This window comes from Anomaloglossus baeobatrachus, chromosome 9, assembly GCF_048569485.1.
Source record: "Anomaloglossus baeobatrachus isolate aAnoBae1 chromosome 9, aAnoBae1.hap1, whole genome shotgun sequence".
NCBI classification, from domain to species: Eukaryota; Metazoa; Chordata; class Amphibia; order Anura; family Aromobatidae; genus Anomaloglossus; species Anomaloglossus baeobatrachus.
In genome coordinates, this window is record NC_134361.1 from 142,756,687 (window position 1) to 142,825,268 (window position 68,582).

The following is a 68,582-nucleotide window of genomic DNA, read 5'->3' on the forward strand; positions in this document are numbered from 1 at the left end:
TTTTAAGCACTTAGAACCTACAGATGTGTCACAGGACTTTATAATGTTGCAACGTAGATATGAAAAACGGCAGTGCTCTGAAGGGAAGGAACAGTATTTGAATGTTGGAGCGCCATTTTGGCTGGAATATACGGAATCTTTTGAACTATGGAGTTCACACCTCTCGCGGTGTCCAGGAATGTCAGTCCCACTAGATCTCCTCTGCTGTTGCCACACGCAACTTTATTAACTAGTCAGTTAACTTTCTAAGCTGTGGATTGTCTTTGTTCGCTATGTAAGGAAAGACCTCTAATCTCTTAAACAAGGTACTTTCTATAGCTTCTACCAAGCCATAACATTCAAGTCTATCCCAGATTCTTTTGAGACCAATATCTGGATAATTCACATTAAAGTCTCTGATTTTCTTAGCGAGCTCAGTATACTCACTTCCAAGCTATTTTACCAGGAGATGAAGTTCTTCACTACATGATAGACCTATGTCTCTCATGGCATTTTGGAAGGAGGCTTACCAAGCTCTGTAGTTTTTGGCACAATTGATAAACTTTACAAGTTCCTTGGTGACCAGTTCACACTGAGTTCCTTGTGGCTTCATTAGTGCTGGAATACACTGATGGTGTATTTGAGTAAATGTGTGCTGTGGCGCCATACCTGTTAGATGCCTGTGGTTTAGTCCAATTCGTGAAATGCCTTTCTGAAGCAAAGGGCATCTCTTCAATCTGGGACAGATTACTGTCACATATTGACTACAAGGGTTCCGCCAGGTACACGGGAAGCCCCGACAAGTGCCGCAACACATAGGGTACTGCAGGAACATGACAAAACGGTGGACCCTGGTGTTAGGGAAAGGGGAGCAGGGTCACCGCTAAATTCACCTGATCCTGATCCCTACACTCCCTAACGTCCCTATACGGGTTTTTTCACTGCCGATCACGTGCCTATCACTGTCTAGACTCAGCCCTATCTAGTGAGCATGGCAGTGGGAACGCTAGTCCTGTTCTAGGATAAAGACACAAAGAGGCTTAGACAGACAGATTTAAAATAAACAGCAATCATACAAAGCACTCTAAACGTCAGGACGAAGTATTGAGGAATGGACTAGTGAGGCAAAACCAAATAGAGACAGTGAAGGGAAAAACTCAGATTTCAAACAGCAAACTGCAGCAATGGATCTCTGAATGACTCCCTGGTCCACAGCTCACAGGTTCTCTCCAGAGGCAAGCTAAGCAATAGCTATCACCAGCAATTACCTGGGCTAGGTGAGGTGTCTTTATAGCATAGGTAAGTAGCAACAAAGAATAGCTGGATATAGCTTTCATCCAGAGTTTAGGAGACCAGAGAAATTACTTAACCCTAGCAGCATCGGATAAAAGGAGAATCTGGGCAGCCGCAGTATTAGGGTACTTTCACACTTGCGTTCAGCGCAGTCCATCACTATGGAGAATAGCGCAGTCCGTTAACGCACTGCGCTATTCTCCATAGACTTGAATGGACGACGCACTGTAACGCAAGTGTCAGCGTTGCATCTGCTGGACAACGCAGCATCGTTATTTTGACGCTGCGTCGGGCGGAGGGAACGCAGCATGTAACGTTTTTTTGAGCGGCGGAAACCTATATTTTTCACTGCGCGTGCTCATTTTATTTATTTATTTATTTTTTAAATCACAGAAACTTTATTTTGTTTCTCGGTGTCTGAACGTTCAGCTGAGCGCCCGGCCGCCGGCATGTGAGAGCTCTCAGCTGGGCGCCCGGCCGCCGGCATGTGAGAGCACTCAGCTGAGTGAACGGCCGCCGGCATGTGAGAGCGCTCAGCTGAGCTCCCGGCCGGTGGTGGCCGGGAGCTCTCAGCTGAGCGCCCGGCCGCCAGCATGTGAGAGCACTCAGCTGAGCGCCCGGCCGCCGGCATGTGAGAGCACTCAGCTGAGCGCCCGGCAGCCGGCATGTGAGAGCGCTATGCTGAGCACCCGGCAGCTGGAATGTGAGAGCGATCAGCTGACCCCTTTTTGGCCACAAACAACCTCTTTTGGGTATTATCCATGTGGCTCATGTGTGGGATGTATAACTTTCTCATCCGCCGACTGTAGAAGGACTTATCAGATTAGGCATTATATTTCTTGCAGCACTCGAGGAGTCATCTACTATGCCACTTGTGGCTGTAATAAAATCTATGATGGATTGACCACCCGAGAGCTGAGATGTAGAACGAGAGAACACGTTCTTGACATTGTTGCGTCTGTTGAGAACGATGATGTCAAGACTCTCCGGACTATTCCACGACATTTTAAAGAATGTCATAATGGAGACCCTACCAGTTTGTATGTATATATATTTATATGTATATGTACATTGTTATGGTCTTAGTGGTGTGTACAGAGGTATATTGTGGGCTTAAATATATGTTTTTATATGTAATTCTTGTTGCCCACACCTGTTGCCTACTTTAAAGATGGCGGCTCCTTTACTTTTAAACATACGTGGGGTGTGTCCGGGGGAACAATCAAATGGCCTTCTGTGATGTCACTGCGCCGGGTTAATTGACGTCTCAGGAGTTTTTCTCCTCCCTGGATGCAGTGTCAGAATGCCATGTGATATCGCTATGACTCCCGGCCACGCCCCCACCATTAGTATGTGACGAATTGCAGCTGTTTCTGGTTTTAAATGGGGAATCATTTCCTGACACTAACCACCCCCCTGAAGAAGTGGCGATAATGGCACGAAACATGTAGGGGTGGTCCTGCACTATCTGGTGGACGTACATTTTTTCCCGGTGTGGCACAATGGGTAAGTGGCGGTGACATTTTCTGCACTTTATATCCTGGCTTGTTCCTGCTCATTTACACTGCACCAGTTTACTGCAATTTATGCATTGGTGACAGCAGTGTGGTTTTTTTCTATGCCATAACCTTTTTGCTGGATATACAGTGCCTACAAGTAGTATTCAACCCCCTGCAGATTTAGCAGGTTTACACATTCGGAATTAACTTGGCATTGTGACATTTGGACTGTAGATCAGCCTGGAAGTGTGAAATGCACTGCAGCAAAAAAGAATGTTATTTCTTTTTTTTTTTTTTTAAATTGTGAAAAGTTTATTCAGAGTGTCATTTATTATTCAACCCCTCAATCCACTAGAATTCTGTTTGGTTCCCCTAAAGTATTAAGAAGTATTTCAGGCACAAAGAACAATGAGCTTCACATGTTTGGATTAATTATCTCTTTTTCCAGCCTTTTCTGACTAATTAAGACCCTCCCCAAACTTGTGAACAGCACTCATACTTGGTCAACATGGGAAAGACAAAGGAGCATTCCAAGGCCATCAGAGACAAGATCGTGGAGGGTCACAAGGCTGGCAAGGGGTACAAAACCCTTTCCAAGGAGTTGGGCCTACCTGTCTCCACTGTTGGGAGCATCATCCGGAAGTGGAAGGCTTATGGAACTACTGTTAGCCTTCCACGGCCTGGACAGCCTTTGAAAGTTTCCACCCGTGCCGAGGCCAGGCTTGTCCAAAGAGTCAAGGCTAACCCAAGGACAACAAGGAAGGAGCTCCGGGAAGATCTCATGGCAGTGGGGACATTGGTTTCAGTCAATACCATAAGTAACGTACTCCACCGCAATGGTCTCCGTTCCAGACGAGCCCGTAAGGTACCTTTACTTTCAAAGCGTCATGTCAAGGCTCGTCTACAGTTTGCTCATGATCACTTGGAGGACTCTGAGACATACTGGTTCAAGGTTCTCTGGTCCGATGAGACCAAGATCGAGATCTTTGGTGCCAACCACACACGTGACGTTTGGAGACTGGATGGCACTGCATACGACCCCAAGAATACCATCCCTACAGTCAAGCATGGTGGTGGCAGGATCATGCTGTGGGGCTGTTTCTCAGCCAAGGGGCCTGGCCATCTGGTCCGCATCCATGGGAAGATGGATAGCACAGCCTACCTGGAGATTTTGGCCAAGAACCTCCGCTCCTCCATCAAGGATCTTAAGATGGGTCATCATTTCATCTTCCAACAAGACAACGACCCAAAGCACACAGCCAAGAAAACCAAGGCCTGGTTCAAGAGGGAAAAAAATCAAGGTGTTGCAGTGGCCTAGTCAGTCTCCTGACCTTAACCCAATTGAAAACTTGTGGAAGGAGCTCAAGATTAAAGTCCACATGAGTCACCCAAAGAACCTAGATAAGTTGGAGAAGATCTGCATGGAGGAGTGGGCCAAGATAACTCCAGAGACCTGTGCCGGCCTGATCAGGTCTTATAAAAGACGATTATTAGCTGTAATTGCAAACAAGGGTTATTCCACAAAATATTAAATCTAGGCGTTGAATAATAATTGACCCACACTTTTCTGTTGAAAATTTATTAAAATTTAACTGAGCAACATAACTTGTTGGTTTGTAAGATTTATGCATCTGTTAATAAATCCTGCTCTTGTTTGAAGTTTGCAGGCTCTAACTTATTTGCATCTTATCAAACCTGCTAAATCTGCAGGGGGTTGAATACTACTTGTAGGCACTGTGTATATATATATATATATATATATATATATATATATATATATATATATAAAATAACACTATGTATAACTGTGTAAGTGGCAAAAAACAGCTTTCAGCAAAAACATACTAAATAACATTTGTGCAGTCTATGAATTTGTTGTAAGAAATAGAATTGACTTCATCAGATCCTCCTTCATAGATGACCTCAAATCTGACCTAATAATTTTAAGGCTAGAGAACAACCTCTCTACAGTAACTTGGGTAGGAGGCAAAGCCGTAACCCCATGGGCAACATCTCTAGCAATTTCCGGGTATAAAGGAACTGCCTCATGCACAGTCACTTCTCATGGGTCTTTGGGTTAATCAGCTCACGGTACAACTTCCCCTGGTGTAGATACAGCCAGGTCCGTTCTCGCCACAGGCGTTGGGCTTCGGCTGGGGCGGCAGGGTCTATCCCAGCAGCACCTTGTTCCACCAGGATCTTGACTAGGCGGACAGCGGGTGCCTGGTCCTGAGCTTCTTGCCACTCCTGGCTGGGCAGCGGGTCCAGGTTTATCCGTTTTTGATGGACATGCACCTTCTCAGTTGGCGGCCGATGAAATGCGGGCAACTCAATCTCTTCGAGGTCGTCATCCTCGGGCCCTTCTTCCAACCGGTGGGGCATCCGAGAGAGTGCATCGGCATTAACGTTGGCACGGCCGGCCCTGTACTTGATGGTGAAATCGTAGTTGGATAGCCTGGCCACCCACCGCTGTTCCAACGCGCCCAGCTTGGCTGTGTCCAGGTGGGTCAGCGGGTTATTATCCGTGAAAGCGGTGAGCTTAGCTGCTGCCAGGTAATGGCGGAACCGCTCGGTGATAGCCCACACCAGTGCCAGGAGCTCAAGCTTGAAAGAGCTGTAGTTCTCAGGGTTCCTCTCAGTCGGTCGGTGCTTTCGGCTAGCATAAGCAATCACTTTTTCCTTTCCGTCTTGGACCTGGGATAGGACTGCCCCCAAGCCTACATTGCTGGCATTGGTGTAGAGGATGAAGGGGTGGCTGTAATCAGGGTACGCTAGGATTTCTTCTCCGGTCAGGGCCGCTCTCAGCTGGCGGAAGGATTCCTCATGCCTTTCTTCCCACACCAGCGGGGCTCCTAGGGGTTTACCACCTTTGGTCTGTCCCACGAGGAGATCTTGCATGGGGGCAGCCATCTTTGTGTACCCCTTGATGAAGCGGCGGTAATACCCCACCAGGCCCAAGAACTGCCTCACCTCCCTCACCGTGGTCGGCCTCGGCCAGTCCTGGATGGCGGTGATTTTCTCGGGGTCAGGGGCGACACCTTCTGCACCAACCACATGCCCTAGGTACTGCACTCTGGGTTTCAGCAGATGACACTTTGAGGGCTTCAACTTCATCCCATATTTAGCAAGGGACGTGAACACCTTGGCTAGGTGCTCCAGGTGGGCTTTATACGTCTGGGAGTACACAATCACATCATCCAGGTACAGCAAGACGGTCTCGAAATTTAGATGCCCCAGACAGCATTCCATCAGCCGTTGGAAGGTTCCAGGGGCATTGCACAGCCCGAACGGCATGCTATTAAACTCACAGAGTCCCATAGGGGTGGCAAATGCAGTCTTCTCTCGGTCTTCTGGCGCCACAGCCACCTGCCAGTACCCACTGGTGAGGTCAAGGGTGGAAAAGTAGTTAGCGGTTCTCAGCGCAGCCTGGGATTCCTCAATGCGGGGCAGAGGGTAGGCGTCCTTATGCGTTATCTGGTTAATTTTTCGGTAATCCACACACATCCGCATGGTGCCATCCTTCTTCTTAACCAGTACCAACGGGGTGGCCCAGGGACTACAGCTGTCCCTAATAACCCCTGCCTCCTTCATGTTCCTCAACATCTCCTTGGCACATTGGTAGTGTGCAGGGGGAATAGGCCTGTACCTCTCTTTGATAGGGGGGTGCTCACCGGTGGGGATATGGTGTTGGACCCCTTTAATCTGCCCAAAGTCTAGGGGATGTTTGCTAAAAACTCGCTCATACTCCCGTACCACCCGGTATACCCCTTCTTTGTGATGTGTAGGGGTATCGTCTGTGCCTACGTGTAGCTGTCGGCACCACTCGTCTAACTCCCCTTGGGATGGGTGAGTGCTGGCAGTAGGTAGTGAGGTTGGGGGAACGGCCTCGCGGATGGTGTGGGGATCCAGAGTGAGCAACTTGGCAAGGGTAGCGTACCGGGGAAGCCTGTCTTCTTCCTCCCCGCAGTTCAGCACCCTCACGGGCACTCTCCCCTTCTTTACGTCTACCACCCCTCGGGCAGCCATTACTGTGGGCCAGTGTTCAGAGGGCATGGGCTCTATCATGGCGGGGTAGTCACGCCCCTGGGGCCCTACCGCTGCCCTACACCAAATCATCATCTCGCTCCTGGGAGGTACAATCAAAGGGGCAACATCCATCACTATCACCCCACCAATCTCTCCTCCTGTCGAGTTCACATGTTGGCGGTACATCAGGGCTCAGATCTCACGCTGCACAGCACTCTGTCGGCTCCCCGCCGCCGTGGCGGCCAGCTGCTGCAGTAGGGTCAGTACGTCACTCATACAGTGCTCCATCACGTTAGTCCCTAGCACTACCTTCGGGTTATGATCACTGGGTTCATTCATTATCCCAATCATACCCTGGTGTTGCAGTTCAGCTCGTCCCACAGTCATGGCCACTTGTTTGTACCCCACTTGGGTCAATGGGAGTCCATCAGCAGCAATCAGTGTCATACTGGCATCTGGGGGAGCTAGTTCGTCTTTTCCCAAATACCGTTGATACAGTGTGTATGGTATAGTGGTTACCTGTGAACCAGTGTCCAGGAGAGCCATCACCGGTATGCCGTCCACGGCCACGGGGATGATGGGAAGGGCCCCGATATACCTGACCCGCCAGTCTGGGGGGCCATGGGGTTCTACTCCTGAGGATTGGCCCGTGGCCCCAGGGGTTGCTCGTTTAACGGACACAGTCGGGAGTAGTGGCTGGGTTTGCTGCACCTGTAACAGATTGGGGGTCCATACCGTGAGTCATTGGCCCTTCTCCGCTGCATCCAGGGGACGTCCTTAGGGCTGTCGGCGAGCTGCATCTTCACCGGGGCCTGGTATATGGCCGGAGGCTGGACTGCGGCGAGGATCTTAGCGAGGTCCCCATCCATGCGAATCTGAGCAGCGAGTTCTTCCATCATTCCGCTTGGGGCTGCAGGTGCTGGAGGTGCTGGTGGGGTAGGGGCCACCACGATGGGAGCAGTCTCAACCGGCCATGGGGCTGGCTCAGGGGCTTCAGATGCGGGGGGTTGCAGAGCTTTGATGGCCCGTTCCTTTAACACGGCAAAGTCCACATCAGGGTGTTCTAGGGTCCACAGCCGAAGTTGTTTGCGGTCCTCTGAGGACCTCATCCCCTGCACAAACTGCTCACTTAACATTTTGTTACTGTCCGCAATGTTGATGGTGTCCACCTGCTTCAGTGTGCGGAGTGCGGTTTGCAGGCGCAAGGCATAGTCCCGAATGCTATCTGCGGGCCGTTGCTGGCATTGATAGAACTGCATCCGCAACTCTGCCTCGGTACGGGTCTCAAAGGCAGTCTGCAGCTTCTCAAAGATGGTGGCTACAGAGGACCGGTCCCCCTCGGCCCAGGTCTCCGCCTCTTGCTCAGCCGCGCCGGTTAGCTGCCCCAGCACTAGCGCTGCACTTTGCTTATCAGTCAGGGGGTACAGTTCCAGTAGCGGACTAAGCTTCTTCCGGAAAACCTGCAAGGCATCAGGTTTCCCATCGTACTGCGGTAGCCAGGCAGCTCTGGGCACATAGGGCAAGGAGAACGGCATCACCTGAGCGAGAGCTGGGGCCGCGGCGCCCCCCGCCAGTGTGGCCGGGACCTGGGCGGGCCCATTCCCATCTACAGGTGCCCCCGCGACTGCGATCGCCGCTCCTCCAGCGGCTTCCTCGGGCGCAGACATCTTGTTTCCGTCCCCCTTAGTCTCTTTCCAGCTCCTCCTCTACAGGGGCGGGGTTTTGGCCTTCGCGCCTCCACTGCTCGAGGAGACGCTCGAGTGGGAATTTTCCGCGCCCAAGATGGCGGCTTCTCAAATTTTTCGGCCGGACACCTCTGGCGGTCACAAGGCGCACCTCTACCAGACGGCAGAGCGGTAAGATCCTGTTCGTGACGCCAAGTTGTCGCGGGCGGAGGAGGGGACCCTGCGCTCTCCCACTGCTCGGGTCCGGCTGCTGCTGCTGCTCGGTGGTGGCGCGAGCAGTGGGCCGGATCCCTGGGACTCAAGCGGCGTTCCTCGCCCGTGAGTGAAAAGGGGGAATTGATTGTGGGGATTTGATATTGTCCGTGACGCCACCCACGGTTGTGGTGAGGTTGGTGACACCACCGCTGCTCTGGACGGGGATCCCGGGAGCAGCCTGGATGTTAGTTCTCCCCTCCGTGGGTAGGGGGTTGGTTGTCCCAGGGCCCGGTGATGGGGTAGGGATGGATGGCAGGCGGGTTACGGGGCCTGGCGAGGTGCAGGGTCGCGGGGGCAGCGCTGTGCCGCACGGCACTGTGGTACTCACTCAGCCAATGATGTACACAAAGTCTCCGGTAAAACAAATGGCTGGATGGAGGGGTCCCACAGACGGCTGCGGTGTTTCTCCTCCCGGCAGGTTGATGGTGACTGCCTTTCCCTGCACCTGTGTAGTGTAACGGTTCCAATGGGTTCCCACCGGTAACCCGCTCCCCAGCTTGAAGGTTGCTGAAGGAGCCCTTTTTGCCCGCAGGCTCTGGCCCTGGGAACTTTAGCCTTGGCGGTGACTGTGTTTCCCTCTCTCGGTTGGACTGTTGCATTCTGTCGGGACTTGGCTGCTGGGAAACCCAGGAGGTTCCCTTCGCTAACGGATTTGACAAATTGCACGGCGACTCCTAGCCTGGCCGGGGTCCGTAAGCCCCTGCCGGATGGTGCTGGCTTCTCTTTGCGTACCAGTCCGGTACCGCCGGGCCACCGCCCGTCCACGGTCCTTTCGGCTAGCTCCAATAGGCCTCTCTTGCAGACGGTCACCACCGTCTGCCAACCTTGCTGTTCCGTCACACACCCGGACCACTTTCTGTCTGCTCCTTTACCACTTTTCTCTCCTCTCCCTTTCACTTCCAAACTTCAACTAACTGTTTTTCCCGCCTCCAGGACTGTGAACTCCTCGGTGGGCGGGACCAACCGCCTGGCCCACCCCCTGGAGGGAGGCAACAAGGGTTTTTGTCTGACTTTGGTGTGCCTGACCGGGAGTGTGGGGTGTGTTGGTGTAGTGCTTGTGACGTCCTGGCTTGCCCAGGGCGCCACATCTCTCATTCCCTGTCTGTCTGTCTGTCTCTCTCATTCCCTATCTGTCTGTAAACATAAACCAACCACCCCTTCTCTCCATTTTTTCTGTTATCAGCCAATTCATGACCCTTGTGCATTTATCCTTAATACTTACGGTAATTATAATATTGCATACAATGTTTAATTCATTTGGGACCTTTTTATGGTATCCATAATTGTAGTGGCACTCTTTCTACCCCATGTGGGATCTATTGAACCTGTTTATTAGTAGTGGTACCCTTCTACCCCATGTGGGAATTAACCAACCTGTTTATTCTTATTGCTACAGTAACATAAATACGGACCCACAAAGACTCCTCTTTGGTGAATAACATAACACTCCAGACCTTAGGTCCACCTATCTGTATACACAAGGTAGACCCACATATGATACTCATATCACAGTAACCTTATACCATTTTTGTGTATTCATGTATTTCTCGGTTTGGTTCATTAGATGGACTTGGTCCTTTTCCCCTCCATATCCTATTACTTTGCTTGGTGACTTGACACCTAGTAAACACTGCAACAGGTATGCCCTTGATACCCCGCTATCCCCCTCCCTCCTCCCCTTTTTTCCCCCCTGTACCTTATCCAGTGATATGTATTGACACTATGTACTTTTTACCGTCATAGCATAATTTTGACATGAGAATTTCTGTGTCTGCCTGATACACCTGAGTGCGCCTCTGAATACTCATTCAAAAATGTACTCTAATTTAACATAGGTATGTCACTCACCTCTGCTCTTTGTTACGTTATAACATACTTTGTATATCTTGTTAGTGTGATCTCTGTTATCATGGGAACTCTCTATGTACATTCTTGTGGAGAGCTCTTTCTTTTTTTGTCTTCCATCTTACTAATGTAATATGTATGCCTTCCTTGACGCATCTATAAGGGATAGGCAGGTTACCAGGCTCCACACCCCCCGTACCATATTTACTTAAATAAAGACGATAACCACGACTTTATTGCAAGGAATGGCCACAGCTTTATTTTTAACCGTATATATATGTATACCAAACTCGTGGCTCCAACATGCCACCCATTGTTAAACATAACCTTATACATATATACCCTTATAACCAAAACCACCGATAGATCCATCCGAGAGGGAAAAAACATCATTCTTAACCCCCCGGCCGTAACCTCCAACCGGCCCAGAGGACCACCTCGGCCGTGACCAACCGGCCCGAGGTGAGGGGTAATAACGTTCCATCGTTAATTACCCTTACCCAGAACCTGCAGGACCTCCGCCCACAAGTTCCCATCCACTCCGAAGCCACTCCCCTTGAGCGACTTCGTACCAACAAACCGACTGTCGGTACTCCCAACCTCTCAGACGGACCTATCACCCCGCTGTGACAACAAAACAAACATCCATTTTTATTTTTTTTCCCCTTTTTTTTTTTTTCTTTTTTAAGTGTATATTATCTTTTTCTTCTTTTTTTTTTTTTTTTTTAATAATAATAAAAGCGGGCGGGTGGGCACAAAGTTCACGGCGACGAAAGGGGAGGTAACACATTTTACACCCCCTTTATACCTCATACTACACCCCCACTCCTTCCTTGCTCTCCACCAATCCCCCCTCCAGTACCATCCACCAATCCTATGTCCCCATCTCCTTCCCCCATCCCAACCAAAACCTTTAACTCCTTACTACCCTGCACCCTCCCGATCGTCATGGGCCTGTTCACCCCTATGGGGCTCACTGCCCTTCTTGACGCATCTATAAGGGATAGGCAGGTTACCAGGTTCTACACCCCCCGTACCATATTTACTTAAATAAAGACGATAACCACGACTTTATTGCAAGGAATGGCCACAGCTTTATTTTTAACCGTATATATGTATACCAAACTCGTGGCTCCAACATGCCACCCATTGTTAAACATAACCTTATACATATATACCCTTATAACCAAAACCACCGATAGATCCATCCGAGAGGGAAAAACTATCATTCTTAACCCCCCAGCCGTAACCTCCAACCGGCCCAGAGGACCACCTCGGCCGTGACCAACCGGCCCGAGGTGAGGGGTAATAACGTTCCATCGTTAATTACCCCCACCCAGAACCTGCAGGACCTCCGCCCACAAGTTCCCAGCCACTCCCCTTGAGCGACTTCGTACCAACAAACCGACTGTCGGTACTCCCAACCTCTCAGACGGACCTATCACCCCGCCACAGACCGGCCACGTGACACCTTACTTGGCCCGGGCCCTCCACACCCCCAGCGCTTGCTCCAGACCATCCCTCAATCCCAACATCCACAAATCTAAACCCACGTCCGTGAGATGGACCCCATCTCGCCTTAGGTACTGTTCCGTGGACTCCTCCAGTTCTCTGTGCCGCACCACCAAACCACCATTCCGCGCCACAAACCTGCCAATTGCCCGGTTTAATTTGCTCCGAGCCCTGTTGATACGGTCCACCGACCTACCAAAACGCCACTGCGACCGAGCTATGATATCCGACCACACAATAACAATGCCCGGGAACGCCCTCCACAAATGTAACAGGTCCAGCTTTATGTCCCTTTTTAATTCTCTCGCCGACCTTACTCCCAAATCATTCCCCCCACATGTAAAATCAACACATCCGGGTCTCGATCCATGCGGCTATAATAAGCCACCTCGGGGCGCACTCTACCCCAGGTCATGCCCCAAATTCCAAGCCACTTTACTCGGGCTTCCGTCACCACCACTCCAAGCTGCCGACCGTCGCGACGAACATCCGCCCGCAACGCTCCCCAATACACATAGGAGTGCCCGAGGATCCACACAAGGCATGGACCTACAAAATACAAAGACCACGAATAAAAACAGCAACAGAACAAGAAAATTATCACATACCAGAATCAAAACGCAAACAAGGAATCCCCCACCCTCAAACCATCACCTGACCAAGTGAGGCCTAATGTACAAGCGAAACTTGGAAGACTCCCACCTCCCAATCCGCCGGATACAATCCTCACTCAAACCCCATCTAGCGGCTTCCGTTGCCGCCCCAATCCGGAAGGAGTGAAACCCGTACTCACTTGGCTCCTCCCCCACCCGTGCTAAAGCCATCTTCAGCACCGCATTGAATTGGTAACGCGACAAAGCCAATCCGTCCGCATGCCTAAGGAAAACGCCGGGGTAACCACCGCGCACCCTTAAAAACTCTGAAACTTGTACCACCGGGCACAACTGGTGCCCCGATAACGCAAACAACACTACTAAGCGCCCCCGACCCCTCTGATCCGTCTTCGAAAAACGAAGCCAACATTCCACTCTATCCTCCCCCAGCATTACATCCTCCATCAGCAAACCACCCATCGCTTGCTTAGTCGGGCTGACCAATTCACCAATGCGAAAGGCCCCAAAAAACGCCAATACAAAAGCTACCGAAAACAACACCCGCTCATAAGGAGACGAACACAACTCCCCTAAACACCCCTCTAAACAAACCAACAATGGCAATGACACCGGCCGCCTCATGTCACGCGACTGGGCCCCTTTGCGAAAACCCTTCATTGCCTGCCGCACCAGAAAATCCTTAGTCGCATCCCGAACCCCTTGCATCTGAAACAAGAAGGCCAACGCCGCCAACTTGCAACCAATCACCGAAATGGACCGACCCGCCGAAAAGTCCCCACTAATTAACATCAGGACCCCCAACACTCGGCCCTTGTAACCCGACTCCATGAAGTCTCCTCTTTCCAACTCTGCCCATTCCTTCCACACCGCCTGATATCGGCACCAAGTAGCCTCAGACACCGATCTCCTAATTCCCTCAAATGCTATACCGATGCCAGGCCCCACAGCCATTCCGGGAAAGGTTCTCCATCCGCGTCCGCTCCCGGCACCAGCATCCTGAACCTGCAAAACTGAAACCGTGATAGCGCGTCAGCCACCTCGTTTCGAACCCCTGGCACATGCCGAGCCACCACGCAAATGTTTAACTCCAAGCAACGCAACACCAGATGCCTTAAATACCCCACAACCGGCGGGGATTTTGCCGAGCATTGATGGAATGCAAAACCGCCATGTTGTCACAATGCATGCAAACCCTTCTTCCAGAAAAAACGGGGCCCCACAACTCCACCGCCACAATAATGGGAAACAATTCCAGCAGCGCCAAATTCCTTACCAAACCTGCTTCCACCCAAAGCCGTGGCCACTTTCCCACACACCAGCGCGTCTGAAAAATTGCTCCAAAACCTGTCGCTCCAGCCGCATCAGTATACAATTCCAGCTGGCTATTGGACAATGCCTCGCTCATCCAAAGGGTCCGACCGTTGTACCGGTCCAAGAACTCCTCCCAAACCAACAAATCCCCCTTCATCACTTTGGTCACTCTGACAAAGTGATTTGGAGCTTTCACCCCCGCGGTTGCGCTCGCCAGTCTCCTATTAAATATCCGCCCCATCGGCATAATGCGACAAGTGAAATTCAATTTCCCAAGCACTGACTGCAAATCCCGCAACCGCACCTTCTTGGCCTGAGACAAAAACCGCACCGACGCCTTCAAATCCATAAGTTTCCCCTCCGGCAACCGGCATTCCATCGCCAATGTATCAATTTCAATACCTAAGAAACATAGAGCTGTCACCGGCCCTTCCGTTTTTTCTTTTGCCAACGGAATACCTAGGCTCCGCGCGATCCGCTCTAACGTAAATAACAACAAGGAGCAAACCGAAGAGCCCGCCGGACCCACGCAAAAGAAATCATCCAAATAGTGAATCACTGAATGGACTCCTGCCACATCCTTGACTACCCATTCCACAAAAGTACTGAATGCCTCAAAATAAGCACACGAAATGGAACAGCCCATCGGCAGGCAGCGATCCACATAGTAATCACCATCCCACATACACCCTAAGAGATGAAGGCTCTCTGGATGCACCGGGAGTAAACGAAAAGCTGCTTCCACATCCGCCTTTGCCATCAGGGTCCCCCGCCCCGCAACCCTTACCAACTCCAAGGCGTTATCGAACGATACATAACATACCGCCGACAACTCTGGTGATATCCCATCATTCACCGACAATCCCGCCGGATAAGATAAATGATGAGATATAGAAGTGCGGCACTCCTGCTGTGATAAGGTGCCAGAATAGGGTCCAACCCCGTATCAATAATATATTAAATTCGGCACTCAGGTTGAAAATAAATTGATTTTTTATTTTCCAAGATATTTTTCAAGCAATATTTGTGTTATCAAAAATCAACGTTTCGGTCACACGACCTTCATCAAGTATAATAACACTACAAAAAAGACAAAAAAATAAAATAAACACGTGAACAAATCATATGGCATGAAATAACATTAACATGCAATATACATAAATTGAAAGACGTGTCCTCAATTCATACAAAAAGGATCTTTTTGTCAATCAAAAAAATATGTCAAATATACATCATGTATAACTGGAACAACAGGGAACACTGGATATCAGAAAAAATGCTTTGTCCCTGGACTATAAAGCATAAATCTACATTCACAGAACATTGAAATCTGTTTCCTATAGAAAAAGGGAACAATAAAAATAAATGAAGGATAAACAGATAGATATCATCAAGACTGGAACTAACGAAATAAATTCCAATAATGCCTAGATTAGAAGTGTAGTAAAGCTTATTAAACTCACCAGAGCTTGTAAGATAGAATGAATGAATGTTTGTCAATATGAAGATAAGAAGCTGCCTCTCCGGGTCCGTAATGCATGTGACCTGCCTGTCTACTGCCTGGGTTTAAATAACCTGCTTAATAGAACAATGGGCGTGTAATCAGGGTGTAGCGTAACGTCACTTCCGGTATAATGAAAGGAAGTGACGAATCTGGATGGCACTATGTTCACAGGCTTGGTTGGCAGGCCAACGCCTGCGCAGAACTAATCAGCGTCCGCTCAAATGGAAATAGAGAATATGCTGTGTGTGTACGATAGCGTAACGTCATTTCCGGTAACAAACCGGAAGTGGCGTCCGTGGATGGCAATATGTAAAAGGGTTTGGTTGGCAAACCCCTGCACGTATTTTGGCTGGAAACGCTTGTATATGTGTAAGAAGGAGCGACGCTGTTGCTATTTAGAGTACAGCACAGGACCCATTTAGACTAGGGGTTTATTACTCCTATTGCACAAAGGGGTTATCCTATAAAAGGCTTTTTCACCTGTGAAACCTCGTTTGTAGTTTATGTCATAAAATGTCCATGCGGGCTTTTATATGTAGGAGAAACAACACAGCAAGTTAAAGACCGCATTTCTCAACATAAGTCCACCATCCGGTGTGAGAAACTGACATTACCTCTTCCGTTCCATTTCCACAAACAAGGTCATAGGGTCAGCCAATTGCGTTTCCAAATTTTAGAACAGATTTTACCACATAGGAGAGGAGGTGATAGGGTTAAAACCCTGATACCGGAAGTGATGTTACGCTACACCCTGATTACACGCCCATTGTTCTATTAAGTGGGTTATTTAAACCCAGGCAGTAGACAGGCAGGTCACATGCATTACGGACCCGGAGAGGCAGCTTCTTATCTTCATATTGACAAACATTCATTCATTCTATCTTACAAGCTCTGGTGAGTTTAATAAGCTTTACTACACTTCTAATCTAGGCATTATTGGAATTTATTTCGTTAGTTCCAGTCTTGATGATATCTATCTGTTTATCCTTCATTTATTTTTATTGTTCCCTTTTTCTATAGGAAACAGATTTCAATGTTCTGTGAATGTAGATTTATGCTTTATAGTCCAGGGACAAAGCATTTTTTCTGATATCCAGTGTTCCCTGTTGTTCCAGTTATACATGATGTATATTTGACATATTTTTTTGATTGACAAAAAGATCCTTTTTGTATGAATTGAGGACACGTCTTTCAATTTATGTATATTGCATGTTAATGTTATTTCATGCCATATGATTTGTTCACGTGTTTATTTTATTTTTTTGTCTTTTTTGTAGTGTTATTATACTTGATGAAGGTCGTGTGACCGAAACGTTGATTTTTGATAACACAAATATTGCTTGAAAAATATCTTGGAAAATAAAAAATCAATTTATTTAAGATAAATGATGAATAAGCCGAAATTTGTTCGGCTCCTTCTTAGGTACCACCCCAAGGGGGAAAATCCTTAGGTTGGAGAATGGCGGGTCCTGGAATGGGCCCGCCATCCTCCCCAACTCCACCTCCTTTTGCAGCTTTTCCTTCACCACCTCCGGATGCTCTTTCGCGGACCTCAAATTCCCCGGGCGAAACACCGGCACCTCAGATTCAAACGGAATCCGAAAACCCTCCGTAAAACCACGTACCAACAACTCTGCCGCCCGAACATCTGGGTATCTATTTAAATAGGGAAGCATCGCCTCTACCCTCACTGGCGTCCTCCCTTTTTCCAGACCCCTCCCCCGCCTTTCCCTTTCCTTTCTTGAAGCACCTGGCCAAGGAGTGGGAACCTCCACATCCAGAACACTCATGTTTGAATCGACATGAGGCCCCGAACTTACACTGTCCCTCGTTATATTGCCAACAAGCCCCCTTTTTCTGTCCAGCCGGGGACCCGCCGCTCGCACCCGGGCTCCCGGCACCCCCTCGAAAGGGCTGAGCCGGAGCCGTCATTAACCGCATCCACAAAGAAATATCTTTGTGACCCCACTGGACACCAGGCCGCAGAGCCTTCCGTTGCCGGAACTGCTCGTCATATCTTAACCACCCTAAACCGCCGTATACTCTATACGCCTCCCCTATCGCGTCAATATATCCAAATAGGGCGGAACAATGCTCCGGCTCCTTTTCCCCGATCACACTGGCTAAGATTGCAAAGGCCTGTAGCCAGTTAGTAAACGTCCTCGGGATCAACCTATACCTTCGTTTTTCATCGTCCTCTTTCTCCTTTTTTGTATCACTGGGCTTCACCTTATCCAAATTAAACTTCTCCAAGGGAAGCAGGGAAAAAATGTCCACATACTCCCCTTTACAAATCTTTTCCCTCACCTCCTTTTTCAAATGGACCCCTAACTGACTTTCAAAACACACATAAATTTCACTCTGCGCCCTATCATCCAACCGCACAACCTCATCCTCTTTTTCTTTTTCCTTTTCCGCCTCCTTACTCGCACCCACGTCAGCCGCCCCACCGGCCGCCTGTCCCGCACCTACCGTCGAGGTAGGGTCCCGCGCCGCAACCTCGCGCACCGGCGCCTCTGTCTGCACCACCTCCGAGGGGCCCACCCACGCCCCCACCGGAGCCCCAGGCCCAATCCGACTAACCCGTTCCGCCGACAACCCCTGCAACACCCCCAAAAGCTGCCCCCAAAACTCCGGGCCTGGTAAACCAGACTGACCGACCACACTCGCCCCCTGCGTAACGCTTCCTGCGGAGGAACCCCCGCTCCCGCCCGCACTACCCACAGCATTAAACATTTCTGTTGTCCGCTCACCAGGCTGCCGTTGAACCGACGTCGGCACAGCCGTGCCACGATCTTCCTGCTGCCGCTCCGTCCGACCTGTCGCTGCCATCGACCCTTCTTCCTCTCCGGAGTCCGAACTGCCGCTGCAGGCCACAGGGGGGACCAGCGAGGGGACAGCACGCACCTGGCGGCCGTCGACCCCACGGTCACCGCACCCCGCTCCTCCGGGCGTCTCCTGCTGGACCTAAGTCTTTTGGCGCGACGTGGCGCCGTACCGCCGTCCATCCCTGATGGTCTCCGGTGTAACTGCTGCGCCGCTGCTGTGTCCTCCCCGCTCAGTGGGCTCCCTCCCTGCCGACTGCAGGAAAGCCGTCCTGCCTCTGACAAACGCTGGGAACCCCCCCCAGCACGATCATCGCCGGAGGAGACCGTAATCCGGAACCGCAGCAGGCACGCCGGGCCACCGTAGTCCTCCCCCGCTCGTCTCTGCCTGCCGCCGCGCTCCCCATCTGCTGCCCATCCTGAGTCGCTCCCCTGCCGCCAGCAGGGAGTCTCCGCCGCTAATCCGGGACGCTGGGCTCCACCACGCAGGCCGCGGACCGGAAGTAGGCCTCGCCGAAGCTGCGCCCACCTCCGACCCGCGGGATCTCCGGCGAGGATTCCTCCCGGCGGCCGGCAGCTCCACAGCAGCAGATGCGGGGCTTCCTCGTGCCGGAGGGTCCCCGAAGGGGCTCCTTGATCTCCTGCTCCCCCCCCGCTGGGGGAGTAGTGCACCGGCAGCTGCGACCGCCGAGCACGTAGGACAGGCCCGGGCGCAGGAGCAGCAGGCATCACTGCTCCAGCACTGCAGACCGCCGCCAGCTGCTCCCGCAGCACGTCCGCACCCAGGACCTCCGATGCCCCACGCACCAAGTCCATCAAAGCGGCCAGGTCAGCCATCGCAGGGGGATGCAGCACGGACGTCCTGGGGCACAAAGTTCACGGCGACGAAAGGGGAGGTAACACATTTTACACCCCCTTTATACCTCATACTACACCCCCACCCCTTCCTTGCTCTCCACCAATCCCCCCTCCAGTACCATCCACCAATCCTATGCCCCCATCTACCTCCTCAATCCCAACCAAAACCTTTAACTCCTTACTACCCTGCACCCTCCCGATCATCATGGGCCTGTTCACCCCTATGGGGCTCACTGCCCTTCTTTCCTGTGAAATATCCATGTATATTGCATATGTATGACGATGTATATTCTTTTTTTCTTTGTATGTAAAAAATCAGTCCTTGAAGAAAACCTTCGGGTTGAAATGTTGGATGATGAATATTATAAGAATATAGAATAATAAAAACAATTTTTTGAGCACCATTTTGGACTTTTCTCATATATTTCTCTCGGTGTGCCGGAGTATATTTGCTATTGTATTGATTTTTTCTCCAGAGCACCTATTGATACTAGTGGTCGAGCCAGATCTTTTTTGTACAAAATTATCTCATTCCATATCTGTCTGTCTCTCCTTCCCTATCTGTCGGTCTCTGTCTCTCATTCCCTATCTGTCTGTCTCTGTCTTTCATTCCCTATCTGTCTGTCTCTGTCTCTCATTCCCTATCTGTCTGTCTCTCATTCCCTATCTGTCTGTCTCTGTCTTTCATTCCCTAACTGTCTGTCTCTGTCTCTCATTCCCTATCTGTCTGTCTCTCTCATTCCCTATCTGTCTGTCTCTCATTCCCTATCTCTCTCTCTCATTACGTATCTGTCTCTGTCTCTCTCGCTCTCATTCCCTTTCTGTCTGTCTCTCATTCCCTATCTGTCTGTCTCATTCCCTATCTGTCGGTCTCTGTCTCTCATTCCCTATCTGTCTGTCTCTCTCATTCCCTATCTGTCTGTCTCTCTCATTCCCTATCTCTCTCTCTCATTCCCTATCTCTCTCTCTCATTCCCTTTCTGTCTCTCTCGCTCTCATTCCCTATCTGTCAGTCTCTGTCTCTCATTCCCAATCTGTCCGTCTCTTTCTCTCTCATTCCCTGTCTGTCTCTCTCTCTCATTCCCTATCTGTCTGTCTCTGTCTCTCTCATTCCCTATCTGTCTGTTTCTGTCTCTCATTCCCTATCTGTCTGTCTCTCTCTCTCTGTCATTCCCTATCTGTCTGTCTCTCTCTCTATCCATCTCTCCACCGGTATCATATTACCTCACACAGAAGCTTCTTAAGCTGGGTTCACACATAGCGACGACGTCACTGCTGAGTCACCATTTTCTGTGACGTAGCAGCGACGTCCCGTCGCTGTCGCTGTGTGTGACATCCAGCAACGAGCTGGCCCCTGCTGTGAGGTCGCTGTTCGTTGCTGAATGTCCTGCTTAATTTTTTTGCTCGTTGCTCTCCCGCTGTGAAGCACACATCACTGTGTGTGACAGCGAGAGAGCGACGAACTGAAGCGAGCAGGGAGCCAGCTTCTGGCAGCCTGCGGTAAGCTGTAACCACGGTAAATATCGGGTAACCAAGGGAAGCCCTTTCCTTGGTTACCCGATATTTACATTAGTTACTAGCACCGCCGCTCTCACGCTGCCAGTGACGGCTCCCTGATCCCTTCACACGTAGTCGGACTACACATTGGGTAAATAAGCAAAGGTTTGCTTATTAACCTGATGTGTACTCTGGCTAGGAGTGCAGAGAGCCAGCGCTAAGCGGTGTGCGCTGGTAACCAAGGTAAATATCGGGTAATGGTTACCCGATATTTACCTAAGTTACCAAGCGCAGCGTCGCTTCCACGCGTCGCTGCTGGCTGGGGGCTGGTCACTGGTCGCTGGTGAGATCTGCCTGTTTGACAGCTCACCAGCGACCATGTAACGACGCAGCAGCAATCCTGATAAGGTCAGGTCGTCCGTTGTGATCGCTGCTGCGTCGCTATGTGTGAACCCAGATTTACACTAGCAATGTCCTTTGTTGCCTATAATAACCAATCACAGCTCCTATTAATGACCTCACCTACTAGCTCCATTGACTTTTTAATGTAAGGAATTTTTTTGGAGAGTAACTGTAAGGGCGGCACGGTGGCTCAGTGGTTAGCACTGCAGCCTTGCAGCGCTGAGGTCCTGGGTTCAAACCCCACCAAGCACAACATCTGCAAGGAGTTTGTATGTTCTCCCCGTGTTTGCGTGGGTTTCCTCCGGGTTCCTCCAACACTCCAAAGACATACAGATAGGGACTCTAGATTGTGAGCCCCAATGGGGACAGTGTTGCAAATGTATGTAAAGCGCTGTGGAATTAATAGCGCTATATAAATGAATAAAATTATTATTATTATTATTAAGACACATGGCATGAAAATCGGAGTGAGTGGGATGCGATAAAACATCGTATTCCACTCGGACAAACATTAGCCTATCTGCCAGCGCATATGAGCGATTATTTTCTCGGCCCCAATCGGACCGAGAAAACAATAGCAGCATGGTGCGATTGTTATGCGAGACTCTCTCGCACCCATTCAAGTGTATTGGGCGAGAGAAGAATCGCACTGCACTCGCATTACACCGGTGTACCGCGAGTGCAGTGCGAGAATGGCAATAGCCGGCAATGGAGGAGAGAGAGATAAATACCTCCCTCCCCTCCACAGCACTGGCCCGCCCCTCCTGAGTGCCGGCCCGTCCCCTGCAGCTGAGGTCCGATTGCATGATCGGAGCCCAGTCGCAGTGACACTCGCAGGACAGTCGGCTCCTGCTGTGCTCACAGCGTGAGCCGAGTGTCATGCGAGGATCACAGTAGTGCCCTGTGTGGCCCCAGCCTAAAGCGCGGGGTTACATTTTTCCCTCAAAAATAGTCTATGACGTTCCCTGAGTCACATGCGGTGTCTGTGCAAAATATCGTGATTGTAAATGAGACGGTGCTGGTTCCTATAGCGGACACACATACAGTGTATGTATATATATATATATATATATATATATATATATATATATATATATATATATAATATAATCTATCAACACACACATACACAACTTTATATATTAGATATACACATATGGCTGACGATTCTGTCTGGGGTTCGTCATTTTAGTGACCCAAAAAATGGTGCATCTAGCTTTTTTCGGGCAGTCAAAATGACGACTAGCGGTTAATGTTTGATTGGTGTTTGCAGAATTGGAGATTTTCCAAGAGTGATGGTGGATTGTGGAAGGTTGGAAGTCAGTATGCTAAGGAGGATCTCAGCTCCCACGGTAAAGGCATCACCTGGGTCCTCTCTCTGGGGGACGGTGCAGGGAGGGCAGCTCCATGTTCAAAGAGGCAAAGTCCGGCAATAGAACAAAAGTAGTTTCCAGCATCATGGCCAAGAAAAGAGGTTAAAAACCAATTTTATTCCATAACTTGTGCAAATACAACAGGATATGTCTGAAGCGGGCTTTACACGCTACGAGATCGCTACAGCGATCTCGTTGGGGTCACGGATTTTGTGACGCACATCCGGCCGCTGTAGCGATCTCGTTGTGTGTGACTGCTAGGAGTGATTTTGGATCGTTGCAAAAACATCCAAAATCGCTCCTCATTGACATGGGCGTCCATTCTCAAATATCACTGTTGTCGCGTGGGCGAAGTTGATCCTCGTCCCTGCGGCAGCACACATCGCTACGTGTGACGCCGCAGGAACGAGGAACCTCTCCTTACCTACCACACTCCAGCAATGAGGAAGGAAGGAGGTGGGCGGGATGTTCGTCCCGCTCATCTCCGCCCCTCCGCTTTGATTGGCCGGCCGCTTAGTGACGTTGCGGTGACGTCGCTGTGATGCCGAACGTCCCTCCCCCTTGAGGGAGGGATTGTTCGGCAATCACAGCGACGACGGCGACCAGGTAAGTGCGTGTGACGCTGCCGTAGCGATAATGTTCGCTGCGGCAGGGATCACCAAATATTGGCATAACGATAGGGGCGGGTGCTATCGCGCTCGACATCGCTAGCATCAGCTAGCGATGTCGCAGCGTGTAAAGCCCGCTTAAGACTAAGAACCTCTGTTAGGTGGAAACACGTCAGACATTGTTTTATACTTCGCGGACATCCATCCAAGCTAGTGTTGGTTTTAACCTTATGGAATAAAATTGGTTTTTAACCTTTTCTAGGACGTGATGCTGGAAACTTTTTTCTATTGCCGAAGGTTCGAGGGGTAGAGCCGGAGCTGTGGTGGAGTCTGATGGGGGCCCGAAAATTTTGTCAGTATCGGGCCCGGAAATTCCTGGTGGCAGCCCTGGCTGGAGGGGCCCGGACCGGCTGCCCGCAGTGTGTGCGTTTTCACTTTCATGCATCATGCTCTCGGGGCCGTCACCAAGCAGCTGATTAACACCGCTGAGAGCCGGCACTGTTTGTATAGCTGCAGACAGGCCAACGCAGAGATTCAGAGGCGCCCACACTGTGCACGGCCTGTGCTGAGGAGGGAGTGGCCAGGCAGCAGAGATGCCAGGAGGAGAACAGCCAATCAGGAGAGGGGGCAGACGTGGAAAAATGAAATGATGAAAAGGAAAAGAGTGCAGGAGTGAAGGAGTAGAGACCACAAAAAAGAGAGAAAAGCAAACAGAGAGCAGAAAAACAATGAGAAGTGGAGAACAGAAGGAATAGAAAGAAAAAGCAGAGGACAGGAGGAGCAGCCAGGAAGACTCACATGAAGTGCAGCAGTGAGGCCTGAGCCACTATCATCATCTCTCACAGCACAGAAGCAGGTGAGTATTATAATGTACAAATGTCTGCCTGTCTGTAACACTACAGAAAAACTGCCCTGTGCTGTACCATCACTGTGTGTCTGTGTGTGTGTGTGTGTGTGTGTGTGTGTGTTGCCCCTGTGCCAATACTGTGTGTGTGTGTGTGTGTGTATTATCCCTGTACTTTGCAAAGTTTTACTGTAGATCCTAAGGCTATAAAGAGTCATAATCCTTACCATTACATGGGGGAGACAGATGTGAAAATGTATATTGTGTGTAGTGAGGGGCACGAAGAAGGACATCCCTACTTTAGGCCAAGTTCACATATTGCAGATTTTTTAGGGATTTGCGGTGTGAATCCACTGGTTTTGGTGCAGTGGCCTTTGCTCAGTAACAGGACGGTGGTTATATTCAGACTCTATGTGGTGATATTTGGTCATGGTGTGGCGGCATTATTTTGCAATGTAATAATACATTGCAAACCTTTATATGGTGGGTGTTGTTCAGTAACACTATGTAGTAGTATGTGTTATTTCTGACTATAAGCCGCCCCCAATAACATGTATCATGATTATTATGATAATCTTTTTTTGTTTGTTTGTTTTTTATCGGTGGGGGGGGCCCATTCAGACTTTTTCTATGGTTCCCCATGATTTCTGTGTGCGCCCCTGATCAAGAGTATTTAAAAACACAGATAATCCTCTTACCGTCTATGCTAGCGCACAGCTTAATATGTAACAAGATACAGATGAGCATTTAACATGTTCTCTCATCAAAGGGAAGGATGAAAATGGCTGATGAACCCTGTGACACACCACACTGCGTCCTGGGGCTTCCCTTAATTCCTTCCAAACTGAGCCACTACAATACACAAAATCATCAGCAGGTGGTGCTGTCACCAAACAATAATGATATGCATTCATTACTGTGATCACAAAGACAGTAACAGCAATGTCAAATACTCATTTACAGTAATGGCCAGCTCTCCGAGTCGCTGAATTCTCTGCTGGGACAGAGCAGTGTACGGTTTATTGAAGTTATATTTTTATTTTGTGTATTGATAATTATTGTTTTGTTTTCACAGATTCATTATGATAGTCATCTAATCTTTAGTCCTCACCAAACTGATCTCCACTTATTAAAAAAAAAAGTTTTGTACATTGTAATACATTCTTTCTTTATTACTACTTTTCTATTATTCTCACTTGTGTTGGGGCTATGATTGGTTATGTAATATCATTATGGGGGGCATTTGTATGAAGTCTAAACTTTCTATAGTTATTGAGTATGTTTATTATGAAGGCGATAATTTGCCTCTGGCCTTTTATACTTTTCCAGGTTATCCTGGTTGGCCAATAATTCCGCTTTAGATAGTAAATGAGGGGGCCATGTCTTTACTTAGTTGTGTCCCTCTATTCCACATTATATGGGGTATGTGTCACGCTCCCCGGGTCCCCTGCTCTGATCCCCGGCTCACCTGCCACGCTCCCCGCTCTCCAGCCGCCATGTCCTGCACTTCCCAGGCCTCCTGGTCCCCGCTCCCGGCGCCCGTCGGTTTCCCAGCCCCAGCCCGGCTCTGCTGCTTCCTCCTCTCAGCTTCCTGCTCTGGCTTCTGGCACCCGGGCCGCGCGCATGCGCATTAGGGCGCGCGCGCGGTCATTGACCCTTTCTTAAAGGGCCAGCGTCCACTGACAGGAAATGAAGCACACAGGTACAGGGTATAAAGGGGTTTATTGTCCAAGTGGGCGGGGCCTGTTCTTCGTGTTTCCCAAGCTAGGAGTCAGGTCTCCTTGTGTTCCTGTGAGATACTCACCTCTCTCTCTTCTAGAGCCGATCCTGTCTTGCCATCCGGTCCTGCCGAATCCCGAACACCGAACGCTGTCTATCTGCCATCCTGACCGTTCGTACCATCTCTGATCCCTGCGGTGACCCGTCATCTCGCTCCAACGGTTCCGGACTCCGCCTGACATCATCTCGGCTTCCGAACCTGAGCTCCGTCACCCGGACTACCATCAGTGACTCCGTGGTCCCAGGGACTTCACCATTATACTCGTGTGCTCGGACTGTCCTGCTACCTGTAGTGCTCCAGCTACCGGACCCCTTACCATCATCAAGGAGTTCGGCCCAGTGGATCCACCTCCTGGGTCTGCCCGTCCACCTGGCCCTAACAGTAAGAACAGGCCATGGATCCCGCTGCAGCACTAGCAGCCTTACAGGAGGAACTCTCACGCCAGCGTGAGACTCAGACCCGCATGCTGCAATTCATGTCTTCTGTGGACGCCCGCCTGAACACGCTACAAGCGTCAGTGACATCTTCAGCATCTCGGGCTTCCACTAGTCAATCCACGGCTCCAGCTCCCGTGGCAGCCTCTTCGGATGCTTCCAGACTTCGTTTGGCCTCACCACCCCGGTACGCCGGAGATCCCAAGACCTGCAGGGGATTCATAAACCAATGCTCCCTCCATTTCACGCAGCTGCCGCATTTGTTTGCCTCCGACCAAGCCAAGGTCGCCTTCATCATGTCCCATCTAGAGGGTGAGGCACTGGCGTGGATGAACCCCTTGTGGGAAAAGGAGGATCCGGTGACCAAGAACATCCAGGAGTTCCTGCAGGCTTTTCGTGGCACCTTTGACGAGCCCGGACGCGCCTCCGCGTCTGCCTCATCTCTTCTCCGGTTACGTCAGGGGACTCTGACGGTGGGTCAATACGCCATCCGTTTTCGCACCTTGGCTTCGGAACTCGGGTGGAACAACGAGGCCCTAACCGCCGCCTTCTGGGAAGGACTCTCGGGTCGAATTAAAGATGAGCTGGCTGGTCGTGACGTACCGTCCACCCTGGATGCCCTGATTACCCTAGCGACTCGAGTGGACATTCGCTTTCAGGAGCGATCCAAAGAGGTGTCCCGTGAGAGACGTCCGGTACGGCATTCGTCTCCTCCGCAGAAGCCCGCCGTACTCCAGTCAACGGCATCTGGTGTCTCCGTCCACGAGCCCATGCAGATCGACCGCGTGCGGCAGTCTGAACAACGTCGAGCAGAGCGGCTCGCCAAGGGCCTCTGCTTCTACTGCGGAGAGGGCACACACCTGCTACGCTCCTGTCCAGAGAGGCCGGGAAACTCCAAAGCCTAGGGTTGGTAGGAGAGGCCACCCTAGGTGCTGGGACTCTCTCAGACCCGGTTACATGGACTGTGCAAGTGACAACGGGAGAGACGCGGTTCACGGCTGAGGCGTACCTCGATTCTGGGGCAGCAGGCAATTTCATCCAGCAGGCCACTGTGGACAAGTACCAGGTGCCTGTTACTCCACTCGACAAACCCCTCGTGATAGCCTCTGTGGATGGGAGACCCCTCTCTGACACCATCTCCTGGATCACCAAGCCGGTCGAACTGCGTATCGGTGCCCTGCACACCGAGAACATCGCTCTCTACGTCCTCCCACACATGTCCCATCAAATCCTGCTGGGACTTCCCTGGTTACGGACGCACGAACCATCCGTCAGCTGGGGCACTGGTGAAATCACCCGATGGGGCTCGTCTTGCCATGAGAACTGTCTGAAGACCATACAACCCATCCGGCGACCTCCGGTTCCAGAGTCCCTACCGGGACTGCCATCGGCCTACTGGTCCTTCGCGGACGTCTTTGATAAAAAGGAGTCAGAGGTACTTCCGCCACATCGTCCTTACGATTGTGCCATCGACCTGCTCCCGGGAACTACACCACCTCGAGGACGGATATATCCACTGTCTCCAGTTGAAACAAGGGCCATGTCTACTTACATCACAGAGAGCCTGGCAAGGGGATTCATTCGGAGATCCTCCTCTCCTGCTGGAGCAGGTTTCTTCTTCGTTAAGAAGAAAGAAGGCGACTTACGCCCATGCATAGACTACCGGGGATTGAACCAAATCACCGTGAAAAACAAGTACCCCCTGCCGCTCATCCCCGAATTGTTTGATCGGCTTAGAGGAGCTCGTGTGTTCACCAAGTTGGATCTTCGGGGTGCCTACAACCTGGTCCGCATCCGCTCTGGGGATGAATGGAAGACCGCGTTCAATACTCGCGATGGACACTATGAATACTGCGTGATGCCCTTCGGCCTGTGTAACGCACCAGCGGTCTTTCAAGAATTGGTGAACGACGTTTTCCGGGACCTTCTCTACGTCTGTGTGGTGGTGTATCTGGATGATATCCTTGTCTTCTCTCCGGACCTCCAAACCCACAGAGAGAACGTGCAGCTGGTTCTACAAAGACTGAGAGAGAATCGTCTGTACGCCAAGTACGAGAAGTGTGTCTTTGAGCAGTCTTCTCTCCCCTTCCTGGGTTACCTCATCTCCGATACCGGACTGCAGATGGATCCAAAGAAGCTCTCCTCCATTCTCAACTGGCCTCCTCCTTCTGGACTGAAGGCAATCCAACGCTTTCTGGGATTCGCCAACTATTACCGCCAGTTCATCCCTCATTTCTCTGCTCTGACTGCTCCTCTCTCCGCCTTGACCAAGAAGGGGGCTAATCCAAAGGACTGGTCACCTGCGGCCGACGCCGCGTTTGGCTCTCTGAAGCGGGCATTTGCCTCCTCTCCTGTACTCCACCGTCCGGAGTTAAACCGCCAGTTCACCTTGGAGGTGGATGCCTCCTCCTCGGGAGCCGGAGCAGTGCTCATGCAGAAGTCCTCCTCCGGGAAGATGGTGACTTGCGGTTTCTTCTCCAAGAGCTTCTCAGCGCCCGAACGCAACTACACCATCGGTGACCGAGAGTTATTGGCAGTCAAACTGGCTCTGGAAGAATGGCGCTACCTTCTGGAAGGAGCAGTGTACCCCGTTATTATTTACATGGACCACAAGAACCTGGAATACCTGCGGTCTGCTCAGCGACTGAACCCACGGCAAGCCAGGTGGTCCTTGTTCTTTGCCAGATTCGATTTCCAGCTCCATTTCCGACCCGCGGACAAGAATGTACGCGCTGATGCCTTGTCCAGGTCTTTCATGCCCATGGAGCAGGAGGAGGAGACATCCCAACCCATCATCTGTCCTAGTAAAATCATTCCGGTGGCCCCTGTCACCCTGGCCCAGATACCGCCCGGGAAGACCTATGTCTCTGAGACTGACAGGCAAAGAGTGTTACACTGGGGCCATGCCTCAAAAACAGCCGGTCATGCTGGTCAGAAGAGAACTTGGAGTGCGATTGTACGTCATTATTGGTGGCCATCCCTTCGCACGGAGGTCGCCTCTTTTGTCTCTGCCTGCTCCTCTTGTGCCAGGAACAAGACGCCCAAACACCTGCCATATGGCCGTCTTCTGCCTCTGCCTATACCTTCAGTTCCGTGGCAACACATTGCGATGGACTTTATTACAGACTTGCCATTGTCCTCCGGACACACAGTCATATGGATCGTGGTGGATCGGTTCTCTAAAATGGCTCATTTCGTCCCTATGGCTGGACTGCCCTCTGCCCAGGAACTCGCGGACGCCTATATACATCACATCTTCCGCTTGCATGGCTTTCCATCACACATTGTGTCCGACAGAGGAACTCAGTTCACCTCCCGCTTCTGGAGGGCTCTCTGCAAACATCTGGGAGTGACTCTGGACTTTTCTTCAGCCTACCATCCTCAGTCGAACGGCCAAGTGGAACGGGTCAATCAGATATTGACCTCCTTCTTACGTCACTACGTCAACGCCCATCATGACGACTGGTCTACGCTTCTTCCTTGGGCTGAATTCTCCCATAATCACCACGTCAGTGAGTCCTCCTCCAGCTCTCCCTTCCATGTCGTTTACGGACTTCAGCCTTCCGTCCCATTGCCTGTATCCTCTTCCTCGGAGGTCCCTGCGGCTGATGCTGTAGCCCGTGACTTTACAACCATTTGGGACTCTGTTAAGGCGTCCCTTGCACATGCCTCCCTGCGGATGAAGAGACACGCAGACAAGAGACGTCTGGACCCTCCGTGTTTCTCTCCTGGAGATCTCGTCTGGCTTGCTTCCAAGTACGTCCGATTGAAGATACCATCCTACAAGCTGGGACCTCGCTACATCGGGCCGTTTAAAGTCCTCAGCAAGATCAATGAGGTCTCCTACAAGCTACAGCTCCCAGCCACGATGAGGATACCCAATTCCTTCCACGTCTCCCTGCTCAAGCCGGTTGTCCTTGGTCCCTTCTCCGCTGCTGCCAGTTCGGCTCCTCCTCCTATTGCCGATGACGACATCTATGCGGTAAGGGATATCGTGGCCATGAAGACCGTACGGGGTCGACAGTTCTTCCTGGTAGACTGGGCAGGGTATGGTCCTGAGGATAGGTCCTGGGAGCCCCGGGAGAATGTGGGCACTCCTCTGATCCATGCCTTCCTGTCCCGGTTGCGGGGAGGGGGGCGTGGGGGGGGTACTGTCACGCTCCCCGGGTCCCCTGCTCTGATCCCCGGCTCACCTGCCACGCTCCCCGCTCTCCAGCCGCCATGTCCTGCACTTCCCAGGCCTCCTGGTCCCCGCTCCCGGCGCCCGTCGGTTTCCCAGCCCCAGCCCGGCTCTGCTGCTTCCTCCTCTCAGCTTCCTGCTCTGGCTTCTGGCACCCGGGCCGCGCGCATGCGCATTAGGGCGCGCGCGCGGTCATTGACCCTTTCTTAAAGGGCCAGCGTCCACTGACAGGAAATGAAGCACACAGGTACAGGGTATAAAGGGGTTTATTGTCCAAGTGGGCAGGGCCTGTTCTTCGTGTTTCCCAAGCTAGGAGTCAGGTCTCCTTGTGTTCCTGTGAGATACTCACCTCTCTCTCTTCTAGAGCCGATTCTGTCTTGCCATCCGGTCCTGCCGAATCCCGAACACCGAACGCTGTCTATCTGCCATCCTGACCGTTCGTACCATCTCTGATCCCTGCGGTGACCCGTCATCTCGCTCCAACGGTTCCGGACTCCGCCTGACATCATCTCGGCTTCCGAACCTGAGCTCCGTCACCCGGACTACCATCAGTGACTCCGTGGTCCCAGGGACTTCACCATTATACTCGTGTGCTCGGACTGTCCTGCTACCTGTAGTGCTCCAGCTACCGGACCCCTTACCATCATCAAGGAGTTCGGCCCAGTGGATCCACCTCCTGGGTCTGCCCGTCCACCTGGCCCTAACAGTATGTTTCTAGTCAGTGGCGTAACTAGAGTTTGATGGGCCCCGGTGCAAAGTTCCGACCTGGGCCCCCCTCCACATACACCGGCACTTGGGGTACAGGATAATGATACTGACACTCGGGTTACGGGATAATGATGCTGACACTTGGCTCTTACCCTCAGCACCCAGGTTTGCCATGATCTGAAATCCCTCTATCAGCACCCACCTTTCCTATGTTCTGATATCCATCTTTTCCTCGGCACCCAGCTTCCCCATGCTCTGCAATACATTTTTCCCTCAGCACCCAGCTTTCCCATATCAGAGCATGGGAAAGCCGAGTACTGAGAGAAGATGTATAGCAGAGCATGGGAAAGCCGAGTACTGAGAGAAGATGTATATCAGAGCATGGTAAACCTGGGTGCTGAGAGACGATGTATAGCAGAGCATGGGAAAGCTGGGTGCTGAGAGATGTATAGCAGAGCATGGGAAACCTGGGTGCTGAGAGAAAGAGCTTTTTTCCCTCAGCACAAAACGTTCCCATCCCCTGATTGTATCTTTGTCCCCCCTTGTGCTGTATATAGTTCTCCAAATACTATAATGGCCCCTACACAGCCTTCCATATGGTATAAAAGGTCCCACATAACCCTTCATATGTTAGAATGCACCTCCATAGTTCTCCATGTATTATAATGCATTTCCCATAGTTCTCCATGTATTATAATTCACCCCATAGTCCTCCATATATTATATTGCACCACATAGTCCTCCATATATTATAATGCACCCCCATAGTCCTCCATGTATAAAGTAGCCCTCATAGTCCTCCAATTATTATAATTAATCTCTCAGTTCTCCATGTATTATAATTCACCCCATAGTTCTCCATATATAATAATTCACCCCCATAGTTCTTCATGTATTCATCCCATAGTTCTCCATATATTATAATTCACCCCATAGTTCTCCAAATATTGTACTGCACCACATAGTCCTCCATGTTTTATAATGCATCCCCATAGACCTCCATGTATAATGCAGCCCCATAGACATCCATGTATAATGTAGCTGTAGCGCCCCACAGGGCAGGCGGTTAACTTACTTGTCGCCGGGCAGGGTCGGGTCGGGTCAGGCGATGTCACGGGGTGGCCTTGCCCGGTCCCGTTGCCCCAAGACTTACAGTTAAATGGTGGGTGAAGCGGGTAATGGGGAGAGTTTGTCGTGACACCATCTGTTGTACGCGGCCAGTAGTAGCTGCCGCTGCAGAATTCCTCTCTGGGGCAGGTGTTAAGGCAGCCAGGATGTTGTCGCTCCCCACAGGTGGAGCAGCCCCCGGGTGGATGATGAGGGTTGTAATGGCCATTGGCGCCAAGGCACTGGTAAGGCGCTGGTAAGGACGAGCCAACACAGTCTCTGCGGGTTCAGGATGTAGTTTACTCACAACTTCAGCTGCTAACCCGGTCACACTGGTTACTGCCATGATGGGCTCCGGTCAATCCCAGATCTGGTAAGGGGTCACCACCGGTGTTTTGAGAAAGAAGGAGTGAGAGTCCTATTTCTAGCGTGTCCCCCTCCGCAGTTAGGTACCCTGGCTGAGCTCCCGCTCCAAGCCCTAGGGCCCAGTAAAGTCTAAGTTTCCCAGAGATGGTTCTGATGTGCGTGTGAAATAGTTCTACTCCAAGGGGAACCCGCCCCCCAGGTGGCTGGCTTCAGTGACCGGGAAGTCCATGTTTGTATGGCCACCCCCCTGCCTACCCTGAGCCAACCCACTCTGTGTAAAGGCTGCTAAGCTGTGTGTAGTGTGTGTGTGAATGTGGAACACCGGTGATTAACCCCGTCCTTATCTGAGATAGATACCGCAACCTAATTGGGGTACAGTACCCTGTGGCATCCAGAGCCTCAGGGGCGCCACACAGCCCCCTAGACCTCCATGTATAATATACCCCTATAATTCATGTGTAAGGTGTCCTTCATGTTTATTATACAGCCCCATAGACCTCCATATATAATTCAGCCCCCTAGACCTCAATGTATAATGCAGCCAGACTCCCGAGGCCTCCATGTATAATAATGCAGCCAGCCTCCCCAGGCCTCCATGTATAATGCAGCCACCCCCAGGCCCCCATTTATAATAATGTAGCCAGCCTCTCCAGGCGTCCATGTATAATAATGCAGCCAGCCTCCCCAGGTCTCCATGTGTAATAATGCAGCCAGTCTCCCCGGCTGATCTGCAATGCGACCGCGGGCCCCCAACCTGTCTGGCCCAGTCGCAATGGCGACCCCTGCGACCGCGGTGGTTACGCCACTGTTTCTAGTGACAATGTGACATTCCTGGGTGGCTGCAGGCTACTATTTTTAGGATGGGGGGCCCACAATAAGCATGGGTCTTCATAGCCTGAGAATATTATCCCCCAGTTGTCGGGCTTAATCATGGCTGGGTATTGGGGGAAATGCACCCAGTTTTTTAAAAAAATTATTCATTTAAATAATATTTAAAAAAAATAAAAAAGCCACAGTTCCTCTTATTTTGAGAAACAACCAAGATAAGCGCATGGCTGGGGGCTGTAGCCTGTAGCCATAGGCTTTAATTGTGCTGGGTATCATAATGTGAGGGGTCTACAACAATTTATTTAGTTATTTTTATACCATCATAGTGACACACAGACAGGGTCTGTGATTGCAAGCAGTCAGACACACTGTCACACAGCACCTCAGACTGCAACCAATCACAGACGCCAGGATTGCTGGTGGGCGGGGGAAGCAGGGAATATGTATGAGGCTAATAAGCAGCCCCAGAAGAAGAGTGAGTGACTCGGAAGCAGTTACATATAGTTTAGCGTGCTTGCTTTATTTTTATTTTTCCTTTATTTTTTTTTAATTTCCCAAGTTGCCTGATCTGGATCATTAGCTGGAGTTACATGAGAACTCTGGGCCCGGGTCTGGTACCCGGAAACTTTTGAAACCGCACAAATCCTGACTTTTACAGCCTGTGTCCGCCCATCACTATTGGTGTTGCTTTGTTCCAAGGGAATATAGTAGAAAAACCTTCTCAGGTATCTAGTTTGCTTGATATGCCACACCATTGTGTGATGCCCTGGACTAGCCAGGCAGTCACAGGTAGACCCTGTGCACAAACACCAGCCAACCAGTGAAGGACAGTGGAGCAGTTGGAGACTGGAGGAGTGAAAAGGAGTAAAACATCTGCAAGGGGTCTGGGTCGGAGCCCAGACACCCCGAGACCAGGAGGCAGACGGTGGTTGCCGCCTGCAGGAGCCAGGAAGACAGCTGGTAGAACCGTAAGGGACCGGGACAGGGTAGTGGCCCGCCGGAACCGAACCGGGGAGCCAACTGGAAACCGGAGCACCAGGAGGGGTACTCAGACCCAGAACGAGGTCCAGAAGTCACTGGGCCATGTCGAATTCACTGATTGAGGTCTGGACCTTAGGTCCTTTAACGTTCCAAGACCCGAAAGACGGCAACAGCCCACCGAGGGGGATAGAAAGCCACCGCACAGGCAGAGAGATTTCACGGGCCAGCGCCTGTGGGCAAACGGGTTCCCCGACACATATCAAGCCGGGGAGCGGACTACCGTTGCTGAAGCATAGGCAGTCAAGTTCTACAAAGAAGTGCAGGAGAAAGGCGGGAACCACCAACCTGAGAAAGGGGCAAAGCGCAGCCGGGTGCGGGCACCGACCACCATCCTTTTTCATTTACCAACGACTCTGGTGTATCTGTCATAGTGAGTACAACAGTGCCCTCGGGCCGCGCACTGCACCACACCATCTTGCCCGCACCTCACAACCACTGGGCCCCGGGACCATCACCAGCTGGCCACGGAGGGGTCAACACCAGGCTGCACAACACTGTCCCCGGGATCCTAGTTAATGGCAGCGGTGGTGCCCACGTTCACCACAACCCGTGGGTGGCATCACGAACGTACACCTTTAAACTCCACGGCCTCGGCCATGAACCTTCCCCCCCGAAATCCCTACACGTAGCGCCAACTCCCTTTCAGAGCGATGTGACCCCCGGGTCCGGGATGAGCTCGAGCCACCCACCGACGAGCACGGACCCGAGCGGCTCGGCAGCCGGCCGAGCCCCGGGGCGGTACACATTGACTCTTCTGGCGTCCCGAACAGGATTGAACCCATCCACTTACCGGTGGAAGTGCGCCTTGAAGCAGAAGTCAGCGGTGACCCGTGAAAAAAAAAATTCAGAATCCGCCATCATATCACTGTCCCTTGGCGCAAAGTTTTCCTGCCAGGCCCATCTTCCCCGCGAAAAGAGCGCAAGAATTGAAGCCCCGCCCCCTGGGAACATAGACTGCAGAAGTTTGTGCGGCTAAGAAGAAAAACTGAACAGAAAGAGAAGGGAGTGCCGCGAAAAGACCAAGGGGGAGAAGCGGGAAGATGTCCGGCCCAACCTCAATGGCGGAGCAGCGCCAGCCGCTGGAGCGGCGGCACCAGCAGATGTACCTGGTGATGGGAATGCGGCGGTGCTCGCTCCGGTCGCAGGAGCGGGTGAGGCCACAGCTCCGGCGGTCGCCCAGGTAATGCCCTATGTGCCCGGTGCTGTCTGGTTACCCCAGTACGATGGGAAGCCTGATGCTTTGCAGGTGTTCCAGAAGAAAATGTGCACGATCCTAGATTTGTATGCTATGACCGTAAAACAGTGTGTAGCGGTAGTCCTGGGGCGGCTGAGCAGGAGGTGGAGACCTGGGTAGACGCGAACCGGGCCTCGGTAACTGCCATCTTTGATAAACTCCAGGTCGCCTTTGAAACCCGCACGAAAGCAGAGTTGCGGATGCAGTTTTACCATTGCCGACAGCGACCAAAGGACAGTAAAAGAGACTATGCCTTGCTGCTGCAAACAGCCCTACGCACGCTAAAGCGGGTGGACCCCATCATCGAGGCTGATGGCAATAAGATGCTAGTGGAGCAGTTCCTGCAGGAACTGGGGTCCCCCGAAGATCGCAAACAACTGCGGCTGTGGTCGCTGGAGCACGCCGACCTGGACTTTGCAGTGTTGAAGGAGCGGGCCATTAAGGCCCTGCAACCATCAGAGACTGGCGCTCTCGACCCACCATCTTGGCTGGTTGATACCGCTTCCATTTCGGTAGTGCCCCCCTTGATGGCCCTGCCGGCCCCCGCTGCAGCCACCGGGGCCTTGGAGGATTTAACATCACAAGTTTGGCGCCTGAATGAGGACATTACCCGGATCCTTGCTGTTCTCTAGCTGCTGACGAGAGTCAAGCCAGCGGAGAAGATCCAGCTCGCCGACAGCCCCGAAGACGTCCCCTGGATGCAGCGGAGGAGGAACATTGACCCGCGGTATGGACCGCCTGTCTGCTACAAGTGTAATAAGACTGGCCATTACTCCCGACGGTGTCCGTTAAACGAGCAACCCCTGAGGCCAAGGGCCAATCCTCAGGAGTAGACCCTCACGGCCCAGCTGACTGGCGGGATCGGTACGTTGGAGGCCGCCCCATCATCTCCCTGGCGGTGGATGGCGTCCCGAACATGGCCCTGCTTGACACTGGATCACAGGTAACGACTATGCTTTATTCATTCTACCAGCGATATTGGGCTGATAGTGAACTTACCCCTCCAGATGATGGGTTAACTATCATTGTGACCAATGGGCTCCCTATGATCCAGATGGGATTCAAGGAGGTGATCCTGACTGTGGGACGAACAGAGCTGAGACGTCAAGGGATGATTGTGGTGTTGAACGACGACTCCAGTGACCGTAACCCAAAGGTGGTCCTCGGGACCAATGTGATTGAGCATTGCATGGGGGAGGTGTTGAGTCTGTTGCAACAGTTGTCTGCCACTGTGGGGGTGAGCCGACAGAGGGCTTTGCAGCGTGAGATCCGGGCCCTCCTGCAGCTACAGCAGGTGAACATGACAGGTGGAGAGCTTGGTGGTGTGCGGGTGATGGATGCCGCACCTCTAGTGGTGCAGCCACGGAGCGAGATGATGATCTGGTGCAGGGCAGTGGTAGGATCCCGAAGACAGGATTACCCGGCAATGGTGGAACCTTTGCCTTCAGAACACTGGCCCACAGTCATGGCAGCCAGAAGGGTGATTGATGTCAAAAAGGGGAGAGCGCCCGTGAGAGTGCTGAATTGCGGAGAGGAAGAGGTCTGGATCCCCCGCTATACCACCATAGCCAAGTTGTTCACCATAGACGCACATGCTTTCCATGACACGACACCCACAGCTACTACACCAAACTCAGGCAGTGACTTCCCACCCAGACAATTAGAGGAATGGTGCCAGGAGTTACATGTCGGCACCGAGGCTACCTGTTACATCTCATGGCTCTCCTCTTGCAAGGAATGAGGTGGTCCCCCATTCCTTGTCTACCGCGAGCCTTCCTGCTCAGCAGTGCCAAAGGCCTGGGAGACTGCAGGAGTTTCCTCCTCCTAGATGCAGCAGAAGGGTGACACCTAGTGGATTACTCCTTGTAAGGAATGGAGTGGTCTCCCATCCCTTGCCTGCCACGTGTCCTCCTGCTCAGCATCGCAGAGGGTCGGAGTGGTTGCACAGTGTGCAAAGGATAGATGCTCAGGGAAGCAGCAAGACTTCCCTTAGCTCTGCACATTGTGAAACCGAAGATCCCGCCTTTATGACCCAGAGGCAGGAGGTTGAGCATGTGCCCCACGTGACGTCTTCTGATTCGCTCACTGGTATCACACGACCAGATAACGAGGCTGGTGATGTGCTGAATCCTGACTGGCCGGGCCAGGACGTCACAGATCATGATTGGGTCACATCCGTCTCGCGCCCGCCCTTGGCTGAAGCTACATCTCCTTAAAAACCCCTCCTGCCATCATGGCGGCGCGTGACCGTCCTTCTATGTTTGGATGTCTGGCAGCGTGCTGCCACGCCACTGTACAGACATTGTATTTTGCAGGTCTCGCCCCTGCCTTGCTGCTCCGGCAGTATTCCGTTTAACAGGCTGTGTTCCTGTCCCAGGTGAGCTCCTTGAATCTCTGTCGGACTCACCTGGTTTCTGAAGCACACGTGCGTGGGCACCTCTGTGCTACCCTCGTGCCATATTCGTGTGACTCCCGCTGGCACACGTGCGTAGGCACCTCTGTGCGTCCCCGTGCAACAGGTACACTGAGTTGTGAGCCCCGTGCCATACAACCCTCACGGGTTAGGGCGGACAGGTGTACGCAGATCGTCTGTGACATTCCAGACGATCGCTAGCAGCAACCCGCTCACTCTTCTCCCACCATAGCAGCGGTCCCTTACACCGCACAGTGGACCTTGACCGGCGGAAGCTGTCCATATACCATCTTGGCACGCTTCCCCGGGTCCCCCTCGTAACATTATGGTCGCGCCAAAGGTCTGGCTATGGCAGAAGAGCAGCAGCAGTTGCTGCGTTATGTGCAGCAGTTGGAGTCACGATTGGCAGCTGTGGAGCGGTCTTCCCCCGATAAGGCTGCTCTAGCGACAATTGCCACCCAAGCGGCTACTCAGGCTGTGGAATTGAGCGGAAAGTCACCTCGCCTTGCGCTCCCAGAGTGCTTCAACGGGGACAGCTCCGAGTGCCGTGGTTTCATAAACCAGGTTACCACCTACTTGGAGATGTCCGCCACTCTTTATGCTACTGAGAAGGCGAAAGTAGCATTCGTCCAGTCTCTGCTCACAGGGAGAGCGCTAAAATGGTCCACGCCGTTGTGGGAGCGTGGAGATCGGGTGGTGAATCACCTTCCAGTTTATCTTGAGGCCATGAGAAAGGTGTTCCTCGGGCCTCAAGTCACCCACGACTCCGCGCTGCGACTCCTACGCCTTCGGCAAAAGTCCACTTCAGTCGGGGACTTTGCGGTGCAGTTCAGGACACTCGCCGCAGAGCTGGACTGGACAGATAAAGTCCTTGTCCCTGTGTTCTGGGAGGGTCTGGCAGGGTTCGTCAAAGACGCGCTGGCCACGCGTGATGTGCCGACCACCTTAGAGGCCTTGATACGGCTTGCTTCTCGCATAGACATCCGCCACGCGGAGCGGAGGCTCGAGGTCTCTTCGGCACCCACGTCTACCTGGCCTACAGAGCCTCTGACTCTCCTTCCCCACCAGACCAGTCTCCCAGCCAGTTCTGTTGATGACTCTGTGGAGCCCATGGAAGTCTCCAAGGTGGTCTCCTCTACCACAGGCTCTCGGCCGCCGGTCGTTTGCTTTGCCTGTGGGCAGAGGGGACATGTAGCTACCCGATGTTCAAAACCATCGGAAAAGAGACAAAGTCTGGTTTCCATCAGAGGAGGAACCCTAGACGCTACCTCTCCTTCTAAATTAACCCTCAGCGCCCAGTTGCAGTTCGGCACCACTGTCTTCCCTGCCCTGGCTTGCTTAGACACTGGCGCTGACGGCAATTTCATTTCAGCCTCCCTGGCAACTAGGTACTCTGTTCCCCTGGTCCTGTTGCCTAAACCAATCAGTGTCCAGGTAGTCAACGGGTCCCTACTTGTCAAACCCATTACCCAGATCACCGTCCCTCTAAGGATGGATGTACCACCAGGCCACCATGAGCAGGTGTCCTTTCTGGTGCTTCCAGAAGGGACGGATGAGATCCTACTAGGACTCCCCTGGTTGAAACGGCATGCTCCGATACTCAACTGGACAACAGGGGAGATCTCGTCCTGGGCAGGGTCATGTAAAGAACACCTCGGGACCACCGGGTCACCCACTCCCCTAGACCTGGTGCCACCTGGCCAGACCCTCGTTCCCCCTAGGTTACGGAACGATGTACTTTCCTGGGACCATACCTCCAAGGTCGTGGACCTCTTCAGGTCCAAAAGGACCAGAGTTCTAGAGGCCAGGCATGATAGGTGGCCGCCGGCCGACTCCTCGTCCGACAACCCTGAAGTAGCGAGGTTGGTTAAAACAAAAATCGTTCAGGGCAAGAGGTACTTCCTTATGGAGTAGGTCGGTCGTTGACCGAAGCATAGGACCTGGGAATTGGAGGATCATGTCCACGCTCCGGGTTTGGTAGCAGCCTTTGAGCACAGGCGGCGGGGGGGCCCATGTTACATCTCGTGGCTCTCCTCTTGCAAGGAATGAGGTGGTCCCCCATTCCTTGTCTGCCGCGAGCCTTCCTGCTCAGCAGTGCCAAAGGCCTGGGAGACTGCAGGAGTTTCCTCCTCCTAGATGCAGCAGAAGGGTGACACCTAGTGGTTTACTCCTTGTAAGGAATGGAGTGGTCTCCCATCCCTTGCCTGCCATGTGTCCTCCTGCTCAGCATCGCAGAGGGTCGGAGTGGTTGCACAGTGTGCAAAGGATAGATGCTCAGGGAAGCAGCAAGACTTCCCTTAGCTCTGCACATTGTGAAACCGAAGATCCCGCCTTTATGACCCAGAGACAGGAGGTTGAGCATGTGCCCCACGTGACGTCTTCTGATTCGCTCACTGGTATCACACGGCCAGATAACGAGGCTGGTGATGTGCTGAATCCTGACTGGCCGGGCCAGGACGTCACAGATCATGATTGGGTCACATCCGTCTCGCGCCCGCCCTTGGCTGGAGCTACATCTCCTTAAAAACCCCTCCTGCCATCATGGCGGCGCGTGACCGTCCTTCTATGTTTGGATGTCTGGCAGCGTGCTGCCACGCCACTGTACAGACATTGTATTTTGCAGGTCTCGCCCCTGCCTTGCTGCTCCGGCAGTATTCCGTTTAACAGGCTGTGTTCCTGTCCCAGGTGAGCTCCTTGAATCTCTGTCGGACTCACCTGGTTTCTGAAGCACACGTGCGTGGGCACCTCTGTGCTACCCTCGTGCCATATTCGTGTGACTCCCGCTGGCACACGTGCGTAGGCACCTCTGTGCGTCCCCGTGCAACAGGTACACTGAGTTGTGAGCGCCGTGCCATACAACCCTCACGGGTTAGGGCGGACAGGTGTACGCAGATCGTCTGTGACATTCCAGACGATCGCTAGCAGCAACCCGCTCACTCTTCTCCCACCATAGCAGCAGTCCCTTACACCGCACAGTGGACCTCGACCGGCAGAAGCTGTCCATATACCATCTTGGCACGCTTCCCCGGGTCCCCCTCATAACACTACCCCCATGCACCACAGAGAGGGGGTATACAGGGTGGTCCAGGAGTACGGGCAGGTCTTCAGCAAGCACCTGCTAGATTTTGGGAGAGTTAAGGGGGTCCAACACCATATCCCCACGGGTATGCATCCACCCATTAAAGAGAGGTACATGCCAATCCCACATGCACACTACCAGTGCGCCAAAGACATGTTGAGGAACATGAAGGAGGCAGGGGTCATCCGGGATAGTTGTAGTCCCTGGGCAGCTCCATTAGTGCTGGTGAGGAAGAAGGATGGTACTATGAGAATGTGTGTGGATTATTAGAAGATCAACCAGATAACACATAAAGATGCATACCCTCTGCCCCGTATTGAGGAATCGCTTGCTACGCTAATGACTGCTAATTATTTCTCTACCCTAGACCTCACTAGTGGCTACTGGCAGGTGGCGGTTACACAGGAAGACCGTGAGAAGACTGCGTTTGCTACCCCCATGGGACTGAGTTCAACAGTATGCCATTTGGACTTTGCAATGCCCCGGGAACCTTCCAGAGGCTTATGGAGTGCTGCTTGGGACATCTCAACTTCGAGATGGTGCTGCTGTACTTGGATGACGTGATTTTGTACTCCAAGACATATGAAGCTCACCTGGAGCACCTGGCGGAAGTGTTTGCAGCCCTCGCCAAGTACGGGTTGAAGCTGAAACCCTCCAAGTGTCATCTGTTAAAGCCCAAGGTGCAGTACCTCGGGCATGTGGTGAGCGCAGAAGGCGTAGCCCCAGATCCTGAGAAGATTACTGCTATCCAGAGCTGGCCGCGACCAACCACGGTGAGTGAGGTGACGCAGTTTTTGGACCTGGTGGGCTACTACCGCCGTTTCATCAAAGGGTACACAAAGATGGCTGCGCCCATGCAAGACCTCCTCGTGGGACAGACCAAGAATGGTAGATCCTCTGGACCCCCGTTTGTCTGGGGTGAGGGGCATGAAGAATCTTTCCAACAGCTGAAGTCAGCCCTGACAGGGGAAGAACTCCTGGCCTATCCTGATTACAGCCTACCGTTCGTCCTCTATACCGACGCCAGCAATGTGGGCCTGGGAGCGGTCCTGTCCCAGATACAGGATGTGAAAGAGAAGGTGATCGCCTACGCTAGCAGGAAGCTCCGGCCAACGGAGAGGAACCCCGAGAATTACAGTTCCTTCAAGCTCGAGCTCCTGGCCCATGTGTGGGCAATAACAGAGAGGTTCAAACACTACCTCATGGCGGCAAAATTCACGGCCTATATGGACAATAACCCGTTGACACACCTGGACACGGCTAAGCTGGGCGCCCTGGAGCGACGGTGGATGGCGCGGCTGTCCAATTACAACTTCACCATCAAATACCGGGCTGGCTGCAACAACACCAACGCGGATGCGCTGTCCCGGATGCCCCACCTACCTGATGAAGGGATGGAAGAAGACACTTTGGAGGAAATCGAGCTACCCACATTCCATCGGCTCCGAGGTGAGAAGCCCTGTGTTCACCAACAGCAGGTGAATTTCGACCCATTGCCCAGCCAGGGGTGGCAGAAAGCCCAGGATCTGGAGCCTGCAGTTCAACTGGTCAAAACAATGATTGCCCAGGGTTCTTCCTGGATGAACCCCACAGCTCCCTCCGAAGCCCAGCAGTTGTGGAAAGAGAGAGGCCAGCTGTGCCTGTATCAGGGGAAGCTTTATAGGGGGTCGATCAACCCGAAGACCGATGAGAAGGTTCGCCAGCTGGTGGTGCCCCAGGCATGTGTACCCAAGGTCCTGCAGGCCTACCATGATGGCGCAGGGCACTTCGGCTGGAAGAAGTTGGAGATGCTGTTGAGAGAGCGGTTTTACTGGAGCGGGATGCGAGAATCCGTGGAAGCCTGGTGCCGAGAGTGTGGCCCCTGTACACTAAGGAGACGGGACGAAACCAGTCAGAAGGCTTTGCTGCAACCGATTGTCACCCGCCAGCCGCTGGAATTGGTCGCATTGGACCACGTCAAACTCACGCCCAGCCGAAGTGGGTACACGTATGCCCTGGCCATTGTCGACCACTAGTCTAGATTTATGGTGGTTGTTCCTGTTAAGGACTTGACAGGCCGCACTGCAAGCCGGGCTTTCCAGGCCTACTTCTGCCGGCCACATGACTACCCCGAGAAGGTACTCACAGATCAGGGGCCAGCCTTTGAAGCGGAGGTGTTCCAGGAGTTCTGCCACTTGTACGGGTGCAAGAAGATCCGGACCACACCTTACCATGCCCAAACCAATGGGATGTGTGAGAAGATGAACCATCTGGTCCTAAACCTCCTCAAGACACTACCACTGGAAGAACGCAATCTGTGGCCGGAGAAGCTACCTGATCTAGTGGAAATGTACAATAACATACCCTGCAGCTCCACCAAGTGCACCCCGCGTAACTGATAAGGGCCCGGCCTGGACGGCTACCAGTAGATTTGGAAATGGATGTAGAAGTGCCCGAAACTCTTCCTCCCACTGGCAATTGGGATACCAAGCGGCAGACGCAGTACCGACAGATCCAGGAGTATGTGGAAAGGAATCTGCGTCAGAGTCGAGAAAAGCAGGAGCGGCGCTTCAACAAGCGGGCTCAGGATGTCCCCTTTGGGCCTGGAAATGTGGTGCTGAAACGCAAACGAAGAACCCATAAGCTTGACGATCAATGGGAGAGGACCCCCTACGTCGTCCAGCCAACTGGGTGGGAGAATGAGAAAACCTACCTGATCAGTCGTGACCAGGGGAAAACCACAGCCACTGTTTCCAGGGACCACCTGAAGAGATGCCAAACGTACAAGAGAAGAAGAGGGTGATCCATACAGTAATGCGAGACTTCCCCGCTGACTGGCCTACACAGAACGGCGCGGTGATTGTTCCTGTAATAATGTTCCCACAACCCGTGGAAGAAATAGAGCCGCAGCTGTCCGCCAGTGAGCCACTCGAGCTAGCGCCCAGGGATGCATTTACACCACTCCCCCGCAGGTCTCTTCCCGCCATACCTGACACTAGGGAGGAGGAACCGGTTGTTCCCTATCCCCCATTGCCTCCCCCTGAGAGTAGGGAACCCCGGAGGTCCAGATGCCCCAACATAGGTCGGCCCCCGCTTAGGTACAGGGAAACTGCCATCTAGAAGGGGTACAGTTGTTGATTATGTACATATGTGTGTGAATGAATGCTAACCACCCGAGACTCTCACCTGATTCAGAATACAGTAAAAGGTAGCGGATCCCGGCTACCCCAGTGTTTGTCCCCGTTGGGCAAGCATTGTTGACCTTAGGGAGATCAACATATCCACTGCGGAGACACCATCACGTGTTTCTCAACGCAGTGATTCTAGAGCATTGCCCCCTGGGAAGTATGCAAATAAGAAAGCCGCGGAGACACCATCACGTGTTTCTCAACGCTGGCAGGAAACTAGCCAGGTCTTTCACCGGGAAGGAACAACCACGGGAAGGGCAGTCTCCAGTCAAGGAGACCACCTAAACCAAACATGGTATCCATCCACAGACAGCCGTACCCCGAAACGGCTGTCTGTGGATGGATACTCGTGTACTCGGCCCGAGCACCGAGCCCAATGTTATCCTATGGGAGACCCGAGTATTTTTATGAAATGACCCCCCGGCAGCATGTAGAAACCCTAAAAATGTCACAAAAGTCTCAGAAGAGTGCTCAAATGACATGGCAACAGCATGGGGAAGACCCCTTGAAGCATTTATCACTCAAAAGTCACAGCTGTGAACAATTTTGTCCGCGTTTTACGCCATTTTTACGGATTCACCAGAAAACCTTCAAAAATGACACCAAAATGAATTTTCATGGCGGAAATGTTAAGGGCACATACCCAATAGTGAGATAGAGCTGGTATATGTTACTTTTGGAGATTACATTAAAGATTTTACATGAAAACATTGTGTGGCACTCCGATGTCCCTGAGAAGAGACGTACATGAAGGCCTCTTGAGTCTAATGTGCCCATTTTGAGGAAGTGAGTCTTTGTAGTATTTTCCTTTGCCAGGGCAGTCCAAAATCGTGAGGTTCACCAATGTCCCTGCATACAGACGTGCATGAGGGCCTGGAAACCTGAAGTGCCCATTGTAAGGAAGTGGGTCTATTGTAGTATAGCCCTTAGGCAGGGCAGCCAAAAATTGGGAGACTCCACATTGTCCCTGGATAGAGACTTGCATGAGGGCCTGTAAACCTGAAGTGCCCATTGTAAGGAAGTGGGTCTATTGTAGTATAGCCCTTTGGCAGGGCAGCCAAAAATTGGGAGGCTCCACATTGTCCCTGGATAGAGACCTGTTAGGTTCTTAGTGCGTCCGTGCTTGCATTTAAAAACCGCACGTGTGTGCCTGTTGGTGGCAGCGTTCAGGTGCACTTGTGTGCGTTTTGCACAAACTTGGATATAACGCACAAGTCTAGTGAATACACATCAGCACAGCATTGCAAAATGCGCAAGGGCGTTGGCAACGAACAAGGAAGTGGACGTGATGGTGGTGCAGGCAGAGACCGAGGTCGTGTGCAAGCTCTAATTTCGCCACAACAAAGGGCCACATCTACTTGCTCGCACATCCTGTCCCAAATTCTTGGGGACCGCAGCAGTACACCGCTCTTGAACCAAGACCAGTGTCAACAGGTTGTTAGTTGGATAGCGGATAATGCTTCCAGTCATATTGGCACCACCACAAACACTCTGTCTTCCACATAGTCAAGTGTCAGAAGCCGTGATACTGCACCGCACATTTCAGAACCTGATCCTCCTTCCTACCACCAGGCCGAGTACACGTCCACGGACACTCGGAAGAGCTGTTCACGTTTCCATTCACACATTCTGGCCTCTCGCCAGCTCCTATTGAAGTGGGTCATGACGAGATTGTATGTACAGATGCCCAAATATTTGAGCAGACACGTTCTCACGAAGTTGGCAATGTGTCTCAACAAGAGGTGGACGATGATGAGACACAATTGTCAGGAAGTCAGGAGGAGGAGCAGGGTGCGGAAGAGGAAGACGACGTGGTGGATGATCCAGTAACTGACCCAACCTGGCAGGAGGTTATGCAGAGCGAGGACAGCAGTGTACAGGGGGAGGGAGGCGTAGCATCCCAACAGGCAGTAAGAAGCAGGGTGGTGGCTGTTACGAGGGGGACCCGGGGAAGTGTGCCAAGATGGTATATGGACAGGTTCCGCTGGTCAAGGTCCACTGTGCGGTGTAAGGGACCGCTGCTATGGTGGGAGAAGAGTGAGCGGGTTGCTGCTAGCGATCGTCTGGAATGTCACAGACGATCTGCATACACCTGTCCGCCCTAACCCGTGGGGGTTGTATGGCACGGGGCTCACAACTCGGTGTACCTGTTGCACGGGGACGCACAGAGGTGCCTACGCACGTGTGCCAGCGGGAGTCACAGGAATATGGCACGAGGGTAGCACAGAGGTGCCCACGCACGTGTGCTTCAGAAACCAGGTGAGTCCGACAGAGATTCAAGGAGCTCACCTGGGACAGGAACACAGCCTGTTAAACGGAATACTGCCGGAGCAGCAAGGCAGGGGCAAGACCTGCAAAATACAATGACGTCTGTACAGTGGCGTGGCAGCACGCTGCCAGACATCCAAACATAGAAGGATGGTCGCGTGCCGCCATGATGGCAGGAGGGGTTTTTAAGGAGATGTAGCTCCAGCCAAGGGCGGGCGCGAGACGGATGTGACCCAATCATGATCTGTGACGTCCTGGCCCGGCCAGTCAGGATTCAGCACATCACCAGCCTCGTTATCTGGCCGTGTGATACCAGTGAGCGAATCAGAAGACGTCACGTGGGGCACATGCTCAACCTCCTGCCTCTGGGTCATAAAGGCGGGATCTTCGGTTTCACAATGTGCAGAGCTAAGGGAAGTCTTGCTGCTTCCCTGAGCATCTATCCTTTGCACACTGTGCAACCACTCCGACCCTCTGCGATGCCGAGCAGGAGGGCACATGGCAGGCAAGGGATGGGAGACCACTCCATTCCTTACAAGGAGTAAACCACTAGGTGTCACCCTTCTGCTGCATCTAGGAGGAGGAAACTCCTGCAGTCTCCCAGGCCTTTGGCGCTGCTGAGCAGGAGGGCTCGCGGCAGACAAGGAATGGGAGACCACCTCATTCCTTGCAAGAGGAGAGCCACGAGATGTAACAGGTGGCCCCAGGCAGAAGTCAGGCAACCGTACCCCGGAACAACAACACGACACAAGGTGCCTGTACAAATGTTAGGTCTTCCCGAGTCTGGCAGTTTTTTAAGTTGGCTCCAGTTGATTCTAAAAAGGCCATTTGCAACACCTACCGTGCCAGCATCAGCAGGGGTACCAAAACTAGCAGCCTGACCACCACCAGCATGATCAGGCACATGTCAGCCAAGCACCCGACTTTGTGGGATGTACAACAGAGTCGAGGAGCAGTGCTTGGTGATGTCACTGCTGCGTCTTCGCTTGTTGTGCATGCGAGCCAATCCCCTGTCCATTCTGCCCGCGAACAAGCCTCCTCCGGCCCTGCACCTGCAGTTGCCCACGCAGATATAACACCATCATCAAGCACGTCCTTGTCCCAGCGCAGCGTTCAGTTATCCATTCAGCAAACCTTTGAACGCAGGCGCATATACACTGCCAACGCCCCACATGCCACACTTCTAAATGCTAACATTTCACGACTGCTTGCACTGGAAATGTTGCCTTTTAGGCTGGTGGAGACAGAAGTATTCTGCGACCTGATGGCGGCAGCTGTCCCACGTTACTCGGTCCCCAGCCGCCACTATTTCTCCCGATGTGCCGTCCCCGCATTGCATAACCACGTGTAACAAAACATCACACGTGCCCTGAACAATGCTGTTTCAGCCAAAGTCCACCTAACCACAGACACGTGGACAAGTGCTTGTGGGCAAAGGCTGCTACATCTCGTTGACGGCACACTGGGTTAATATTGTGGAAGCTGGGACCCAGTATGAGCAAGGGACGGAACACGTCCTTCCCACACCAAGGTTTGCAGGCCCTACCTCAGTCAGGGTTTCACCTACACTCTACAGCTCCGGAATGTCATGCTCCTCAGCCTCCTCCTCCTCCTGCGCATCCTCATCCACTTTACCCTCCACACTAGTCCCAAGTTGGAAGCACTGCAGCACTGCCTCGGCTGTGCTGAAGCTAATCCGCATAGGTGACAAACCCCACAATGCAGAAGAGGTGTGGACAGCTCTGAAACAGCAGGCAGATCACTGGCTCACACCTCTGAACCTAAAGCCAGGAAAGGTCGTGTGTGACAATGGCCGGAACCTGGTGGCGGCTTTGAGGCGAGGCCAGCTGACACATGTTCCATGCGTGGCCCATGTGCTCAACCTCATGGTTCAGCGGTTTCTAAAGTCATACCCAGAGCTGTCTGATCTGCTGGTAAAAGTTCGCCACCTGTCTGCACATTTTCGAAAGTCACCTACTGCTTCAGCCGGCCTTGCCGGCTTTCAGCGCCATTTGCATCTTCCGGCTCACAGACTGGTGTGTGATATCCCCACGCGTTGGAATTCACCTCTGCACATGTTGGTCAGGATATGTGAGCAGAAGAGGGCAGTTGTTGAGTACCTGCATCACCTAAGCCGTCGGGAAATGGGTCAAACTCCACACATAACACCTGAGGAGTGGAGATGGATGTCCGACCTATGTACCATCCGCCAAAACTTTGAGGACTCCACCAAGATGGTGTGCGGCGATGACGACATTATTAGCATCACCATACCGCTTCTCTGCCTTCTAAAATGGTCTCTGCTCAAAAACAAACATGATGCATTGCAGGCGGAGCGCGATGACTTGGAGCAAGAAACAGTAGTGGGTGTGGGTGATAACACCCAGCCCAGCCTCGTCTCATCACAACGTGCAGTGGAGGACTATGACGAGGAGGAGGATGAAGACATGGAGCAACTCTCCGGCCAAATTGAGGATATGATATGCAGTCATATCCTCGGTTCAGCGTGGCTGGCCAGAGGACAGGGTAGATGAGGAGGAGGAGGAGGACAGCATGTTCAGTCATCGTATTGGTCAGGATACTGAAGTGATGGCTGTTAAGAGTCTAGCGCACATGGCTGACTTTATGGTAAGCTGCCTGTCTCGTGACCCTCGCGTTAAGAACATTTGGCCGACAATCATTAGTGGTTGGTAACACTGTTAGACCCACGCTAAAAGGAGAACTTTATGTCTCTTATTCCCGAGGTGGAGAGGTCAGGCAAAATGCAGCAGTTCCAGAAGGCCATAGTTACGGAAGTAGGCAAAGCATTCCCCTCACAAAACGCTAGCGGCATAGGTCAGGAATCAGTGGACAACCAAGGCGTAGAGCCAAGAGGGGCACAAGTCCAATCCGCCAGAGGTAGGGGAACAGTCTTTAAGATGTGGGACAGTTTTCTCAGCCCCTCACATACCACAGCCCCTGAGGTGCGGGGTAGTGCCACAAGAAATTCTACGTTTGCCCAGATGCTCAAGGAGTACCTTGCAGATCGAACAACTGTACTCCGACATTCCTCTGTGCCTTACAATTATTGGGTATCCAAGCTGGACACGTGGCATGAATTGGCTCTCTACGCCTTGGAAGTCCTGGCCTGCCCTGCCGCTAGCGTTTTGTCAGAGCGTGTTTTTAGTGCCGCAGGTGGAATCATTACAGATAAACGCACCCGCCTGTCAACTGAAAATGCTGACAGGCTGACTCTGATCAAGATGAACAAGGGTTGGATTGGGCCAGACTTCACCAGCAAATGACAGCGGAATTTAAAGTTTGTAACAGGAATTTGCCTTGTACCTCCACTCACCCATGGGTACACACTTCTGGACTTTGGCTAATCGCTGGACTGCTCCTCCTTCTCCTCATGCGCCACCATGATGACCGTTACAATAGTTAGGCCTTTGTTTCAGGTATACCCCCAGTGGCAAATTTTTTCGCCCATTCTTTCAGAATGGGCATTCCAACGACAGGAGACCCGCTCCTTTGCAATGGGAACAATGTTTTGAGGCCCTCATGCACGTCTCTATCCAGGGACAATGTGGAGCCTCCCAATTTTTGGCTGCCATGCCAAAGGGCTATACTACAATAGACCCACTTCCTTACAATGGGCACTTCAGTTTTACAGGCCATCATGCACGTCTCTATCCAGGGACAATGTGGAGCCTGACGCTGCCACCGACTGCCACACACGTGCGGTTTTTAAATGCAAGCACGGACGCAATAAGAACCTAACAGGTTTTTAGGAGCGACAATTACTGAGAAGTTTGACACTATCAGACACTGCTGACGTGTATTATTCACTAGACTTGTGCGTTATATACTAGTTTGTGCAAAACGCACACAAGTGCACCTGTACGCTGCCACCAACTGCCACACACGTGCGGTTTTTAAATGCAAGCACGGACGCAATAACAACCTAACAGGTTTTTAGGAGCGACAATTACTGAGAAGTTTGACACTATCAGATACTGCTGACTGACGTGTATTATTCACTAGACTTGTGCGTTATATACTAGTTTATGAAAAACGCACACAAGTGCACCTGTACACTGCCACCGACAGCCACACACGTGCGGTTTTTAAATGCAAGCACGGACGCAATAAGAACCTAACAGGTTTTTAGGAGCGACAATTACTGAGAAGTTTGACACTATCAGACACTGCTGACGTGTATTATTCACTAGACTTGTGCGTTATATACTAGTTTGTGCAAAACGTGCATTTGTACGCTGCCACCGACAGGCACACACGTGCGGTTTTTAAATGCAAGCACGGACGCACTAAGAACCAAACAGGTTTATAGGAGCGACAATTACTGAGAAGTTTGACACTATCAGACACTGCTGACTGACGTGTATTATACACTAGACTTGTGCGTTATATACTAGTTTGTGCAAAACGTGCACCTGTACGCTGCCACCGACAGGCACACACGTGCAGTTTTTAAATGCAAGCATGGACGCACTAAGAACCTAACAGGTTTTTAGGAGCGACAATTACTGAGAAGTCTTACACTATCTGGACTGTTTTAGACTGTGTACACCAGCCCCAGATATGATGAAGGCTGGTATACGGTCACCACTAGGAATGGCTATACACCCTGCCTGCCTGCCTGTATACAGCTACAATAGTCCTGAGAAGGACTCTTCTGGTCACTAGCCTGTATTCCGACCTGGCTATACCCTGCCTGCCCTGCCTGTATACAGCAACAATAGTCCTGAGAAGGACTCTGCTCCTGTACTCCGACCTGGCTATACCCTGCCTGGCTGTATACAACTACAATAGTCCTGAGAAGGACTTCTGGTCACAATGTTTGCAGCCCTGCTACGGAAATAACTATAAAGGGCCGCAAAGCTTTCCCTGAAGCAGCAACACTCTCCCTGCACTGACTGTCTGGATGGCTGTGTGCAGAGCACAGCGCGCCCGCCGGTAAAAAGGCTCGGTCACGCTGTGCAGGCCGGCCAATCACTGCAATTCCACAACTAACAGGGCTGTGGCATTGCAGTGGTCTGCCAGCCAATCCCTGCATGAGAATTTATTGACACACTGCAAAAGTGAATCTAAACCAGAGCAACACCGACGTTTCGGCGTAGAGCCTTTATCAAGGTAGTTGCCTGCAAAGGTGTGAAAAAATGACAAAATGAGTGCATGTATGTACAGGTGGGACACAGAATATATACAGGATAAATACAAAAATATTTACAAAATTGTACATGTAGGGAAAGAACATACATCAATGGTTACAGCTGGATGGTGCGGGTCACAAAGGACAACCGAAATGCATAAAGGGAGGCAAGGTTCTTTCACAATTGCAGAGTGTGCTCTAATAACATAAGGGAGATAAACGTTAGTAGGCATGTTTCAGACAAGGAAGTACCATGGGGAAGAAGGGACAAATGGATTGTCAGGCAAAGGTACAAGCCAAGGTCAATATCCTGGGGTGTGGAGAGCAGAGCAAGCGTAGCAAAGGAAGAATATGGTAGTAAAAGAAATGAGACATGTATAGAAAAAGAAAGAAAGAGGGAAAAAGAGAAAGAGGGAAAAAGAGAAAGAGAGAAAAAAAAGGGAAAGAGGGAGAAAGCGAGAAATGAAAGAGGGAGAAAGAGAAAGAGGGAGAAAGAGAAAGAGGGAGAAAGAGAAAGAGGGAGAAAGAGAAACATTGGCCTCTCCTGCACCAAGCCTATCCCTTGGTTTCAGAGTTTGATTCCCGACCCCTCATTTGCTACAAATGTCCCCAGAACCTGAAGGACACATTGATCAGGGCCGACATTGGTCCCTCCAAACCCACGGTTAAACAAACGTTTTTCTCCAGTCAACGTAAGGGCACATTTCCTTGCTTGCATTGTCTACAGTGCTCACACATAACCAAGGGGGAATATTTCACCCACCCACGTACCGGAAAGAAGTTCCCAATTCCGGGGTATTTTACGTGTGAATCCAACTACGTTATTTACCTCATCAAGTGTCCTTGCGGTCTCGGATATGTGGGTGAAACCACCCAACATATCCGGGACCGCATTAACAAACACAAATCCACCATCCGTTGCAAACAGACCACACTACCGATTCCTGCGCACTTCATCACAGCTGGCCATACAATACCACAACTCAGATTCCAGATTCTGGAACATGTTGATCAACCTCGCCGTGGGGGTAATCGCATCAGAATACTTAGAGAACGTGAGGCCTATTGGATCCACACGTTACAAACTTTGGAGCCCTTAGGGCTCAATAGGGAATATGAGGCCCCTACTTAACCAACTTCTCCAATTTTACCTTGTTTTCTTCTGGTTTGCTCATTAGGTCTCTTTATGCCATTTGACCTTTAACAATGGGGCTTTTTCTTTGTGTTTTTCTTTGTGTTTCTCTAATGTGTTATGAATCTGACCCATGGTGACTCATGGCACTCTAATATGCCTATTGCATTCCAATCCATATATATCTCTATACGAATATACTTTGGCCTTTTATATCCCATTGTGCTTATTGTATTCCTATACTAATAATGTATATTTTTCTCCTTATATATTATGATACCGGTTTTTCCAACAGGCTTTGGCCCATTACATTCCAATATGCTCCTATCATATTCTTCAGCTTGTGTATACTAATGCCTTTTTTCTCCATTTCCCTTTCAGATCTCCCACAATTGATCCCTTCCTCTCCTGCACCTCCCCCTAGTGGCACACTCTCCTCCACGCCCTGCAGCAGGTAATGTCACCCGTCTATAGTATTCCACACCACACACAGCCCTGCACTATTGCAACGCCCTCTCTATAATTCATATGCCTGCCCATACAGCATGTGATTGCACGTGTCACTAACGTGGGCCGCACTATGCGTTCCACATATGCGTCCCACAGCGGGTCACCGGATGTGACGCGTCACTGGATATGACGCGCTCCCCTCCCCTCCACCTTCCATTGCCATCCCTGTGGGCCGCACTATGCGTTCCACATGCGCGTCACCGGCTGTGACGCTTCACCGGATATGACGCGCTCCCCTCCACCTTCCATAGCCATCCCCTCCCTCTTATAATGGCGCCGGACAGCGTCTGGGTCACACGCCACTGCTGCCATACACCCAGCCTCTGCTGTTTTCTACAGGCCGTTACTGCAGGTAACGCTCCCCCTTGCCCTCCCAGGCACCATCTCTGCACCCTGCTATCGACCTCACCAGGCTATGATATTCTCTGTTACAGGCGTTCACCCATCCTCCACAGTGACACTGTCACTCCTCTGCATACGGTATGTAGCTCTCTCCTTGCTCCTTATGGTTGCTGTGCTCATCTGCTGTTCTGTTCCTCTTCCTCCCCTTTCCTTCCTCTCTCTACGTTCTTTCTCTTTCCCTCCTTCTCTCCTTCCCTTCTTTCCCTCTCTTTCTCCCTCTCTTTTCTTCCTCCCTCTTTTTCTGTCTCCCTCTCTCTTTTTTCCTCTTTCTCTCTCTCCCTCTTTCTCTTTCTCCCTCTTTCTCTTTCTCCCTCTTTCTCTTTCTCCCTCTTTCTCTTTCTCCCTCTTTCATTTCTTGCTTTCTCCCTCTTTCCCTTTTTTTTCTCTCTTTCTCTTTTTCCCTCTTTCTCTTTTTCCCTCTTTCTTTCTTCTTCTATACATGTCTCATTTCTTTTACTACCATATTCTTTCTTTGCTACGCTTGCTCTGCTCTCCACACCCCAGGATATTGACCTTGGCTTGTACCTTTGCCTGACAATCCATTTGTCCCTTCTTCCCCATGGTACTTCCTTGTCTGAAACATGCCTACTAACTTTTATCTCCCTTATGTTATTAGAGCACACTCTGCAATTGTGAGAACCTTGCCTCCCTTTATGCATTTCGGTTGTCCTTTGTGACCCGCGCCATCCAGCTGTAACCATTGATGTATGTTCTTTCCCTACATGTACAATTTTTTAAATATTTTTGTATTTATCCTGTATATATTCTGTGTCCCAGCTGTACATACATGCACTAATTTTGTCATTTTTTCACACCTTTGCAGGCAACTACCTTGAGAAAGGCTCTACGCCGAAACGTCGGTGTTGCTCTGGTTTAGGTTCACTTTTGCAGTGTGTCAATAAATTCACTTGCATCACAAAAAATTCTCTTGCTTTCATTTTGAGTGCTGGGGTTATATACTATTTATGACTCTTTTTCCCCTAAGCACCTAAACCAAGTGGTTGAGCCTGAAATTACCATTGCCTTATACTACTACTTCAGAGCTCCCACTGTACCATTTGTTTCCATGACGGCACCTGTTCTCTCTTTTAATGACGAACAAGCCGCCAGTATCCTGGCTAAGGTGACCACAAGAACTCAATTCCTCACTATTCCTTCAGATGAGATCTGCACCCGAGATTATCTGAGGGAGGTCAAGAGGAACACAGCTCTTGAACTGCACGCAGCCACACTAGCTGAATACTATAAAACCTAGAGGATCCCGAGGGGACTCAGGATTTCCCTGAGGCCCACTCTGTTCTCTGAGAATTCAGAGTATTGCAAATCATTTGAGAACATTCTTAACAAATGTTCTTTCGATATTATTCTGCTCACAATTGACTATCTGCAAAAGGAACTTGTCAGCATAGATGCCAGTATCAAGAACATTGAGACCCAACTCTCCCAGACCCTGAACGCTACAGCTCTAGAGGAACTCAAGAACAAGTGTGCCTCTACTATCTCTGAATACCGTGACACGCTGCAAACCCGCAAACGCGATAAATTTGTGCGGGATCAAGACGATTATTTGAAGAACCGTGTCTACAGATGGCATACCTCGCCTCCTACGCGCAACTTCCGCCGTGGCGGGGGATTTTCCTCTGGCTCCGACAGCGACCATCACTCTATGGACTCTCTATCTTTTTTAGGTCAGAAACGGCCCCCAAAAAAACGACGAGGAGGGGGAGGAAGCATCGGGGGACGATCAGATCGCATCACGACCCGCTCCCAGGTAGGGACAATATTGTCTTCAACATATCCAATCAGACACTCTCCCCCCTTGAGACCCAAGTCCTACAGAAGGGCCTGTCATTCTGCCCCACCCCCTCTTTCAGTACCTTCAACTTAGAAAATGACCTCAACAGGTTTTTCAGAAACCTTCGCGTTAAAGCGCATTTTTCTAATAAGAGTCCTGAAACCTGCCCACTGGCCTCCACAACCTCGACCTCCTCCTCCTCTACCGGGTTCACACTCACGGGACTCAATCTCAGAATCCCAAGTAACTACCAACCTCCCCGCTGCTAGCACCCGATAGAGACTTTTATCAATCTAGTCTCCAGGGATGTCCAACTCACAACACCGGACATCAGCAAGGGTTCCTTTCACCTCAAAAACAATATGACCCCTGACGAGCGTAGGGCTTTGACTTCCCTCAAAAATTATAACAATATCGTCATTAAACCGGCGGACAAAGGCGGGGCCATAGTGGTTCTTGATAAAAAATACTACACCGATGAGATACGCCAGCAACTCGGAGACACTACCACCTACAGCCTACTACCGCGTGACCCCACATCTAACATCTCAGCCCTCATATATGAGAAAGTGAGATATTACCAATAGAGAGCCATCATTGATGATAAACTCGGTGAATTTCTCATTAACAGCCACCCGATCACCCTGGTTTTTTATACCCTTCCCAAGATCCACAAAAACGTATCTGCTCCACCCGGACACCCGATTGTCGCATCCACCAATTCTCTTCTGTCCCCTATTTCCATCACTCTCGAGAAAATACTGACTCCCCATATTCCAAAAATTCCCTCTTTTCTGAAAGATACTAACCATTTTCTATCCATACTGAGATCTATCCCTAGTGTTCCTGACAATTGTTTACTTGCTACTCTTGACGTGTTCAGTCTGTACACCAGTATCGGCCACCAGGAAGGAATTCAGGCGTTTTTTTGTTTTTTTTATTATTATTGTTTATTTATAGAGCACCATTGATTCCATGGTGCTGTACATGAGGGGGTTACATACAGAATACATATACACGTTACAATAGACAGACTATCACAGAGGGAAGAGGGCCCTGCCCTTGCGGGCTTACATCCTAAAGGATTTTGGGGAGGAGACAGTAGGTGGGGTGTAGGTTGGGCGGCAGCTCCGCACGGTGGTGGGGCAGCAGCTCCGCACGGTGGTGGGGCGGTTGACTCATTCCTACAGACCCACACCGACCTTTCACCCCCCAAAAAGGCATTTTGCCTTGATATGCTCGATGTGGTCCTTACACATAATTTTTTCTTATTCGAAGATCAATTTTTTCTTCAGTGCAGGGGGACCGCGATGGGTTCTAACGTCGCGCCCCCCTACGCAAACATCTACATGGACCACTTCGAGCATCTCTTCATCTACACCCACCCCCTATTCGAACAACGGGTACTACTATGGAAACGCTTCATTGACGACATCTTCCTGATGTGGACTGGCGACGAGGCGTCACTCAAATCCTTTTTTGATGACATCAATGCTGCTATGAATAACATCTCATTTACTTTTCAGCATAGTGAACATTCCATCAATTTTTTAGACTCTACAGTTATCATCAACCCTGATCGTTCTCTCTCCACAGACTTGTATACTAAACCGACTGATAGGAACAGCCTCCTCTTGCACTCCAGTTGTCATCCAAGACACATCAAGAAGTCTCTACCCCATTCCCAACATTGCCACGTGGACAGGATTGTCTCGGATCCTACCACCAGGGTTTCACGACATTGTGATATGGACAGCAAATTTTCTGCAAGGGGCTATCCACCATATGTAAACCCCCCCCTTCCGGTACTACTCCTAATGTGCGACATGACAAAAGGATTCCGTTTGTGAGTACATATCACCCATTCACTCCCCTTATTAACGGCATTATCCTCAAACATTGGCCTCTCCTGTACCAAGCCTATCTCTCGGTTTCAGAGTTTGATTCCCGACCCCTCATTTGCTACAAACGTCCCCAGAACCTGAAGGACACATTGATCAGGGCCGACATTGGTCCCTCCAAACCCACGGTTAAACAAACGTTTTTCTCCAGTCAACGTAAGGGCACATTTCCTTGCTTGCATTGTCTACAGTGCTCACACATAACCAAGGGGGAATATTTCACCCACCCACGTACCGGAAAGAAGTTCCCAATTCCGGGGTATTTTACGTGTGAATCCAACTACGTTATTTACCTCATCAAGTGTCCTTGCGGTCTCGGATATGTGGGTGAAACCACCCAACATATCCGGGACCGCATTAACAAACACAAATCCACCATCCGTTGCATACAGACCACACTACCGATTCCCGCGCACTTCATCACAGCTGGCCATACAATACCACAACTCAGATTCCAGGTTCTGGAACATGTTGATCAACCTCGCCGTGGGGGTAATCGCATCAGAATACTTAGAGAACGTGAGGCCTATTGGATCCACACGTTACAAACTTTGGAGCCCTTAGGGATCAATAGGGAATATGAGGCCCCTACTAAACCAACTTCTCCAATTTTACCTTGTTTTCTTCTGGTTTGCTCATTAGGTCTCTCTATGCCATTTGACCTTTAACAATGGGGCTTTTTCTTTGTGTTTTTCTTTGTGTTTCTCTAATGTGTTATGAATCTGACCCATGGTGACTCATGGCACTCTAATATGCCTATTGCATTCCAATCTATATATATCTCTATACGAATATACTTTGGCCTTTTATATCCCATTATGATTATTGTATTCCTATACTAATAATGTATATTTTTCTCCTTATATATTATGATACCGGTTTTTCCAACAGGCTTTGGCCCATTACATTCCAATATGCTCCTATCATATTCTTCAGCTTGTGTATACTAATGCCTTTTTTCTCCATTTCCCTTTCAGATCTCCCACAATTGATCCCTTCCTCTCCTGCACCTCCCCCTAGTGGCACGCTCTCCTCCACGCCCTGCAGCAGGTAATGTCACCCGTCTATAGTATTCCACACCACACACAGCCCTGCACTATTGCAACGCCCTCTCTATAATTACTATGCCTGCCCATACAGCATGTGACTGCGCGTGTCACTAACGTGGGCCGCACTATGCATTCCACATATGCGTCCCACAGCGGGTCACCGGCTGTGACGCTTCACCGGATATGACGCGCTCCCCTCCACCTTCCATAGCCATCCCCTCCCTCTTATAATGGCGCCGGACAGCGTCTGGGTCACACGCCGCTGCTGCCATACACCCAGCCTCTGCTGTTTTCTACAGGCCGTTACTGCAGGTAACGCTCCCCCTTGCCCTCCCAGGCACCATCTCTGCACCCTGCTATCGACCTCACCAGGCTATGATATTCTCTGTTACAGGCGTTCACCCATCCTCCACAGTGACACTGTCACTCCTCTGCATACGGTATGTAGCTCTCTCCTTGCTCCTTATGGTTGCTGTGCTCATCTGCTGTTCTGTTCCTCTTCCTCCCCTTTCTTTCCTCTCTCTACGTTCTTTCTCTTTCCCTCCTTCTCTCCTTCCCTTCTTTCCCTCTCTTTCTCCCTCTCTTTTCTTCCTTCCTCTTTTTCTGTCTCCCTCTCTCTCTTTTTTCCTCTTTCTCTTTCTCCCTCTTTCTCTTTCTCCCTCTTTCTCTTTCTCCCTCTTTCTCTTTCTTTCTCTTTCTCCCTCTTTCTCTTTCTCCCTCTTTCTCTTTCTCCCTCTTTCATTTCTCGCTTTCTCCCTCTTTCCCTTTTTTTTTCTCTCTTTCTCTTTTTCCCTCTTTCTCTTTTTCCCTCTTTCTTTCTTCTTCTATACATGTCTCATTTCTTTTACTACCATATTCTTCCTTTGCTACGCTTGCTCTGCTCTCCACACCCCAGGATATTGACCTTGGCTTGTACCTTTGCCTGACAATCCATTTGTCCCTTCTTCCCCATGGTACTTCCTTGTCTGAAACATGCCTACTAACGTTTATCTCCCTTATGTTATTAGAGCACACTCTGCAATTGTGAAAGAACCTTGCCTCCCTTTATGCATTTCGGTTGTCCTTTGTGACCCGCACCATCCAGCTGTAACCATTGATGTATGTTCTTTCCCTACATGTACAATTTTGTAAATATTTTTGTATTTATCCTGTATATATTCTGTGTCCCACCTGTACATACATGCACTCATTTTGTCATTTTTTCACACCTTTGCAGGCAACTACCTTGAGAAAGGCTCTACGCCGAAATGTCGGTGTTGCTCTGGTTTAGGTTCACTTTTGCAGTGTGTCAATAAATTCACTTGCATCACAAAAAATTCTCTTGCTTTCATTTTGAGTGCTGGGGTTATATACTATTTATGACTCTTTTTCCCCTAAGCACCTAAACCAAGTGGTTGAGCCTGAAATTACCATTGCCTTATAATCCCTGCATGAGGGCTGGCTCTCAAAAGAGCGCCACCATGCTGGGTTGAAGACCACGAGTACAGTACGAGTATCGCGAGATTACTCGGTCCCCGCCGAGTAGCCCGAGTACAGTGATACTCGTGCGAGTACCGAGTAGTGACAAGCATACTCGCTCAACACTAATAAACATATGAACAGTTAAGACATAGTCCTCCGTGGATATTGACACAACAGCGACGCGTTTCGGCTACTGGAGTGTCAATAACTTTTGGGCTTGTAAATAAATTCCTGATCACCCTTCAGATTCCACAGCCTCCGGAGAGGCAGACTGGAGGAAGGGCCTGAAGCAGAGTAAGCCGAGGTCCTGTCACCAATGCAACTGGTGACAACTCTCCAGGTCAGGGGTCCCCTGGACGTGGGGCCTCTGAGAGACTGCCGGGTAAGGAACTTTTTACCCGACCCGTTTGAGCAACACCTGGGTCCGTTCCTGTTCCTGGACTGGGATAAAGGGGTTCTGCCTATTTCCTAGAGGCAGCATCAAGGCTAGGTTTGTTTGGGTGGGTGACTTAAGGACCTGGTCCCGTTCCCGTTAAATAAAAATGTTTTTATGTGCAACATTTAAAAATGAGCCTCCCGCAAGGGATGATTAACCAATGTGCTTGAATGTAAAAAGTTTAGTATAATTGTACATGTTTACCTGTTTTTTTATCTTTCAGCAAACAAAAATAAACCGGTGGTGGTCGGGCAGCCCGTGAATGGTCTGCATTAAACCAAGGGGGAATGTGACGCCCTGGACTAGCCAGGTAGTCACAGGTAGACCCCCTGCACAAACACCAGCCCCTAATAAGGTGACAGCAGCCAACCTACAAAACCCTGAGTCCCCTCCCTCAGGGCTCAATGGTCACACCAGGGGGCGGAGCCAGACAGTTGGCCATGCCCACTGAGGAGTCCAGTGGGCCAGAGCCAGGAAACACAAGCGGATGATGAGGGACAGGAGTGAAGGAGAGTGGAGCAGTTGGAGAGTGGAGGAGTGAAAAGGAGTAAAAAATCTGCAAGGGGTCTGGGTCGGAGCCCAGACACCCTGAGACCAGGAGGCAGACGGTGGTTGCGGCCTGCAGGAGCCGGGAATATGGCTGGTGGAACCGTAAGGGACCAGGACAGGATTGTGGCCTGCCAGAACCGAACCGGGGAGCCAACTGGAAACCGGAGCACCAGGAGGGGTACTCAGACCCGAAACGAGGTCCAGAAGCCACTGGACCATGTCGAATTCACTGATTGAGGTCTGGACCTTAGGTCCTTTCCCGTCCCAAGACACGAAAGACGGCAACAGCCCACCGAGGGGGATAGAAAGCCACCGCACAGGCAGAGAGATCCCACGGGCCAGCGCCTGCGGGCAAACGGGTTCCCCGACACACATCAAGCTGGGGAGCGGACTACCATTGCTGAAACATAGGCAGTCAAGTTCTACAAAGAGGTGCAGGAGAAAGGCGGGAACCACCAACCTGAGAAAGGAGCAAAGCGCAGCCAGCTGCGGGCACCGACCACCATCCTTTTTCGTTTACCAGAGACTCCAGTGTATCTGTCATAGTGAGTACAACAGTGCCCTTGGGCCGCACACCGCACCACACCATCTTGCCTGCACCTCACAACCACCGGGCCCCGGGACCATCACCCCTGCCTCACGAACGTACACCTTTAACAGTAGAACTACTGGACTCGTGATACCTATATAGAAATACATGGTGCAAAGTAGTCAAAATGACTACCTCAGTAGTTCTAGTGTTAAAATCCACGGCCTCGGCCGTGAACCTTCCCCACCGAAATCCCTACACGTAGCGCCAACTCCCTTTCAGAGCGACTTGACCCCCGGGTCCGGGAGGACCTCGAGCCACCCACCGACGAGCACGGACCTGAGCGGCTCTGCAGCCGGCTGAGCCCCGGGGCGGTACAATTGCTAGCAGGATGAATATATCTCGGTTACTTACTGGTGAATAAACTGCGGTTTTTCCTTTGCTGCATCTGTGCTTATGTCATACCACCATGTTACAGATGATATTCTACAGTATTAACAGTTGTGTGCCTTCATGCATGAATACTTAAAGGGAATGTGTCATCATAAAATGACACACGGTTAAAATCAAGTTTTTACATTAAATTTATTTTTTTCCTTACATTTAGGGTATTTGACTGATTTGTTTTTCATATTACAAACTTAATTCAAAATAAAAATAAATCATGCAATTTTCATACTAGCCACTGGGGTTTATCTAAACTACGTTCTGCTCCTACAAGAAACAACACATGTAAATTAACAACAATAATCAGACTCAGATTAGCGACAATGAACGTACGAAAATCCTATCTTTTGTAGTTAAACATCTAATGTATGTGTACAAAGATCACTGTGAAGGGAGAAGCAGAGTAAAAAAATGCATCTCAGAACACATTTCTAATGTAAATATGGCAATTGTACATATTCACGTGCAATAAAGCATTTTGTAGAAACAAATAATAATGATATAAAAAACCTGATACAATAAGAAGAAAAATTACCAGCTCACGCACCTGGAGAACTACCGAAAGGAACGATGCAGGGATCAGGAAACAGCCAGACCGGGCTGCAGGCAATCACTGGACATAGAAAAAAAGAATAGATCCAGCATCCAAGTTCCAATTGAATTAAAATGTTTTTCTTTATTTGTCAAAGATTAAAAAGGTTCTTCCATGATAATAAAATCCAATTTAAATGGCAGGGTAGAAAACCGGTACACGTTTTGGAGTGATAACTCCTTATTCAGAAAGAATACCCTGCCATTTAAATTGGATTTTATTATCATGGAAGAACCATTTTAATCTTTGACGAATAAAGAAAAACATTTTAATTCAATTGGAACTTGGATGCTGGATTTATTCTTTTTTCTATGTCCAAAAAACCTGATACAGTATGTTATGGGATTGAAAGGGAACCTGTCAGGTGCAATGTGTACTCAGAACCACGAGCAGTTCTGGGTGCATATTGCTAATCCCTGCCTAACTGTCCCTTGTATACACTAGTATAGATAAAGGGATCTTTAGAAAACCTATTTCTAAAGATGTTAGCATGCCCACAGGGGTGTGCTTATGTGCTAATGGAGCCGACTGACCCAGGGGACTAACGCCAAGGGGACTAGTCCCCTCGCTCATTAGTATACGATAAAAGATCTTTAGAAATACATTTTTAAAGCTCTTTTTATCTATGCTAGTGTAGGGACAGTTAGGCAGGGATTAGCAATATGTATCCAGAACTGCTCGTGGTTCAGGGTACCTATTGCACCTGACAGGTTACCTAGGTTAATGTTATTTGTCCTGAGAGTGGAGGAAACTGGCAAGAAAAGGTGTTAGGCCGATGTCACACTTGCGATTGCCTCACTGGTATCTCGTGTGAATCTCTTGGTGCATCACCTGGCACGGACTCACGCTCTCGTCACCGGGCCAGTGGTTTCAAGGGGTTGCTGTGACTGGCCTGACCCAGCTCCGTGGCCCCATCGGCTACATGTAAAGGACAAACGAATGGATGTCCGGTGTAGAGGGGGATGGAAGGAGGGCGAAGGGTCCCTGGGAAGCGTCACCGGTTGCAGTGGTGACTGGGGTCTAGGCCGCCGACCCCTCCTACGCGGCTTTTCCTCTCCCAGGGGCAGTGTTGGATGGGAATGGGGGATGGTTTGCAATGCAACCCATGGTGTGCGGCCAGGAATTAGCCACTGCTGCGACGTGTTGCTCTACTCCGGGGCTGATGTTAACACAGCACAGATAGTCCAGCTCCACCCAAGGGGGAACGAGCCCCAGGGAGGATGGGGAAGGCTGATGGCGCCGCAGCACGAGGCGCCGGCAATGACAAGGACGACACAGGGGGCTGCGGTTCAAAGTTCTGTTTACTCACAGTTGTTAAAGCTCCCCGGAGGTGCCGCTTTCAGCCGCCATGGATGGACTCCAGCCGGTCCCGGGTGAATCAGAGGCAATCACCAGTGTCTGTGGAAATGTGTGAGACTTTCTTCCTGGCATTGACTCGCGGCTCCCTGCGGCATGAAGCAACTTGGGGACTCCGCTGTCTGTGTTAAGTGTTCCATCCCATATGTAGGTGAAACAGGGCCTCACCGTGGCTGTAAACCCGACCCCCGATCCTATATGTCACTGTGCTCCAGGAAAGTTGGTGGTGAGCGATGGGACATGAAATCCCCAACCCCTGCAGATTTGTTAGAGTCCATGAAGGTTTCTGTCGCGGGCGGAGGAGGGGACGCTGCGCTCACCCACTGCTCGGGTCCGGCTGCTGCTGCTGCTTGGTGGTGGCTCGAGCGGTGGGCCGGATCCAGGGGACTCGAGCGGCGTTCCTCGCCCGTGAGTGAAAGGGGGTGGTTTTGTTTAGGTATATTGTCCGTGACGCCACCCACGGTTGTGGTGAAGTTGCGACACCACCGCTGCTCTGGACGGGATCCCGGGAGCGATGACAGGGAGCAGCTTGGATGTTGGTTCTCCCCTCCGTGGGTAGGGGGGTTGGTTGTCCCGGGGCCCCGGTGAGGGTTAGGGATGGCAGGCGGGTTACGGGGCCTGGTGAGGTGCAGGGTCGCGGGGGCAGCGCTGTGCCGCACGGCACGGTGGAACTCACTCAGCCAGTAATTCACACGGAGTCTCTGGTCAAACAAACGGCTGGATGGATGGGTCCCACAGACGGCTGAGGTTGTTCTCCTCCCGGTAGGTTGATGGTGACTGCCTTTCCCTGCACCTGTGTTGTGTTTACGGTTCCAATGGCTTCCCACCGGTAACCCGCTCCCCAGCTTGGATGGATGCTGAAGGAGCCCCTTTTGGCCGCAGGCTCTGGCCCTGGGAACTGTAGCCTTGGCGGTGACTGTGTTTCCCTTTACGGTGTGAGCTGTTGCCTTCAATCGGGTCTTGACTGCTGGGAAACCCCGGAGGTTCCCTTCGCTAACGGATTTGACCAGTTTTACGGCGACTCCCAGCCTGGTCGGGGTCCGTAGGCCCTGCTGAATGGTGCTGGCCTCTCTTCACTCCCCAATCAGGTACCGGCGGGCCACCGCCCGTCCCCGGTCCTTACGGTTCACTCCAATCAGCCTCTCTTGCAGACGGTCACCACCGTCTGCCAACCTTGCTGTATGTGCCCGGGCCACACACCCGGACACCGTCAGGCTGCTCCTCTACCACTTCACTTTCTCACTCCCAAAACTGAACTCACTCCTTTTCCCGCCTACAGGACTGTGTACTCCTCGGTGGGCGGGACCAACTGCCTGGCCCACCCCCTGGTGTGGACATCAGCCCCTGGAGGAAGGCAACAAGGAATTTTGTTTGGCTTCGGTGTGCCTAGCCGGGGTGTAGGGTGTGTTGGTGTAGTACCTGTGATGACCTGGCTTGTCCAGGGTGCCACATTTCCACAACTGAGGGTTCTGCACCCCGACTGCGCTGGCACTATGGAAGGGGTTAAGCTCCCCCCCAGCTGCCATGTCTCCTGTGTCTCACCATCTCCACCGGTCACCTCTGTCTCTCGCCAGTCAGTCCAGTCTGGCCGGTCATAGTTATAGAAGTTCTGTGAAGCACGCTCTATAGTAGCCATGGTACTACAAGTGCCATGATATTTTGGCACTCTATCCTCCTTCCCAAGATAGCTCCTAGGCATGCATTCCGAGTGGTCCCCATGAGGGGAGCTTCCCCCAGGGGACCTGTTCCTCCTTCGTTGTCTCAGACTGTTCTCTCACTAAATGAAACAGTTTGTCTCTTTCTACTCACTCACTGAGAGCAACCCCCACCCTCTGGAATGACTTAGGAGTGCTGGGGAATTACCCGTTGCTATGGTGCCCACCTGTAGTCTGGCTTCCTGTATGTGGTGACTCATGCTAGATGCTCTGTGTAAGTGGCGGAAACCAGTGGTTAACCTCTTCTCACCCGGGAGAGAATTACAACTGAAACCAGATGCAATTCCCTGTGGCGACTGAGCCTCAGGGGCGCCACAGATACATGCAACCGACCTGCTCCTGTGAGTCCGTGCCGGGTGATGCGCCGCGAGACTCGCGCAAAATACACGTGATGCAATCGCAAGTGTGACACCGGCCTAACTGAGGTAAATGCTATAAATTTTGATTAAAAATACAAAACAGCTGAATGGTATGAATTTTAGAAGTATTGATTCATTATTTAGTTTGTAGTAGTGCAACGGCTTCCTTTAGATATACACACAAAATTACTAGTTACTTATGATTGTGGTTTTTTATTAGGTTACCGTATGTTGACACATCTCTATGACTAGAGAAGTTTAAAAACGTCAGAAACTCCACAGAAGGTCTCACATGGACTGCAAAGTAACTTTTTAATGGAATAGCAATAAAGAAAATATTTTTTTTACTTTCCTAGAAGTGCAAATTCTTTTACTTTTTCAATTTTTTAACTCTAACCTAATTTTTTAATTTTAATAAGGGAGTTGAACCGCTTGACCACTTGATCTAGCTACATGCTATATATGGGCTTCACTAGCGTACCAAGAGGCTGGTGACAAGGGCCTTCAGCAGGTCCAAGAAGCCATTACAAGCCATCGGTACACTGCATGGTCACCTACCTGAGATTCTGCAGCTTTAATACCTGTGTAAGGCTATGTGTGCACTTTGTGTCGAGGTAGTTGCAGTTCTAAACGCATCCTCTGGCAGAAATTGTCTTTGTCAAATTTGGTTTTGACCACAAGAACGCTATAAATATGCTTTCTTTTTTACCACGTTTTTACTGCGTTTTTACCGCGATTTACATGCTTTTTCATTGCTTAAAGTCAGATGCGTTTTGCAGATAAAAACACTGCTAAATAAAGTTTAAACATTCAAACACTATGAAAAAAATGGGAAAAAATGATAACAAATATTATGAATAAAATCATACACAAAATAGCTGTTTTTATTAAAATGATAACTGTGTGTTAATATTTATGTATAAAATAATGTTGATTTAATGATTTTCATAAATTTAATTGTCGGACTATGTGTGTGTGTGTAAAGGGACATATCATGCTCTTAATATAATGTCAAAAACGCATGCATTTAATCTGTCAAAAATGCATGTCTCGAATTTTGATGTAGAATGCGTTTTGCAACTTCTCATTGACTCTAATGTTAGCAAAACGCTGCCAAAATGGCAAAAACAATTGACATGTTGCTTCTTTAAACGCTGAATTTTTGACAAAATTTCTGCATCCAAAACGCTGCGTTTTAACAGCATTGTGCGCACAAGAAATCCCACTTTCACATTGACTTTGCTGGAGAATCAAAACGCATGCATTTTGGCATTAAAACGCTGCAGTTGAAAACGCTGTGGAAACGCATGGAAAAACTCAAAGTGCGCACATAGCCTAAGAGACTGACAACTCTGGTTGGTGCTGTCTGCGACAGGTGTCAGCTGTATATGACAGCCTGCACCCACCATGTGAGGGACGAGCTAAATCCCTAAGCTCACAAGCACTTAGCAAGATAGAATATAAAAATAAACAGTTGAAGTGTTTTGGCCAAAATGGCCTTCGTCAAGCAAAAAAAAATCATGCCGTTTTGGCAGAGAAATTGGTGTGCGATGGTGGTGCATGGACTTTTCTATATATTTGATGATTTAATGGCTAGTTGTAAACCTTGGACTGGATCTGTATTGTTACATATGCACATTTTTTTATCAAATAAAATTTGTTACTCCAATTGCATTAATTATACATGGACATAAAACAATATCTGACTCCTATATTAAAAATTTAACACATCTGAGATACAATATAAAGTACAGTAAAAATATTTAAATGAAACAAAAATGCATACAGATGATTACAATGGTAATCACAACGCAACCATTGTTGACCCTCAGTAAATTTAATAAAAAAAAGTCCTGTGTCCTAAATCCTTTTCAGTGCAATAAATTAATGTTTTTATATGTACTTGTAAGATTCACTCCCTGTATTTACATATAAATTATGTTTTGCTACAGCCTGTTGCTGTTGGGGGGGGGGGGAGGTTAATGGAACCTGTTGCTGTTGAGGGGGTTTAATGGAGCCTGTTGCTGTTGGGGGTGGGGGTTAATGGAGCCTGTTGCTGTTCGGGGGGGTTAATGGAGCCTGTTCCTGTTGGGGGGGTCAGTGGAGCCTGTTGCTGTTGGGGGGGGTTAATGGAGCCTGTTGCTGTTGGGGGAGTTTATTGAGCCTGTTGGGGGGTTAATGGAGCCTGTTGCTGTAGGAGAGGGTTAATGGAGCCTGTTGCTGTAGGAGGGGGATTAAGGGAGCCTGTTGCAGGTGTGTTAATGGAGCCTGTTGCTGTAGGAGGGGAGTTAATGGAGCCTGTTCCTGTTGGGGGGTTAATGGAGCCTGCTGCTGTTGGGGGAGTTAATGGAGCCTCTTGGGGGGTGATGGAACCTGTTGCTGTAGGAGAGGGTTAATGAAGCCTGTTGCTGTAGGAGGGGGGTTAATGGAGCCTGTTGCAGGTGTGTTAAAGGAGCCTGTTGCTGTAAGAGGGGGGTTAATGGAGCCTGTTGCTGTTGGGGGGGTTAATGGAGCCTGTTGCTGTTGGAGGGGGGGGTTAATGGAGCCTGTTGCTGTTGGGGGGGTTAATGCAGCCTGTTGCTGTTGGGGGGGGGGGTTAATGGAGCCTGTTGCTGTTGGGGGGGGTTAATGGAGCCTGTTGCTGTTGGGGGGGGGTTAATGGA

The 68,582-nt window shown here is 50.8% G+C and overlaps 1 long non-coding RNA gene across 3 annotated transcripts; it reads left to right on the forward strand.

Annotated features, from left to right (window-relative positions):
• The first annotated feature begins 23,716 nt into the window (after positions 1 to 23,716).
• LOC142250574 (uncharacterized) lies at positions 23,717 to 59,953 on the forward strand. Of its 3 annotated transcripts, XR_012725217.1 has the most exons (10): positions 23,717 to 23,941; positions 30,688 to 31,029; positions 53,200 to 53,272; positions 53,763 to 53,808; positions 54,347 to 54,435; positions 54,554 to 55,501; positions 58,404 to 58,476; positions 58,870 to 58,915; positions 59,483 to 59,573; positions 59,692 to 59,953. It is a non-coding gene; the product is annotated as an uncharacterized LOC142250574 (long non-coding RNA). The 3 variants fall into 3 exon arrangements; XR_012725218.1 differs by lacking the exon at positions 54,347 to 54,435; XR_012725219.1 differs by lacking the exon at positions 30,688 to 31,029.
• Positions 59,954 to 68,582: the final 8,629 nt, after the last annotated feature.